Source organism: Panthera leo, chromosome E2, assembly GCF_018350215.1.
Source record: "Panthera leo isolate Ple1 chromosome E2, P.leo_Ple1_pat1.1, whole genome shotgun sequence".
In the NCBI taxonomy this organism is placed as follows: Eukaryota; Metazoa; Chordata; class Mammalia; order Carnivora; family Felidae; genus Panthera; species Panthera leo.
In genome coordinates this window covers 18,230,449-18,291,396 of record NC_056693.1, presented here as the reverse complement: position 1 = coordinate 18,291,396, position 60,948 = coordinate 18,230,449, and the positions used below count along the sequence as shown (strand labels likewise).

Genomic DNA, 60,948 nt, shown 5'->3' with positions numbered 1-60,948 from the left:
GGAGAAATTTAACAAACCCTAAATAAAAGAAATATTTATGATGTTAATGGATCAGAAGTCTAAATATTGTAATATACTGATTCTACCCAAATTTATTTTTCAATTCAATGAAGTCCCCATTTATTAAAACAGGGTTTTGGCGGGGATGGAAACTACAAGCTGATTCCAAAATTTTTATACAAATGGCTAAGACTAATCAAGACAGTCTTGAAGGATGAAATTGGAAAATCTATACTACCAGATATCATGACTTATTACAAAGGGATAGTAATAAAAATACCACGGCATTGATGCAAGGATGCGTAAACAAATTGTATTCATCAGAGTTCAGTGAGGAGACAGAAACAACACTAGTGATGATGTTGACATGAATATGGGCCAAAGTGCTTGGTCTCTAGGTTTTACATTTGGTCACTCCTGAATATCAGGAGCCTATGAAGGCAGGGACTAAACTTTTTTGGTCACCCCTGTGTCCCCAGTAGCACCCTACCCAGGGCCTGGCTCAGAAGGGGCAAAAGTAGTTCCTACTGAATGAACATCTACCTGAACAAGCCAGTGAAGAGACCCCTTCCTGGACAGACTGACCATGAAGGCTTATGGGTGGGAGACAGAGCCTGCTTTTCCACTGGAAGGCAAACCCCTGGCCCAGGTGGGCTTAGGAAACAAAGCCTAGGTGAGGGTCAGATGCAGGGCTGATGCCCTGGTCCAGTCACCTGTAGATGGAGGCCATGGGGCAGGTAAGCCACATGTTGTTGGTCAACTTGCCCAACTGATATATGTCAAAGATGAAGTATGGCTGGTTGATTTCCTTAACGTGGTCACAGGGTACAAGACAGGCTTCCACCTGCAATTCGGGCCACATACGGCTGTGTCGTGCCTTCTCCGCTCTCAGATAGAGCCAACAGGGCATGGGTTTTTCCTGGGGCTCCCCAATGTAGCAATACCCCAGGCGTTTCTGCTCACCAGGCCCCCCCAGCGGTTACAGTCCTGCCGGGGCTCCCAGTGGGTTGAAGACGAGTACGTGGCCACCCAGTCTCAGGGTCTCATTTTGCAGGGGCTTTTGGCCCAGGCTTTTGTGCGTAACATGCAAGGCGGTGGGTGGCATCTTGGAAATCAATCTCATACTCTACCACGAGGGCGTTGTCATTGTCCTGGCAGTGATAGAGGCCTGTCTGGGAGGGCTGAGGGTTGGTCAGTTGAAGGCTGCCCCCAGGCAGTTTCTTTATGTGAGGCATTGAGGAGAGCAGGAAGGGATCTTCCCCTAGAAAGGAAGAGAAGCACCAGAGTGCTTTGGGATAGTCACACTGCAGGACGACATCATTGCCTGAGACTAGGGCCTGCTGGCAGAGACTCTTGTAGGCACAACTGATTCATATCTGGGCCCACAGAGTGGGGAGAGAAAGGCTAAGCAGCCACAGGGTGGCCAACACGGTAGCCTGAGACTACAAAAGGGTGCTGGGAACCATCCTGGGCATTGTGAAGTCACCCACAGAACCCGGGCATCAGCCCTGGGCAGTGGAATGAAACTGGGTCTGCTGCACTTCTAGGAGTACACAGACATCACTGGTCTGTGCCATTTCTAAAATCCACTGAGGAAACACTGCAAGGGCCTCCTGTCTTGCAAGTGGGGAGGACCGCTTAATTAGCACCAGATCTGCTAATTGAGGTGGGGTGGGGGTGCTTTCTAAATCTTTGTTCCCTGGGCTCCTGTCTCCACTCTCCAGAGAACTATCTTCTTTGCCATTATCATCCTTGGTTACATCTGAGGTGCCATTGAAAGAGGTGCCCTCCTTTCCACATGAACGGTTTCCTTGGCCTGCTTCCTGCCTTCCAAAGTTTGGGACCTAAGGATTCTCAGAGGCTCCAGCCAACTCCATTTGCAAAAAAACCCACACCCACAGTTCTGTGCAAGGTGTGCCCCATCTCTTTCCCACTCTCTCCCTCTCTGTCTGTCACTGCAGAGGCACCGCATCAGGCACGCATCGGGAGCCATATTCTTCATTTCTCTTTCACTGAGCACTTTTGCCTACCTGGGGGTATCTTAAGGATTTTCTGGGAGTATCTGAATTCATTCAGAGTCTTTAACAATGGGTAATCAAGATTTAATTAGTGCTGCGCCTTTGATTCTATCTTTCACAAAATCTGAGTGCTAATTGGATTTTGCCTCTCAAGGGCCTTCCCAAATTTTGGCCAACTTTAGTGAACTTTCACGCATGCTCTTCTGTATTCCAGCTGCTTCCACCAAAGCTGCAAGTTCATGACGTAAATCATTTGCCTTTAGAAGTATCTCAGGCAGGGGTGCCTGGGTGGCTCAGTCCGTTAAGCATCCGGCTTCTGGTTTCGGCTCAGGTCATGATCTCAAGGTTCATGAGTTTGATCCCTGCCTTGGGCTCTACGCTGACAGTGCAGAGCCTTCTTGGGATTCTTTCTCTCCCTCTCTCTGCCCCTCCCATGTGCTCTCTCTCTCTCTCTCTCAAAATAAATAAATAAACCTAAAAAAAAAAAAAAAGTAGCTCAGCCAACAGCCTCCATCCTGCTGGTTTCAAATACATTTCTTGTTCCTTTTGTTGTGTTTGAAGCCAGTGCCATGTGTTTTTCTTTTTGGTTACAGCAACACCTCACTCCTGATACTAATTTCTGTATCACTCAAGATAGGCTATTTGCTTGTACAGCAAATGTAGCAATACCTCAGGCTTACACATCTCAATGACTTACAAAAACAAAGGTTTATTTCTCACTCAAGCTCCGCATCCATTGTGGGTTGGTATTATAATCACTCAGGGACCCAGGATGATGGAGCAAAGCCACCTCAAACATTTCCAGTTTCATACCAGAGGAGGAAAAAAGAGAGCTCTGTCGGATTTCACATCCATAATTAAATGCTCTGGACTGAAATGACACCTGTCACTTGCTCACAAACCACTGGCCAGAAGTGGTTACATGGTACCACCAGTTCACCAATCCAACAAAGGAAATGGAATTCTACTATGCCCAGAAAACATTTAGTAGAAGGAAGTCAGTTTAGTAGAAGGAAGTCAGTTAAAACATTTAGTAGAAGGAAGTCAGATTACCACAGTTGATAGTTACCACAAGCAGTGTTCTTTTACATCAGAAAGTTAAAATCATTTGCAAAATCATCCCATCAGATCTCCTAAGGTTCCATTAGCCAAGATTAGGTCCCATGTGCAGACCCAAACCAATCCCTGAGAGAAAAGAGAATTCCCATGATTGGCTTAAGACAATCAGAATTTGTTTTCTAGGACTGGGGAAGTATAACCCTCTCTGACTACAGAAGTCATTGAAGACAAACAAAATCCGGGCGTTGTATACAGAAGAGACGTAGAAGAGAATGTTTATTTGGGGGGAGTAATTTTGTATACAGAAGAGATGTAGAAGAGAATGCTTATTTGGGGGGAGTAATTCTATACTATCTAGAAGATCAGAAGAATGCAGTGTAGCTAAAGTGGCAGTCACTCATATGACCTGGGAGAGGGGGAGGACATTTGGTTATTTTGTGGCTTGGACAATGTCCCTGTCATGTCTGTTCAGACATGATTATAGCGTGATCTTGTTTTTGTCTTGGTTCATCACAGTCACAGAGAGGCTTTGTGTGATATTAGTATTCTGTTAGGTTGTTTCTGTTCAATAGCATACCATGACTTAGCTGTGAGTTACAGGCCACCTCCTAATGACACCAACACTGTGATTAGTGTCAGGTCAGCTACCAGCTATCAGGGGCTGCTTTTTCTCTTTCTTACAATTTAAGGAACTGCAGTGAAGTCTCTTCCTGCAATGGAGGCCTGATCAAATGGCTTTCTCTTTGTAAACCTGTTTCCTCATTTTCAAACAGGGATTTTAATGGTACTGGCAATAAAGGGCACTTATGAAGATTTGATGAGATGTTGTAAATAAAGTGCTCAGCCACTGTTGTTATTGGCGAATGTGCAACAAGGACTTTGCCCTCTAAATATCAAGGTTCTGTGTTCTGACTGCAGATTACTGCTTCTGATCACAGAAGTGCAGACACAGAGGCAGGCCACCATTGTTTTGACCCCCGCTGGCTGAAGCAGCTTCTGGGAAATTTAAAAGGGCAGCCTCTGGGCTTTCTCCCCTTTTACCCCTTTTGGAAGCCAGACATTTATGGATTAGGACATTTGCAAGCAACCATACACACAGAATGTAGGGGAATTCAGAAAGTCATTGCATAAGTCCAGGGGAAAATGCAAACTCAGAAAAGATCTGAGATGACCCTAAACGTACACTTTGGGCTGATCCCCAGCACAGAGATACCTTAAAACAACAACAACTACCAGCAAGCCCTGGGGAGAGGGGGATATATGATATCCAGAGTTACCACATTATAAGATTCAAATGTCCATTTGAAACAAAAAAAAAAAAGTCATAAGGCATTAAAGAAACAGAAAAGTATAGCCCATTCAAAGAAAAAATTATCCCCAAGGAAGCCCAGGTGGCAGACGACTAGACAAAGACTTTAACAATAGTCTTAAAATGTTAAAAGAGCTTAAGAAGACATGGTGAAAAACAGGACAATGATGTATGAACAAAATGAGAATATCAATAGGGAGATCGAAAATATTAAAAATAGACATTCTGGAGCTGAATAATACAATTACTGAGATGAAAAATTCATTCGAGGAGTTCAAAACAGATGCGAGGAGGCAGAAGACAAAATCAGTGAACTTGAAGATAGGACAACCGACAGTATTGAGTCTGAGGAACAGAAGGGAAGAAGATTGAAGAAGAGTGAACAGAACCTCAGGGACCTATGAAACACCATCAGGCAGACCAACATACGTATTGTTGGAGTCCCAGAAGAAGACAGAGAGAAAGCTACTACAAAACTACATTTGAAGAAATATTGGCCAGAAACCTCCCAAGTTTTAAGAAAGACATGAATCTATAAATCAAAGAAGCTCACCAAACTTCAACAGCATTAACCTCAAAAGACGCATGCCAAGACACATTGTAACCAAACTGGTAAAAGCCAAAGAGAAAGGGACAATCTTGAAAGTAGCAAAAGAGAAGCAACTTGTTACATAAAGTGGTTCCCAGTAAGAGTTTTAGCTAATTTCTTGTCAGAAACCCTGGAGGCCAGAAGGCAATTGGTTGAAATATTCAAAGTTCTGAGAGAAAAGAATTTTTTTCAACCAGGAATTCTATAAGTAGCAAAATCATCCTTCAACAATGAGAGGAAAATTAAAGCATGCCCAGATAAGCAAAAGCTGAGAGATGTTGTTGCCATTAGATCTGCCCTGAAAGAAATGATAAAGGGAGTCCTCCTAATCGAAATGAAAGGATGCTGGACAGTAACCAGAAGCTATAGGAAGAAATAAAGCTCTGCAGCAGAGGTAAATACATGGGCAATTATTAAAGCTGATATTATTATATTAAAATCCACTTTTAATTGTCTACATGACTTAGAAGAAAATCCATAAAAATAATTATTAATCTTTGCTATTGGGAAAACACTTTATGAAGATGTAATTTGAGACACCAATAAGGGAAGGAGGTGATAGAGATGTACAGGAGCCCAGTTTTTATATGATATTGAAGTTAATTAAGCTGGTATAAATTCAAACTGAAGTGTTATAACTTCAGGAGCTTTTATATGTAATGTAATTCCCAGGGTTACCACAAAGAAAATTGCCATAGGATATATATATATAATTGGAAATGAGAAGGGAGTCAAAACATTTTACTGTAAAAACATGAACTAAACACAGAATAAGGCAGTAATGGAGTCAATGAAAGGCACAAAGAGAAGGCTTTGAGGCATACAGAAAATAAATAGCAAAGTGGCAAAAATAAGTCCCTCCTCATCAATAATTACTTTAAGTCAAAAGATGGAGATTGGTGGAATAGATAAAGAAAACATGATCCAACCATAGGCTGTCTACAAGAGACTCACTTTAGACTCAAAGACACAAACAGGATGAAAGTGAGAGGATAGAAAAGAATATTCCATGCAAATCATAACCAAAAGAGAGCCGGAATGGCTATGTTAATATCAGACAAATTGAAAATAGGTTTCAAGAGACAAAGAAAGACAGTATCTATTAATAACAGTTTCAGCACAGCAAGAAACCATACCCTATACATTTATGTACCTTAAAATATGAAGCAAATGTGAACAGAACTGCACAGAGAAATAGACAGTTCTACAATAATTGTTGGAGACTTCAATATTCCACTTTCAGTAATGGATAGAACAAACAAGTAGTAAGTAAGGAATAAAAGACTTGAACAACACAATAAAACAACTAGCACTGACAGACATATACAGAACACTCTACCCAACAACAAATACAAGTATGCATGAGTCATTTTCCGGGATATACCATGTGTTAGACCACCAACTAAATCTCAGTAGATTTGAAAAAAAAAAAAATAGGTATCATACAAACCATCTTCTCTGGTCACAGTGAGCTTAAGTAAGAAATGAATAACAGAAAGAAAAACAGAAAATTTACAACTGTGGAGAATAAACACTCTAAAATAGTGAGTCAAAAGAAATCACAAGGGAAATTAGAAAATACTTAGAGATAAATTAAAATGCAATATACCAAAACTTAAACTAGCAGAAGGAAGGAAATAATGAAAAGTAGACCAGAATGAAATAAAATAGAGACGTGGGGGGAAGAGAAACAATGAAACCAAAAGGTTTGTTTTTTTTTTAATATCAACAAAAATGAGAAAGCTTTGGCTAGACTGATAAAACAAAAGATAGAAGACACAAATAACTGAAATCAGAAATGAAAGTGAGGACACTACTACTGGCCCTACAGAAATAAAAAGAATTACAAGAGAATACTAGGAATAACTATCTGCCAAGAAATTAGATAACCTAGAAGAAATGGACAAATTCCTTGAAACATACATCTACCTAAACTAACCCAAAAAGAAACAGAAAATCTCAACAGACCTATAATAAGTAAAGAGACTGAATCAGTAATCTAAAACCTCCCAGCAAAGAAAAGCCAGGGACAGATGATTTCACAGATTAACAAAACATTTAAAGAAGAATTAACATCAATCCTTCTCAAATTCTTCCAAAAAATTGAAGGGGGGGGATACACTTCATAACTCATTCTATGTAGCCAACATTACCCTGATACCAAAGCCAGACAAAGACATGACAAGAAAAGAAAATTACAGTTCATTGTCCCTTATGAATATAGATGCAAAATCACAAGAAAATATTAGCAATGCAAAACCAACAGCATATTAAAAGATACTAACTAGAATTTATCCAAGAATGTAAGGGGGGTGGTTCAACATAAGAAAACTAATCAAAGTAATATATCACATTAATAGAATGAAAGGAAAAGAAACACATGATTATCTCGATGGAGAAAAGGCATTTGACAAAATCAAATAAACTCTATTGACAAAAACCCTCTGAAAACTAAGAATAGAGGGAAAATTCTCAACCTGATAAAGAGTATTATGGAAATCCACAGCTACATCATACTCCATGGTGAAAGATTGAATATTTTCCTTCTAAGGTCAAGAACAAGACAAGCATGCCTACTTTCACTGCTTCTATTCAATACTAGAAATCCTAACATAGCAATCAGACAAGAAAAAGAAGTAAAAAGCATTCAAATTGGAGAGAGATAAAATTACCCCTAGTCACAAATGCCATGATCCTGTATAGAAAAAGTCCAAGAGAATGCACAAGAAAGCCACCAGAGTTAATAAATAAATGAATTCAAGAAACTTTCAAGGTATAAGACTAACATAAAAGTCAGTTGTGTTTCAATACAACAGCATTAAACAACCAAAGAGGAAATAAAAAAACAATTCCATTTAATTTACAGTAGCATCTAAAAGAATTGAATACTTAAGATAAATCTAATCAAGGAAGTGAGAGGTACCTGGGTGGCTTACTTAGTTGAGCGTCTGACTCTTGTTTCAGTTCAGGTCATGACCCCAGGGTCGTGGGATCGAGCCCCATGTTGGGCTCTGCACCGAACACGGAGCCTGCTTAAGATCCTCTCTCTCTTCTCTCTCTGCTCCTCTCCTCCACTTGTGTGCGGCACACCTGCTCTCTCTATCAGATTAAAAAAAAAAAGAAAAAGGAGGTGAAAGACTTGGAAGCTGAAACTATAAAAGATTGTTGAAAGAAGTTAAAGAATATCTAAAGAAATGGAAAGACATTCAGTGTTCATAGATGGGAAGACTTAACATGTCAATACTCCCCAGAGTGATCTACAGATTCAATGCAATGCCTATCGAAGTTCCAACAGCCTATTTCAAAGAAATAGAAGCAAATCTTCAAATTCATATGGAATTGCCCTGAACCTGAATAGCCAAAACAACCTTGGGGAGAAAAAGAACAAAGTCAGAGGACTCACACTTCAAATCTTACTACAAAGCTACAGAAATTGAAACAGTATGGTACTGTCATAAGGGCAGATATAGAGACCAATGGAATAGAACAGAGAACCCAGAAATAAACCCTCATATATGTGGTCAACTGAGTTTTGACAAAGGTGCCCAAATCATTCAACGGTTAAAGGACAGTCTTTTCCACAAATGGTGCTGGGAAAACTGGATGACCACATGCAGAAGAATGAAGTTGGGACTCTTACCTTGTACCATGTACAAAAATTAATTCAAAATACATCAAAGATCTAACTTAAGAGCCGAAACTATAAAACTCTTAGAAGAAAATATTGGGAAAAATATTCATGACCTTGGATTTGGCAACAATTTCATGGATATGACACCAAAAGCGTAGGCAACAAAAGAAAAAAAAAAAAACAGATAAACAGAACTGCATCAAATTAAGAACCTTTGTTAAGAACTTAATAGTGTCAAAGACCACTGTTAAGAAAGTGAAAAGACAACCTACAGAATGGGGAAAATACTTGCAGATTATATATCTGACGAGGGATTGATACTTAGAATGTAGAAAGAATTTCAACTCCACGACAACACAACCCAATTCAAAAATGGGTAAATATTTGAACAGACATTTCTCCAAAGAAGATGTACAAATGGCCAATAAATACATGAAAAGGTGCTCACCATCCTTAGCCATTAGGGAAATGTAAAGCAAAACTATGATGAGATGCTACTTCGCGCCAACTAGTATGGCTATAATCGGGAAGATGGGAAATAATAAATGTCAGTGAGGCCGTGGAGAGGTTGGAACCATCCTGGGTTAGTGGTGGGAATGTAAAAGGTGCAGCTGATGTGATCTTGGCAGTTACTCAAGATTAGGAACTACCATATGACCTAGCAATCCTACTCCTGGATATATATCCTAGTGAACTGAAAGCAGGTATCTATACACCAATGTTCACAGCAGCATTAGGTACAATAATCAAAAGGTGGAAAAGAACACAAGGGTCTAACAATAGACAAGTGGACACACAAAATGTGGCATACATTGAATACTTTAAATGGAAGCCATAAAATGGAAGGAAATTTTCGGTGTGATATATCCTACGACATCGACAGACCTTGAAAACATTATGCTTAGTGAATAAACCAGACATTGAAGGACAAATGTTGTATGATTCCACTTATATGAGTTACTCAGAATTGGCGAGTTTGACAAAGAAAGTAGAGAAAAGGTTACCAGGGGTTGGGGGCAGGTAGGAATGGGGAGTTATGGTTGAATTGATAGAGTTTATCGGGGATGATGAAAAAAGGGTATAGATAGTGGCGATGAGAAGGTAACGCTATGAATGTAATTAATGCCTCTGAACTGGACACTTACAAATAGGCTGGGGAACCTCGGTGGCTCTTGATTTTGGCTCAGGTCATGGTCTCTCCATTGGTGGGATCGAGACCTATGTCAGGCTCCTTGCTGACAGCAACGGAGCCTGCTTGGGATTCTCTCCCTCTCTCTCTCTCAAAATAAACAACTAAACTTTAAAAAATAAATGCAAACGGCTAAAATGGTATGTATATTTTATCACAGATACACAAAAAACAAAGAGGCGAGGGAGGGTTGAAATTTTATAAGAAATGACCTTTCTGTAGAGCCGTAAAGGAGGCGGAAAGTCAAGTGGCCATCTGCAGGAAGGGGGTTCGGCCAGAGGGAGTAGTACAACAGGTCTGAGTGGGAGTGGGAGAGACACATTCCAGCATCGGGGCGGGAGCCCGTGTGGCTGGAGTTGAGTGAGCCTGGAGGAGAGTGGAAGGAGGGGAAGCCAGAGAGAGCTCAGGCCGCGGTAAGTATTTTGGTTTCTTCTGGCAAGGGGAGCCACAGCAAGTTTTTGAACAGCTGTACGTGATCCGACTTGAATTTTAACAGGATGCAGTGGGACAAAACATCCGAGGCCACTGCACCGGCCACCCGCCAGCCAGTGGCCAGTTCGCTACCTCCAGGGAGTCTGTCGAGTAAGCGCCTAGTGCTCCCCAGGAGGCGCTTCCCCGAGCCGCCTTCGGGGGGCAGAAGAGCCGCGCTGAACGCCTCGCGTTCGGGTGCCTCGACACACCCCACCCTCGGGCGCAGGTGGCCCAGACCCTGGGAATCCTTACGCCGAAACCTATTCGTAGTTGCGCGCTTCCGCTCGGCCCTTTAAGAGCGAGCGTGTCCGGAGGCCTAACCTGGGGCGATGGCTGCCCGGGGACTGAACCGCGACTTGGGAAGGGAGGCGGAGAAAACTTCCCAAAAAGAATTCCAACTTTTCCTGGGCCTGATTCCCCTCGGGCGTCCCTAAGAGCGCAGAGCTTCCTTTCCGGAAACTTCACTCAGTTCTTTCAATTATCTAAGTGGAGGGCACAACATGCCCGCAACGCCTCCGTTCTCCCTGGACGGGAGCCTCCCCCAGCCCAAAGCTCGCTAAGACTCGCCCCTCCCCGCAGGGTGTACCCAGGCGGGTCCATCGCCAGCCGGGCAGAGGGGTGTGGGCAGAGAGGGAACAGGTGCAGGGAGGGACCCGCCCCCCTCAACAGGTGAATCACCCCAGTTAAGCGTCGGTTCTCGTGAGTTACACTCTGCGCGGCTTCGCCAGGGCAGAAGAGGGCCGGACAGGACCCCCAGTCCGCAGGCGCCCTCCCGGCGGGCTGGTCACTTGGTTCCGACCCTCGGGGCCGGAGCGTACCTGGGTCAGCCCACTTCCGGGGAGGGAGGTGGAGGAGCCCCTCCCCACCGCCCACCCCCTGGCCCAGCCCTCTGCTCTCACCCAGTGTACCTGGGCTGATCCATTCCCCAGAGCGCGCAGGGGGTGGAGTGGCTCGGGGAGCCACAGTGGGTCCGGCGAGTTTCTCCCCGAAAGCTGAAGCGTGCTCCTCATCCACGTTATTTACGCTAATTAAAGTCCTGGAACAGGGCAGGGTGGGCTTGGAATAGGGACAAGGAACGGAAGCGGGAAGGGGAGGAGCAAGCACCCCTCCCAGGCTTGGTGCGCGCCGCGCCCCCTACCCTCTCGGTACCAAGTAGGGGACGCGCGGGCCAGACGCGCCCAGACGGCCGCGATGGCGCCAGTGGCTCGCGGGCTCTCCTGGGGGATGGGCCCTCACCTAGCCTTTCGGGGCTGGGGCGCGGTCGTCTTCGTGTGGCTTTTTCTCAGCACCTTGTGCACAGGTATGGAGAGCGGGGCCTCTGGTCGGCGGAGCGGCGGGACGGCACTGTAGAAGGGGGATGGATGGAGTTCTACACAGCCGAGCGGGCTGGAGAGTTGGGGGAGGGGGAGCGCCGAGACTAGGATCTCTGGATCCCCAGGGTCTCGGGAAATCTGGGTGCCAGGGTGAAGGGAATTCCCCATTCGAGCCAAGGAACTCTCCCCCGCCCTAGTTCAGAGATAGCAGGAAGTGAAACTCCCCGGACCGCGAATCCTGGAGCGGCAAGGAGAAGGGGACCTTTTGTGATGTCGGGATGAAAGGACCACCCGATCACTGGCAAAGGCCGGGATGGGGATTTGGGCGCACCCCAAGATTTCTAAGACCTGGGGTAACGGAGAGCGGACACTCGAGGGCTGGATCAGACGCCGCCTGGAGAAGGAGTTCAAGAAACAGAGCCCAGGCTTTGGGTGGATGTAGGATTGGGACTCCCCAGGCCCCAGCCCCGTCCATGTTGCGAAGTATCTGCTTAAGGGTCTGGTGGGATGGACTTAACGGACTTGGTGTGAAACCATCTTCTGCTGGCAAGCTTTCACCTGGATCAGATGTTTGGGTGGGGATGTGGAGGGGACTTTATCCTTACCCAAGCACTTTTGGTGTGTTCACTTTTGAGATGGATTAGGGTCGGGTGAGGTGGGAGGCTGATGGAGACACTATGGGGGCTTTAGCTACTCCATGGCAAAAGAGTTCAGTGAAACAACTCCAAAATTCCACTCCCCTCCCTCGCCCCCCAGTCACAAGACCCCATGGAACTTGGAACCTTTAGTGGTTGTTTTTGCAGTAGGGCCTTGAGTGCAGTGGCCTTGGGGTGGTCTTTGCGCCTTCCTGCTTAGGCCACAGAGAGAGGTCCTTCTCATGAGAGAATGGCTAAGGGAAGAGGGAGCCAAGGCCACACTCTAGGAAGAGGGATGGACAGGACGTGCCAAGAAATCTGGCTGTGTGACCTTGCACTTGCCACTTTAGCCCCACGGATCTAGGAAATGGGCATGATTATCTGAGCAGCCTCTCCGGTCCCAGGGATTAAGGAACAATGTGTGCTAGGCATTCTGTAAAACCATTACACTTGCAAGTGTCCCACTGGTGACCAGTGATGTTGCTCACTCCTGAGGCACTTCCCTGAGCTCACAGAAGCCCTTGCTGACTCTTCCCTTGCCCTCAGCTCCTGCCAGCGCCATCCAGGTGACTGTGTCAGACCCCTACCACGTGGTGATCCTCTTCCAGCCCGTGACCCTGCCCTGCACCTACCAAGCCACCACGACTCCCACGGCACCCATTGTGATCTGGAAGTACAAGTCTTTCTGCCGGGACCGCATCGCCGATGCCTTCTCCCCAGCCAGTGTGGACAACCAGCTCAATGCCCAACTGGCAGCCGGTAACCCAGGCTACAATCCCTACGTGGAGTGCCAGGACAGCATGCGCACTGTCAGGGTTGTAGCCACCAAGCAGGGCAATGCCGTGACCCTGGGAGACTACTACCAGGGCCGAAGGATCACCATCACAGGAAGTATGTTGGGCTGGGCAGGGCAGGGGACGGGGCGGGGCTTGCTTGGGTGGCGGTGTTGGCTCCCTTGTGCCCAACCTCGCGTCGCCCCCCTTGGAAGCTCTTGAGTACCAGTGTCTAAAAGGCTTGATGAAGGGAGGGATCCTTCCTTCCATCCATCCATTCATTCATCCGTCTGTGCTTTATTTAACAACAAAGATTTATTGAGCACCTAACGTATACAGGTGCCGTTTGATGCTGGAAGTTCATCAAATCCTTTCCCTTGTGGAGACCACATTCCAGTGAGGGAGACCAATGAGATAACATGTAGTGTCAAGTGCTTGGAACATAAAATTGGGTAATGAAGAGAAGCAGCGGTTCTAGAATGATACTAATACCAGCAACAATATGTAAAAATGTATATAAGTATGTGCCAAGGCCCTCATCCGGGTTCGTATGGATTAACTCATTTAGACCACACAGTAATTGTGTGAGATTCTATTGTCATTGTATAGAGGTCCAGAGAGGTAAAGCAGCTTACACGGGGTCACAGAGCTGCGATTCTAAGGCGGCCACTTTGGGTCTCATCTCCAAGCTTGTAATCCCTTTACTTGCCCAGGGTGGTCAGCAAAGGGCTCACCAAGGTGGTAACATGAGTAAGCTGACGGGGTGAGAGATTTTCATGGGTAAAGCCTATGACTTGCCAGGCACCTTACATACTTTCTCCTATGCAGTCCTCGTGACCACATTTTACACTCTTGGCTTTGGGGCTCAGAGAGGTTAGAGTGGCTGTCTAGACACACAGCTAAGAAGGAGCTGGAGCTGGGATTTGAACCCAGGCAGACTTCAGAAGCCTGGTCTTTAACCATAATGCTGCCAGCTAATAGGAAATGCCTTTTGGGACTAAGTAAGGAGCAGGTAGGAAGTGATCCATTCATTCTTCCGGTATTTATCGAGCATCTGCTAAATGTTAGGTGCTGTGGATGTAAGTGGCGATCAGGACAGCCAAGGTCTCTGTGCTCAAGGAGGTGACATTCTAGTGGGGTGAGACTGGCAGTAAACAAGCAGAGAAAGCGAATTTCAGGGAGTACTAAGTGCTACAGAGCAAGCCAGCTAGGGCCACCTACTATATGGAATGAGTCAGGGCGCACCCCTTAAGACGTTTAGTGAATATGATTTTTGAAGGACCAGACCCTAGGGGTGCCCGGGTGGCTCAGTCGGTTAAGCGTCCGACTTGGCCAGGTCACGATCTCACAGTTTGTGAGTTGGAGCCCCCCGCGTCGGGCTCTGTGCTGACAGCTTAGAGCCCGGGGCCTGCTTCGCATTCTGTCTCCCTCTCTCTCTGCCCCTCCCCAGCTCGCACTCTGTCTCTGTCTCTCTCTCTCAAAAATAAATAAACATTAAAATAAGAGACAGAAGGACCAGACCCTAAAGAATCTCGGGGAAGGTGATGGGGCTGTAGTGGGCGAGGGATGAACGCTCAACCCATGTAATGGATTTACCCTTTCACTGTCTTAAATAAGGATTAGAGTTTTAATCTTGGGCATGGGGACAGAGCAGGGAAGGGAGCGTCCCTTTGCAGACCCCGAGAGACCAGGCAGGTCGTGGAGCACACTCCCTCGCTCTGTCTAGACCATGGACAGAAGGCAGGGTTCCAGAGACCCAGTCTGTCAGTCGTGCTTGGGGGAGGGACCCGAACAGCTTGCCCTGACTTTTCATGAGCAGCTCAGCCCAAAGCATCCTGCTGTTCTTGAGGTCAGAGAGCTTCTTGGGGGTTCAACCTGTACAGGCCCCTCCCCTATAACCCAGAGCCGTCTCTGGCCTGGACCAGGCGTGACTACCCAGCAGCCCTGTCCGGATACCGCCAAACTGAGAGTGTCCTTGAAGGCTGGCTGGAATCACGCCTCCTCTGCTGAGGCTAAAACTCCAGAGTGACCCTCAGGCTCTCCTGGGGTAGACTCTTCTTGTTCCAGAGGCCTAAGGTGCCTTGACGCGGGGGTTTCAAGCTGCCTTGACGCGCTCTGTGTCGTGTTTGATACAGGCAGTAATGTGTAAATATCCATTGTGTGTATGTCCTCTCAGGAAATCTGGGAGCCGCGGGAGCTTCCTCCATTTCGGCTTTGAGGATGGAGAAAAGCGGACCCCCTTTTGGTGTTCCTAGGGCCACCAGCTGTCCAGGTTTTAACTGGAAGTTGTCCTTGGCAAACCATAATGGTGTGTCCCTCAGCTCAGGGTGCCTCTGGCTACCCCTCCATTCCTCCTTGCTTTGGGTGACGTGGAGCGCCGGGATGGGAGCCTTGTTTCTACCTCGCCAGGCTGCCTGGGCACGTGTGCCCTCCCCCCCCCCCCCCCCCCCCAGTAGCACTAGAAAGCCCATGGGACCCCTGGGGTGAGGGCTGCTTCTGCCTGATGCAGATAAGGAACCAGAGGCCCAGAGATGTGGAGGAGGCCCTGCTCTGTTCTCAACTGGAGACCCAGCACCTCCTCCTGGCACCTAAAACAATGAGGGCAATGCCCAGCCCGAGTGATGTCAGGACCACACATAGACCGGGAACAGGGTGCGCCTTGCAGGAAGGAGGTGGGCCCGGGCCTTAGAATTGATCAAAAGCAGCTGGAAAGCCATATTTTGTGTGGGTTTTGAAAACGTTATACAGCCTCAAAGAAAACATTGAGCCTGGGATCCGGCCCAGAGGAGCCAGGGGATTTCAACTCCTGGCCTGTGAACTTTGGCTGTAGCCGGGGGTTCCCATCCACCTCTGCAGCACAGGGTAGGGACCCGCCCCTCAGCTCTGGTTTTGGAGACTTGGTTGGAGTCTGATTTAAGGACACAGGTGGAAAAATGATGGGCCGAGAGGGTGTTCCGGAGAATCAGGAAGATTTGGGAGCACGTAGTTCAGCGTTTTATGAGGATTCAGTGAGAATACATGGAAAGGGACCCAGCACAGAGGAAGAGCTCAATAATCAGTGGCTAGATGTGTGATTGTGGAGGGGAGTTGTGTCCTCTACTCCCTCACAGCTGCTCGGAAGGTCACCTTACGTGTAAGGCTTCCCTGGCCACCCCTTAAATTTACACAACTCCCACCTCTGGCACTTTCCGTCTGCCTTCTCTGGTCGGGTTTCTCCGTACTCCTTATCACCGTCTGATACGTGGTATATTTAAGTTTATTTGTCTTTCTTTCCCAGTTAGGATCTGAGCTCCGTCAGAGCCGGGATTTATATCTGCTGTATGTAGCAGTGGTTCTCAAACTTGTCGGTTGTAGGGCCTCTCCACTCTTAAATACTTCAGAGAACTTTGCTTTTATGACTAGCAAACAGAGGAGTTTAAAAAATATTTAAAATGACAATAACCAATTTGTTATAGGTTAATATAAATAACATGCTTTCTTATGGAAAAAGAACCATATTTTCCAAACCCAAGCAAAAACCTTTAACGAAGAGTATGGCATTGCTTTAGTTTTGTATTTTTGCACATCTCCTGCAAGTCTGCCCGAGCAGGAGAAGCTGGCTTCTCAGAGCCGCTGCTGCATTCAGTATACTGTGACAGCACAGGCTTTATAGCCTCTGGAAAACTTCCTGGCAACGCACGAGAGATTGAGTGAGAAAGGCAGATAACACCTTAGTATTATTATGATGATAACTTTGACCTCAAGGACACCTCTGAAAAGATCTGGGGGAACCCCGGGGTCTGTAGATCACACTTGGAGGACTGCCTTTCTAGCACGCCAGTTGCCTCAGGTATGTCCGGAACATAGGGTGCATTTGGTGATTATGTGTTGAATATTGAATGAGTGTATCAAGTGCCTATTTGAATACAGCCATGTGCCCACAATGCTGGAACAGACAGCAGGTGCTAAGGAAGGTGGGCATGAAGAGGGAAGGGGTTCATTTCCAGGTCCTGGCCAAGGCCCCGTGCCAAGCACTGGGGACTCAGTAGTGGCCGAGACAGGCCGGGTTCTGCCTGCATGGAGCCCACATTCCCTTGGGCATGGGGTCACGGAGGGTCAGCCCCTGAGCTGGCTGATACAATTCAGCAGTCAGGTGGAGGTTACGCTTGCAGGATGGACCCGGCCCTGTGAGCGTCTGGGAACCCAGTGCCAGGCAGGTATGGGCCCAGCATCTTGGGCGACGGTGAGGAGGCCAGTGTGTCTGGAGTCTAGTGAGCAAAGGAGAACAGTGGGTTTGAGGCTGGTGTGGTAACCAGTGGCCAGATCTTGCCAAGGGCCTTGTGGGCTGGGGTAAGGTGCTTGGAGCGGCGTAGGAGGACCTCGGCAGGAGGGTTTCCTATAGGCGCGAGGTCTTTTGAAAAAGGAAGAGGGATCAGCTCTTTCATTACTTCATCAGTGGACTGATGCCCTGCTGGGTCCCAGGTGGTGCAGACTGGGGCACACACTTCGTGCCCTCGGGGCCCACATGGGGAAGGGCATTGGGTGTGCGGGTCAGGGAGGTAGGCAGGTCAGCAGGAGCCAGAGAGCCAGAGCAGCTGCGGAGAAAGCGGCCTGGACTCCTGGGGTGGGAGAGGGGGGTGCTCATTTCTGGCCTGTTCCTGTCTTCCATCCTTCAAAGGCCTCCTGGGGAGTCGCCTGGGGTCCCACCCCATCCCACGTGGGTGAATGGCCGAAGGGGTTTAACTAATTAGGGTCTGAGGAGTAGGGAGGAAACCGGATGTGCTGAAAGACTTTCATTACCGCCGTAATTGACAGGCTCCTGGCCCGTGTGAGCGTCCCAAGCCCTGGGCCTGACCTGGAATGTGGGGCTGGCGACTCGGGAACTGGGGGCGGCCCTAGTGTCTCTCACAGCCACTCTTTCCCAGGCCTGGGCGGCTCCCAATTCCTGGAATCTGGCCTATTTCTCTGCCTCGCCACCCCAGCCCCCTGCCCCTGGGTCTATCCCAGGCACTATGGTGGTTCTTGTCGGGGGAGTCCCCTTTGCTGTGAGAGGTGGTAAGACAATGGCTATAAATCTGCAGCCCAGGCTCTGGAGTCAGACCATCCAGCTCCACCGCTGACGACTCTTATGACCTGGGTCAGATTAGGTGATCTCGCCAGACCTCTTTTCTCATCTACCAAACAGGAAAGGTAACAGGACCCACCTCACAGACTAGTTGAAACACCCCATGTTAGGTAGTTACAACAGAGCCTAAAAAGCACACCCTTGGTACGAGTCATTTACTGTTCCCGTGGTCCGTGTGTAGGCCTGCTCTCTTACCCTCTTCCCTGACATGCTCTCGGGGAGGCCCCGATGCCCTCCCCCGAGGCTCCCTCACCTGTCTCCTGTTGCAGATGCTGACCTGACCTTTGACCAGACGGGTTGGGGGGACAGCGGTGTATATTACTGCTCCGTGGTCTCAGCGCAGGACCTCCAGGGGAACAACGAGGCCTATGCAGAGCTCATCGTTCTGGGTGAGTGGGCTTGGGCCCTGCGGGCCCGGGAAGGGGGTGGGAACCGGGACCGGGGCCCCTTCTTCAGCCACTTGTGTATGTCTGCCGTCTGCCCTCCGCCTTCCAGCTCGCTCTCTGGACTCTGTCGCCTGCTTCGCTCTCCCCTCATGGCACCACCAGTCACTGGGGCTTCTCTTTGCCCTGCACCCCAGGCAGGGACCCCTCCCCCCAACAATTCAGATAAGCCAGAGCCACACTGAGAGTGGAGAGCGCTGGGGATTCTACCTCTTCCTGGTCTCCGTTTTTAAAAATCTCGAAATTCTCAGAGTTAATTGGCAGGGAGTGAGGAGGGAAGGCTGGATCCTGCTGCCATGCGTGGAAGGGACGCTGCCATTAGCCAGATGCTCTGTTACCGGCCAACACATATAGTCATGTGTGGCGTGTGCTATATGTGAGGCGTGTGCTATACGCGTGGCACTGCTGGGCTGGGCGTTGCCATCATCACACGTGTGATGCAAGGAAACACATGTGTGAATGAGCACACACATGATGGGGGACGTGCTCCAGGGTGTTCAGATCACAGCAGAGCTCACGTGTGGGTGACCCAGAGAACGCTGGCCTTTGGTCACATGCACATTCTACATCAGCATTTCCCAAAATGTAGTGTTAGGACCTGCTTAACGCATTAAACAACTATCGAGGCTCGCGAAGAGTTTTCGTGGACGGTTTTGCGGATTATTACAAACTGAAAGCAGGAGGTTTTTTTAAGCACGAGGCACGTGGGCACCCGATCCATTATCCTCAGAGCGATGAGGTCATCGCCCGGCACGGAGCCTCTGGAAAACCCCTGCGCACCTGCGGGAGATGGGGTGCGAAAAAGGCGAATGATGGCGTGGTGTCATTCTGAGAGTTGTAGCCTCGTGGACAGGACCACACTTTGGGAACTGCTGGCTTGCGTGCTAGAACCTCCTCATCGGGGCAGGTGGCACGGAGTATGTGAGGTCTGTGGGGGAGAGCTTTGTTGACGCACAGCTGGTGTGTGGGTGCCCCGGCGGTACGATGCTAGTGGGACACAGAGCAACCGGCGGCACCAGCTGGGCCATGGAATGTGCGTATGGGACAGAGTGTGAAATGAGACGGAACTCAAGGCCACGCTATGATTTTGATGGCCTGTTGGCACTTTTGCCTTCATGGGCCTCTTCCTTCGTATCAAAAATACGTGTTTTATGATTGCATTGCTGTAAATTCATTATTATATATTCAGTGTTACTATATTTTTTTCTTCAGATTTTAAAATAAAATTAAAACATTTTCATGGGCCCTCGGGCACTGTGCCTCCTCTGCCTGATGGAACAGGACTGTCCCTGTCACATGACATGGAGCCCTTTGGGGCGATAGGACCCGTGTATGTGGAAAAGATGGAGTGCCCACACGGAGGTTGAACCTTCAGAACCACGGGACCCTTTGGGGCAAGAGAATTCCCCATGGCATGAGAGAGTGGATAAATTATGTGGTGGAAGCCTTCTGGAAAATAGCACTCAACTGGTGGGGGGCGCGCGGCAGGAACTGTGTGCCAGGACCCTCCTGGGCTACCAGCCCGTCTGCTTCAGGACACCTTCACCCTGATGAGCCTGGAGCTTGGCTTCAGGGTAGGGGCAGGCTGGGCTGGCCCCTGCCAGCATAATCTGTCTTTCTTTTGTCCCTCCAGGCAGGACCTCGGGGGTGGCAGAGCTCTTACCTGGTTTTCAGGCGGGGCCCATGGAAGGTACGGGGTGGCGTCCCCCCCCCCGCCCCCGACACCACTTACCGCTGCTAAGTATTCTCCCCCACCCTAAACACTGCTCTCTGTGGACCCCCACTAACCTCACCTGACTCCAACTCCGTGGCATCAGGTGACCTGGCCCTGGGATTTGGGGTGGGCTGGGCTGGCTGAGCAGGGGCCTGGGGTGTAGGCAGGGGGCTCCTGTTGACTGGTGCCTGCCTTACTCTTCTAGAGACGAGGATCTGGGCAGCTGGCTCTCTGTCCCTTCTCTGAGGCTCCATCCTGTTCTTGCTCCAGCCAGGTCACCCCTCATTCTCTGCCTTCCCTGACGAGCCCAGTGCAAGCTCCCTAAATTCAGGACTGGCCTGGGTCGTAGAGGGCGGGCATCCCTCTGCTGCTGCGCCCCGGCGTCTGGCACGGAGAATCCAGCAGGGGGCTGCAACGTCCCCAGCAAGTTTCACAAACAGCTTCGCCCCACCCGTGACTCTGCACTGCCCCGCTGTGCCTGTGTCCGCGTGTCCCCGTGTCCTCCCAGGCCTCCCGCTCATGGCCTTTTCTCCTCCCTCCGCAGACTGGCTATTTGTGGTCGTGGTCTGCTTGGCTGCCTTCCTCGTCTTCCTCCTCCTGGGCATCTGCTGGTGTCAGTGCTGCCCCCACACGTGCTGCTGTTATGTCAGGTGTCCCTGCTGCCCGGAGAAGTGCTGCTGTCCGGAGGCCTGTAAGTGCCCCTCACACGCCCACCCCTGCAGGCCTCTCTCCTGGCTTCCAGGGGAGGAGGTAGCCCTCTGCCCGCTTCCCAGGACACTGTCACTGTTCTGGAGGGTTTGAGCAATCTGGAACAAAGTGGGCCAAGGAGGATCTGCTGTCTTCAATGCTCATTTAGATTTTCACTTATTTGGAGTTGTTTGTTTTGAAAGCATAATTTATGCACATGGTTAAAAAAAAAAAAGGATTCAGATAGTGCAAAATGCCATTCACTGGGAAGAAAAGCTGCCTTGAAAAACAAAATGTGCAATGAAAAAGTAAGACACCAGACAAGGTTTACAGCACTGTATAATTTACAAAATTTTAAAAGCCCACGTCCACAAAAGCACTCTGGGATTGACGCGGATGCCGTGTTTAAGGCCATCTCTAGCACATCAGAGTAGGTACGGCTGGGGACGGAAGGGGAGAGAGCAAACAAAACAGGAAGGGGGAAGCAAAGAGAGGGAGTCTCCCTCTTGCCACTGGCCCAGCTCCTCTCCTCAGAGACGTGAGCGCTGCCAGTTCCTTCTAGAGCGTCCAGGTACGGCAGTGCCCCTCCGCACTTCATGGTGAAGTGGCAGGCGGCTGTTGTGGGCTTAGGCAGGTGGAGATATAAGGCCTGGCTGGACAGGTCACCTGCTTGGAAGCCTAATGAGCCACCTCCCCTTGTGTGTCCGGTACTTAGCGCGGGGCTCAGCCTACAGAAAATGTTCCTCACCCACTAGCTGTCGGACATGTTGCTGTCAGCACTGGTAATGACTAAGGGCCAGGAAGCACCTTGGAGCCCTGGCAGTGAAACTGTGTGACCTCACACAAGCAGCACCCACTCTCCCGGATGGTTTCCTTCTTTGCCAGGTCCCCGCAGAAGGTGTTTGAACATGAAGGGAAGAGTGCGTGTGAGCACCCAGCACAGGGCTGCGGCTCAATCCACACTGGCTAATTTTATGACATTGAACTCGGCAGTGAGCAACCCGGTTCCTCAAAGTATTGCTGTCCTGAGGAAAATCCGCTGCTCTCTGGAGGCTGCTGGCCATCCTGTTTCTCTTGTCATTTTTAGTTGAGAGCTTCGTATTCAGGCAGGGGGTGTTAGCCCACATCACAGGTGATGAGAGACGCCCCCAACCCCCCCTGCCGGGGCTGCATCCAGGTCTGCAATTACCCCACTAAGGCTGGGGCCACAGTGGCAAATGCCTGTCCCCAGGCCATGTTCTTTCCATCCTGAGACCCTGATACCTCAGAGAACCCATGAACTCACTGCCAGGGGCCCCGTTCCTTTGGTCCACAACTGCCAGCTAGTAAGAAGTTGGTCCAGTTCCCATGGTTAGTTAGGGAACTGCCAGATCACCTGAGCTACCGAGGGGCTTCTCCTGGGGGTGCTGAGTGCTGAGCTTTCTGTTTCCAAACTGAATCAGAGGAGGGAGCTTTCTGTGCCTCCCATTTCCCTGTCCCAATCCCAGGGAGGAAGCAGCCTCCTGGGGCCCAGTGACTCTGACACAAGAGCAGCCACCAGAACTCAGCCTCTTGCCTGGGGAGGAAGGCAGCAAAGAGGATGTGCCCTTGAGCTGTCCAGCCTAGAATCAGGCGGGGGGTAGGGTGGGAGTGGCTGTGGCCCTCCGCCACTGGAGGTACTTGGTTCGCTGCTTGGCTGAGTCAAGTGAACGCTGAGGCTCCCACGCTCTTGCCTCAGACTGATTCCCATTGCATGTGGGCCTGGAGGACCCAGCAGCCATGCGAGGGGAGTGGGCATGGGATTCCTCCCCAGATGATGCATTTTCTGGAATGGTCAAGGGAATACTTGAATCCAGCTAGAGAATCTAGCACATGGGCTTTACCTATAGGGGCTCCTTTGCGCCCTACTGCTCTGTAAGGACACAGGCCCAGGGTGGCCACATCTCCTGACAAGGTGGTTAGAGAGCTGGGATTTTATGTAAAACCTTGTCAAATGTTGGCAAACCATCATACAAACATGCTGGCTTGCCAGATGGGGGCCAGATGGGGGCCCCCCATCTGGTAGCACGTGCTACCAGTGCACACAAGTGCCTAGGGAAGCCCCATGGCTGGGGGATCGGGAAGAAGGTCCAGGCATATGTTCCTCCAGACCCTCTAACACAGCAAAAAGCGGCATGGCTCCTGGCCACCTTCTCATATTGTGTGTCCTTCCCAGTGTATGCTGCCGGCAAAGCCGCCACCTCAGGCGTCCCAAGCATCTACGCCCCAAGCACCTATGCTCACCTCTCCCCTGCCAAGACCCCGCCCCCACCAGCCATGATTCCCATGGGCCCCATCTACAATGGGTACCCTGGAGACTTCGACAGGAATAGCTCAGGTGAGGCCTGGGGGAGCCAGGAGCAGCTGGGCAGGGGGTAGGCTGGACATTTGGGTCCTAAGGGGTCTGGGGCTGGAAGAAAGGGGATTGGAGGCAGGGGAGAGGAGGCTGGATATGGGTTGCTCCAGGTAGACAGCCACTGACAGTCATCTCCCTCAGTTGGTGGCCACAGCTCCCAGGTACCCCTGCTTCGTGACACAGACAGCAGTGTGACCTCTGGTAAGAACCAACTGTTAAAAGATTGGACATGCCTTTAGGGGAGGGAGCTGGGTCTACATCTGCTCTTCTAAACTGATCACCTCCATCTCCTGTCCTTAGAAGTCCGCAGTGGCTACAGAATTCAGGCCAGCCAGCAGGACGACTCCATGCGGGTCCTGTACTACATGGAAAAAGAGCTGGCCAACTTTGACCCTTCTCGACCTGGTGCCCCCAATGGCCGCGTAGAGCGGGGTGAGTGGGAGCCTTGGGGTTTGAGGGGTTCCTGAGTGGGGAGGGAGAACCAAGTCTCCCTGACACCTGCCCTGTGTATGCTTGTGGCAAATCCTGGGCACAGTCCCTCCTTCCCTGCCACAGCCACAGCCACAGCCACAGTGAGAAGTGTACGGGACCCTGCATGTCAATACTTAAAAAGATGAGAAGTTTAGGGTCTTCTAGAAAGTGTATGAGCCAAGTGGGTGACACTGCTGGGCCCTGGAGTTCCTGACCTCCCAGCAGTCAGTGACACACCCCCACCTCCCCTCCCCTACAGCCATGAGTGAAGTCACCTCCCTCCATGAGGACGACTGGAGATCCCGGCCATCCCGGGGTCCTGCCCTTACCCCAATCCGAGATGAAGAATGGAGTCACCACTCCCCTCAGAGTCCCAGGCGGTGGGAGCAAGAGGCCCCCATGGAGCGGCCAGGGAGTGGCTGGGGGGCCGGGCGGCCCCGTGCACGATCTGTGGATGCTCTGGATGACCTTACCCGGCCAAGCTCTGCTGAATCTGGGAGGAGGTCTCCCCCAAGTAGGGGGAGGAGAGGCCAAGCGTATGGACCTCCCAGAAGCCGAAGCCGGGATGATCTCTATGACCAAGATGACCCAAGGGAATTTCCACACTCCCGGGATCCCCACTATGATGACTTCAGGTCTAGAGACCGCCCTTATGCTGACCCTAGGTCCCGCTACCACCGCTCCCGGGACCCTCGGGAAGATAGCTCCAGGTCTGGGGACCCCCAATATGATGGGCGTTTATTAGAAGAGGCCTTGAGGAAAAAGGGGCCAGCTGAGAGGAGGAGACCTTACAGGGAGGAAGATGAGGAGGCCTACTACCCTCCAGCGCCTCCCCCTTACTCTGAGACCGACTCCCAGGCTTCCCGGGAGAGGAGGCTTAAGAAGGTGAGTGAACAGCCCTCCCTGGCTTTAAGACCCTTCCTGGACTCTCCTCCAGAGTCCCCAGCTCACACCCTCTTTTTTTCTCCCTTGCAGAACTTGGCCCTGAGTCGAGAAAGTTTAGTCGTCTGATCTCACGTTTTGTATGTACCTTTTGTACTTTTTTTTTGTTTTTTGTTTTTTAATTTGAGGGACTATTGATTATCTTGCCCTCCTAAGTCTAATAAAACTTATCATTACAAGGCCTGTGTCTAGAGGGATGTGTTTGTTTTGCTGCACGAAGTGGGTAGCCGGGAAGCTGCTGCGTCTGTGTGTGTGCGTGCCTGCGAGTGTGCAAAAGGCCATGTGTCCAGTTTTCTCTCAGGACTTGCCTCCTGGGCCGGGAGGAAAGAACCGGGTCTGCCTTCCTCCCCAGGCCGGGAGTACGTGCCCCACGCAGGCTCCGCCTGGGCTTGCGTGCGCGCCCCGGCCCCGCCCAGACGTGCGCATGCGCCCCAGTCCTCCGCCTTCGCGCACCTCCGCCCGGCCGCCGGGAGCGCGCGCGCGCGCTCCTCTCCCCTTCAACCCCGTTCACCTCCCCGCCCCCCCCCCCCCCCCGACCTACTTTACTTCTCCAAACCCCGCAGCCTGCCTCGTCCCGGGCGACCGGAGCCCCTCCTCCGGGTCCCCTGGCGTTCCATCTGGGCCCGCGTTCCACCGGTTGGCCTGTCGGCGGGTGCCAGGCGGAGGCGGCGACGGCGACCTCGCGCCCCGCCGAGACCCGGGCCCGCGCGCGCCCGCCCGCCATCCGAGACACACAGCGCGCGCGCTCCCCGGGGGCTGCCCTCCCCCCGCGCGCGTCGGCCCCGGGCTCGCGCCGCCGCCGCCGCCGCCGCCGCCGCTGCCGCCGCGCGCGCGCAGCTCAAGTAAAGGAGGAAAAAAAGGGGGAAAAAATAGAAAGCAGCGGCGGCTGCAGCAGCGATCCGCCGCCGGACTGGGCCAGGCCGGGCGGCGGACGCGCGAGCCGGCGATCCAGGGGAGAGGCGGCAGCCATCCAGGGCGGGCCGGGTTAAAAAAAAAGTCGCGGCGGCGGCGGCGGCTGCTCAGGGAAGGAGGCCTGAGGGCCGCGTGCAGCGGGCGGGGGGCGGCCGCGCTGCGTCCCGGAGCCGGGAGCCGCCGGGAGCCGGAGGGCGGGCGGGCGGAGGCGGCGGCGGCGGCTGCAGGAGCAGCGGCGGCGGCGGCGGCGGCGGCATCTCCTCCTCACATGACCCCACTGTTTGTCCCCGTGATCAGCGCGAGCGGCTCCCGTGTCTCCTCCGTCCCCTCCTGCCGCGCGGCGTGAGCGCCGGGCTCGGGGCCCCCCCGGCCGCCCGCCCCCTCCCCTCCCTCCCCTCCCCTCCCCTCCCCCCCCCGGGCCCCGCGCCCCCCCCGCCCCCACCCCCCCCATGGACATGCTGGACCCGGGTCTGGATCCCGCTGCCTCGGCCACCGCTGCTGCCGCCGCCAGGTAAGAATGCCGGACCGGTCCGTGCCCCCGCGCGCCCCGGTCCCGGCCCTTCGGCCTGGCGACCGGGCCGCCATGATCCCGAGCGGCCGCCGGGCCCAGCTCAAAATGGAGGCCGCGAGGGAGGGGGGCCCCGCGCTAATACCCTGGGTCCCGGGTCCTAGCGGTATCCCAGCTCCAGACCGGGCTGGGCGGGACGGGGGCCGTGCACCTGGGCAAAGGGGCGGGGGCGGCCCTGACCCCCTCTCCTTCCCGTCCTCCTCGCAGTCACGACAAGGGACCCGAGGCAGAGGAGGGCGTCGAGCTGCAGGAAGGTGAGTACTCGAGGGGCCCACCGGGTCTGCGGCCTGAGCCCGGGGAGGGGACTGGGGGCGCCTAGGCCGCGTGACCACTGACCATCCCCCCCCCCCTCCCCGACCGCAGGCGGGGACGGCCCTGGGGCGGAGGAGCAGACGGCGGTGGCCATCGCCAGCGTCCAGCAGGCGGCGTTTGGCGACCACAACATCCAGTACCAGTTCCGCACAGAGAATAATGGAGGACAGGTGAGGCTCCGGGCCGGGAGCCCGCGGGCAAGTGGAGTGTCGAGCTGAGGGTCCAGAGGGCGAGCTGGGAGGGGCTCGGACCTGGCCCCTGCCGGGACCCTAGAACCCATCTCGCCGCTTTGCTGCCCCCTGCAGGTGACGTACCGCGTAGTCCAGGTGACTGATGGTCAGCTGGATGGCCAGGGCGACACGGCTGGCGCCGTCAGCGTTGTGTCTACGGCTGCCTTCGCTGGGGGTCAGCAGGCTGTGACCCAGGTGGGTGTGGATGGGGCAGCCCAACGTCCTGGCCCCACTGCTGCATCTGTGCCCCCAGGTCCCGCAGCACCCTTCCCACTGGTAGGTGCCCACAACCCCTGGGGGGATGGAGAGGGGACAGTAACTCTCTTCTTGGGGATCCCCAGGGAGTGGGGCAGGTGGGACACAGATGCTGCCTTTAGACCCATTGCGTTGTGTGGGTCATATCCCCGTTCTGCAAGGTGAAATTTGGGTCAGGAGTTTTGAAATGTCATTTTTTTTTGTTGTTTTCTGTAAAAGGGGGATGAGAGTAACAGGAAAGACTTTTAGAGGTAAAAATGAATCAACCCATCAGGTGATCACTGAGTATCTGCTGAGTTCCGGGGCTAGGAGACAGAGTGGAGTGGCACACAGGGGTTTTCCATTCGCCATAGAATGCAGTGAATGTCAGACACAGCAACACGGGAGCGGGTTGGGGAACAAAGATGGCTAAGGGTGGCCTCTGTGTCCTCCTACTCCCCAGGCCGTAATCCAAAATCCCTTCAGCAATGGCGGCAGCCCTGCAGCTGAGGCTGTCAGTGGGGAGGCACGCTTTGCCTATTTCCCAGCATCCAGTGTGGGAGATACCACAGCTGTATCCGTACAGACCACAGACCAGAGCTTGCAGGCCGGAGGTAAAGGGAGGAAGGGGCCAGGGCGGAAGGCAGGGGAGGCAGCAGGCCTAGCAGGGAGGGAAGCCCCCCCTAACCAGTTCTCACTGCCCCCCAGTTTTTGCACTAACCCCTGCTTTCGCTGCAGGCCAGTTCTATGTCATGATGACGCCACAGGACGTGCTTCAGACAGGAACACAGAGGACAATTGCACCTCGGACACACCCCTACTCCCCGTACGTGCAGGAGACCTGTTCCCAGGAGCAGGGGACCCTGGGAGGGCCTGGTGTGAGAGGGCCAAAGGAAGGGAAGGTTTTCTGGAATGGGAGCCAGGCAGTTGAGCACACGGCAGGCAGTCAGTATGTGTTTTTGGTCTGTTTCTGCTTCTTGAGTATAAGGGAGTTACCGTTTTTCTATTTCTGCATAAGAGTTTATTTTACACAGCTGATTCTCAAGTCTGACTTCTTCGTAGATGTTTAGGCAAACGGTACCCGAGATAATACGTGCCCGTCTTTTTCCTTTTCTAGGAAAATTGACGGAACCAGAACACCACGGGATGAAAGAAGGAGGGCCCAGCACAACGAAGGTAAGGCCGGGGTGGAGTTTCTGGGTCTCACGGGCACGGCCAGGCCTGGTGCTTGGTGTCACAGATCAGCGACGTGCTAGAAGTGCACAAAAGGTGTTCGTTGAATGCCGGAAGAGTAGAAACGGGTGGAAGTTCGTAGTCAGGAACAGACAGGCAGGAGGTGTGAATTGGAATGTGTTTTGTCATCTTGGTTAGTGATCTCTAATTAACGGTCAGCATCTGAAATGGCGTGTTTCACATTCACATACGGATTTCCTGCCTGTTGAAAACTTGAGTTGATTTGAAGCCCCTAGAACTATCTTTCCATTGGTGACCGTCATTGACCTTAAGTCCCTCGTTCCCCTGCCTACCTGACTTCCAGAAGCTGTGCCTCTGGCTGGCCAAGGCTGGGGCATCGTGCCTTTTGTGAACACCAAAGCCCACCCTACGGTCATTTTGGCCCTTCATGATGTCCCCTAGTTCCCCACCCCGAGCCCTGCCTGCCCCCAGTCCGTAGCCACTGTCGTGGACGTGGTCACATGCAAGTCCAGGGGAACATATGTCTTGACGCTTGTCTCTCAGCAAATGTTTCCTGAAGGTGGATTCTGGGCTGGGTGGCAAGCACGCCCCCCCTGCCCCGTGCCAGGTCTGGAGCCCGGTCTGCAGTGTCAAGGAGGCTGGACGGAGTTCGGGCTGGTTTCTTCCCCGGAGAGATGGCCTTTAGGAGTGCGTGTCAGGCAGAGGGGAACGCAGGCTGGAGGGCAGGCAGAGTGGCCTGCGGCTGCTTCGGGGAGTACTGGTGTGGTCATAGCAGAGGTTCCATGCGGAGTGCTTGGGGGCAGGGTACTGGGGAGGACTAAGGAGGGCCTTGAATGTCAGGCGAGGCCCTGAGAGTCCCCACGGTGTTCAGCTGGGTTTGGGCCTTTGTACCTGTGATCGGAGCAGCTCATTGAGCTTGGCGTTGAGCATATCTGTACCACATATATGCCTGTGTCTTAGGCCCTCGGGTACAGTGGATGAGAGAACAGATGAGCTCTTGGCTCTCCCGGTGTCCGTTCTGGCGGGAGAGACAGAAGTCACCCAAAGCTGCGGTGTGCCGTGAGGTAGTGTAAATCACGACAAGGAACATAAAGCTGCATGGGAGGTTGGAGGGTAACGGAGACAGCGTGCTCCGTAGGCCCCTCTGAGAGGTGACATTTGAGCAGAGGCCTGAATGGGCCGGCCAGGTGCCTGAGGATGCTTAAGTGCAGACGCCCAGGCCGAAGCCAGAACAGACTTGGTGTGTTTGAAGAAGAGCAGGAGTCCGAGAAGGAAAGAGGAAGTTGGAGTTTCAGGAGGGCTGTCCGGGACCGGGGTCACGCAGGGCCTTGTAAGAGGCCCTCCCGGCATCCCTGCTCCCGGGTTTTTATTCCAGCCAGCAGAGGGGTTTGTGTATGGACGCTGGATGGCAAGGGTGATGGGACACCGGGGGCTGGGCGCGTAGGAGGTAATTGCAGATGTTGGCTCAGGATAGGACAGGGCATGAGGTAGGGGAGTGCGCTGGGGAGATGATTCCAAGGCTGGAGAGCCAGGGCTTCACGATGGCATCAGGTCGCTTTGTAGGGAAGGGGCAGGTCTGAGCTTGGTTTGGGCTGCGGTGTGTCTGAGGGGCCTCCACTAGGATCCCAGGCAGTCGTGGCCCTGCTACTTACTGGCTGCGTGACGCGAGGCTGCTTCTCAGCGTCTGTGCCTGTTCGGTGTTGTGTAGAATGGTGGCCGCGCGGCTCCCCCGGACGCTCATGGTGACTTCAGCCAGTACAGACACATGAGCCCCCCCAGCAGCGCGGTGTGCCGCCTGGTAAGGCTGCACCAGTGACTCGGGGATACCATCCAGCCACCCTCCACCCCACTCGTCACTCTCTGCCTCTCACTAGGTTGGTCTAGCTGCAAAGTCGTGAATCTTTCTCGTCCTACGAAAAACCGTCTCTCTCATAACCCTGTCTTTCTCCAGCTGCATCCTGTTCTCTCCTGACCTGCACAGTATTTGACCCACCCTCTGCCCATCCTCCCTGTACCCTTGGCAGTCTGGCTCATTTCTCTACCAAAAGACGTCCATCTAAGGTCACTCAGGATGACCTCATTGCCAAATCCACTGGCTTCCTTTCCTGTCTGCGCTCCAAGCATCTGACCCTGCCCGTTCTCCTTCTTTCGGGAATGTTCCCTTCTGTTCTACCCGCTCTGGTTTTTCTGCACTCTCTGCTTTTCCTTCCCAGCCTGTTCTTCAGAGCACAGCATCCCAGTAGCTCCGGGAAGCATGTTAACGGTCTCTATCTCCAGGGCTGTCCTCTCAAGGTTCTGAACAAGTGGGTCAGAGGGAGGCCCAGGAGTCTGTATTTCAACAAGTTACCCAGGCGATTCTTCCCATTGGGCAGGGTTGGGAAACTGCTTTGACTGATGGTTTCCCTTGAGGTCTCGCCCCTCTTCTGTTGGCCTCGGGAGAGTTGAAACATTAGGCCCAGGGATGGTCAATATCCCCAAAGCCTTATTCCTTATTGTAGGTATCGATCGTTTCTCCAGAAAAGAGTATGTGACTTGAACAAGATGAGAACCACTCTTCAGTGTCCTCCCAGCCCCCCCCCCCGCCCCCCCGCCAACGCCCCGGCCCTGGCTGTGTGCCAAGCTGTCTCTATTCCATTCTTCTCTCTTGATCTCCAGACCCATAGTTTGAGCTGCCCATTCAAAAATCTTCATTTCTGGATGTCCTAGAGACCCCTTCGTACTCAACTTGCCCAAAACAGAGCCTGCCGTCTCCCCTCCCCAAAGGCTCCCAGGCAGCATTTCTCTTTCCAGAGTGGCATAAGGCTCCCCTGTGCTAATTACCCAAGCTGGAACCGAATGCCAGGGCCACTGTCCACTCTGCCCCCTTCTCCTTCCCTCATGTCTGCGAACCCTGAGATCCTGTGCCAAAGCGGACTTCAAATCAGATTCTCTTTCTCCTTTTTCCCTCTTTTCCCCCGTTTCTTGGAACCACAGGAGCCTGTCTCCAGGTCCCACGGGAAACTGGGTCCCGCGGGTCCTGCCTGAGGGTGGCCCGTGCAGCGCCAGCCCACTGCAGCCATGTCAGACTTTGGGTCCCCTGTTACCCGGATCCTCTGAGGAGCCGGAAATCCAGATCTCTGTGTGAAATCTGGTTTTTAAATGCCGGATGGGATTGCTTTTTTTTATTTCATTAGTTCCTACTCTTAATGTTGTTAATTCGTTCCATTATTTACTTTGGATTTAGTTTGTTTGGGTGTTTTTCCCTAGCCTTTTAAGATGATTTAAACTTTTCTTTTTTCCTAGCACAGGCCCTTCTGGTTGCAAATTTCACTCCACTGCTGCTTCAGCTGCATCCCATTTGGATACATTGGTTTTCATTATCGTTCAGTTTAAAATATTTTCCAGTTTTCCTTACGATTTCTTCTTAACTTCCAATCGTGTGGGTTTTCTCGGTAATTTTTTTGTTTCTGATTTCTAGTTTAGTTCTGTTCTCATTAGAAACATACTCTTATTATATAATTTCAGTGCCCTGAAATTTGTTGAGCCTTACTTTATGGTCCTAAACGTGGTCTGTCTTGTGAAAGTTTGCATGTGCACTTGAAGAGAATGTATCTGCTGCTGTTGTGTGGAGTGTTTCCTCGGTCAGCGAGGTCAAGTTGGCTGACACTGCTCAGGTTTTCTGTGCTGACTTTTTTGTCTACTTGTTCTGTCAGTTACTGAGAGAGGAGTGTTAGCGTCTCTAATTGTATCTGTGAATTTGCCCATTTCTCCCCCCAGTCCTGGCAGGTTTTTCTCCTGAATTGTTTTCAACATTGTATGGGCGTAACTTCCATAGAACGGATGTGGCCTTGGTCTTAACGGTCTTCCACCATTTTAAATGTGCCAAGATGGTCTTCCTGAGCCATAGGCCTGACCACCTCACCACCTGCTTGATGAAGGGGCCTACACTCAAGGGCCTGGGCCCATAAACAGGGCATTCAAGGCCTTACAACCTGGCCTTTCCTACACCCTGCCCCACCGGATCTGCCAAGTATCTCCCAAGAATTGCCGTGTCGCCATTTCTGAATTTTTCACACCTGTCTGCCTAATGCCCCTGTCCTCAGAAACCAGCCCAAATGTTCCCTCTCCGAGTCTCTTCTGTAAAGGTCCACCACGCCCCACCCCCATGCAGAGATCGTTGCCTCACACTGGCATTCCCCAGGCCCTCGGTACGATCTTCGATGCCAGCACACCCACGGTGTCAGTACCCCCCGTTGATGCACATCTCAGGGATGCTGTGGGCACCAGCAGGGCAGAGACGGAGTCCGCCGTAGACTCTGGCCTCGCAGGGCACCCTGCACACGGTAGGGCAAGCAGGACGATTTAAAGAAGGAAACGCAAACTGGAAAAGCTGTGCCCGGCCCCCCCATCCCTGCCCCCTGGTGGCTGGAAGGGAGGAGTCCACGTGAGGTAGGGCCGCGGCACAGTGCCCGGGCTCGAGCTCGCCAGGCTGCGCGCGGGGAGACCAGGAAGCCGAGGAGCCACCTGCTGTGGAGTGGAGCGCGCTGCGGGGGGCCGGGGGGCGGCGCCGCCAGGCCCGGGCTGGACTCTGGGCCCCGCTGTGGTCCTTTGGCCGCGGAGTTCCCACACCATAGGACACGGCCGTCCTCCGTGGGGAGGTGCAGGTCTCTCCCTGGGACCCGGGTATTGTGCACTCACGCCAGAGCCAGGGTGGGGCAAAGTGCGGTGCCGGGCACGTTCTCAGCAAGGCGTTGGGGAACTCTTGTGGAAAGACGGAGGGTCCGTGTAGGAGGGCGTCCTCACCCAGGCTAGGGTGGGGAGCACTCGGACGTGGGGAAAGGCTGGTTGGCAGTGAGCAGACAAAGCCAAGAGCCGGCGGTGGGATTTGCCTGTTCGTGGCCGGGCGTGTTCTTTGAGAGAACAGCAGGGTCAAGGGGAGGAACCGGCCTCAGAGGCTGTGAGGAGTAAGGGGCGTGATTCTGGCCCACCCTCCTTTCTCACTCCCCCCCCCACCCCCGACCCCCTCTGTAAATGCCTGTCAGCACCGCCCAGCCTGGAGACCATACCCTTTGCCTTCCTCTCCAAACCTCTCCTCCAGGCTTCATCTCCTCAGCAAACACCGACTGCTTTTGTCTGTGGTCTGTCCTGGCAGGAGGGATGAGGGTGTGTGATAGTTGTGGGTTGACGGAGGCTTTCTTGTGTGTCCACACCAGTGCCTAGTATTGTGCTTGGAAGGTAAGGAAGATTCTGGCACAGCTTTGCTTCGGGAGGCCCTGAAGTGGGGTCTCGGGCTTCAGCGCAGGCCGCCCCCAGGCAGCTGTTAGAAGGCCCTGAAGTGAGCCAGAGGGAGGAGCTGGAGAGAAGGCGCGGGCCCCAGCTGAATGGGGTAGCTGCCACTCAAGTCAGCTGACAGCTTGAGTGAGGTTGCCGAGTTTTATAGAGTAAAAATCACGCATCTGGAGTTTTTCAGGTGAAACCTTCCATTAGTTTGCCAGCCCTGGCCTTCGAGGTAGGGTTCACATCCTTTGCAGGCCCCTGCGAGCCGCTCATGCCAGCTGGGGGGCTTGGGACTCGCTGCCAGGGCTCTGGAGAAGGATTTTAGCCGGGGGTGGGATATGGGCAGACTGATTGTAGAGATGAAGAGAAAACAAAATTACGGAGCCCAAAGCTCTAGGGGGTATGGAAAAATCAAACACCCCCCCGCTCTGGGGGACCCGCGAGGGGTACTTGGGTCCCGTGTAAAGGAGCTCTGGCCCATTCTTGCCTCCCAGGCACACGAGCCACAGCTCCATTTCTCAGGATGCCAACTATTACGTGAAATTTCTTAATTTGAATATCGGCTCAGATTTTTAGAATCTGCCGGGCAGGGGGGCCGGGGGGCGGGTGGGCAGAGGGGAGACTCTGTTCCTCTTGAGAAGCGGGGCGCGGGTGCCCGCGTTCGGGTCTCGGAACATCAGCGTCAGGGAGTGAGCCGCCCGAAGCTCTGCTGGCACGGCCGTGGACACTGCTGTTGCTCTTACAGTGGAGCGGAGGCGGAGGGACAAGATCAACAACTGGATCGTCCAGCTTTCAAAAATCATTCCAGATTGTAATGCGGACAACAGCAAGACGGGAGCGGTGAGTGCCCCCCGGCCCTCCAGCTCCCCGCGCTGCCGTGGGCCAGGCCCCCAGCCCCTGCGACGAAGTCTGCCTGACCTGGCCCCCCCCCGGGCACAGGCCCTGTCCTGGGTGAGCCGGGGGGGGGGGGGGGCGGCGCTCACCGGCGCTCTCGCCCCCCCCCCCCCCCCCAGAGTAAAGGAGGGATCCTGTCAAAGGCCTGTGACTACATCCGGGAGCTGCGCCAGACCAACCAGCGCATGCAGGAGACCTTCAAGGAGGCCGAGAGGCTGCAGATGGACAATGAGCTCCTGAGGCAACAGGTGAGGGCCGGGCCGGGCCGGGGCTGGGGGGGAGCCGGGGCAGGGGCGGGGAGCCAGCCCCTGGCTCCTCATGCCCTGTCGTGTGTGCCAGATCGAGGAGCTGAAGAACGAGAACGCCGTGCTTCGTGCCCAGCTGCAGCAGCACAACCTGGAGATGGTGGGCGAGAGCACGCGGCAGTGACACCCGCCCCGCCGCGCGGCGGGGGCTCCTCCGGCCGCCGCCGCCCCTTCCCCAGCCCTTAGCACAGAGAGGGACAGACGCCCCTCCCCCAGCTGCGTTTTTTTATAGTAGATTTTTAACAAAACGGGGAGAAACAATGCATTTCTGTGGATAAGCGCCCACCGCTCTCCTCAACTTGGGAAATGATCTCCTCCCTCCCCCTCCTGTCTGTCTCCCTCCTCCGGCCCCCACGGAGCCCCAGCACTTCTAGTGGTCTCGCCTGGAGGCAAGAGGGAGGAGGACGGAGCCCTGCCATATCCCGCTGCCTCCTTGGTCTCTAGAGGTACTGAGACAGGGTGCTTTCGGGAAGGAGGGGAGACTTTACGGGGGCCAGCCCCGGGGCCTGGACCTAAGCAGGGAGGCCATGTCCCACCCCACCTCTTGTTTCTGGATCCCTGCTCCCCTTTGAGTGTGTGTGTGTGTTTTAATTTTCTTTATGGAAAAGTGGACAAAAAAATAGAGAGAGAGAGAGAGAGAGGTATTTAACTGCAATAAACTGGCCCCATGTGGCCCCGCCTTGTCTGTTTGTGTATCTGTCCATCTCGGGTTTGGGGAGGGGGGCCTGGGGTCTGCAGAACTCCATGTTGTGTTCGTGGCTGTGTGCCCGTCCCTGCCATCCTGTACCCCCTGGTACCTAGTCTGTCGGCTGGATGGTGGAGAAATTAAGGAACGGATATCCTCTTTGAGGCCCCAGGTGTGCATATGTGGTGTGAAGGCAGGAGGTGCCAGGGTCAAGGACACGTCCCATGTTTTTGGAGGAGAGGCTGGGGTCTCTCCTGTCTTCCGTTCTAAAAATAGGACTGGCTCCTGACCCTGCCCTTAGGGGTTGAAGCCCTCCCCTCTGCACCAGCCAATGGTGGGGCCTGGCCTTGAGCCCCCCACCCCCAGGAAGGGCAGATGGCCAGGAAGCCAGGCTTGGCCCGTCAGCCTGTCGCCTCACACTGTGGCTCTGGCGCCTGTACTGTGACCCCTGCCCCGGCTGATGACGAAACCTGGCCTGAGCGGAGACGCGGTGATGCCTGGCGGTGCCGGGGGACGCTGCCATGTCTCCCTGTGGGTGGCCGCACAGCCCTTGACTCTGCTTCGGCCCCACCCCCCACGCCGCTCCAGGGAGCCGGGCCTGCCAGCCTCGTCACCCCGCCGAGCTCTCCACCCGGTCCCATCCTGAATGTTCCTACCTGGTGTTCCCTCTGACAGCCCCATCCCCTCCGCCGAGTGAAGGCGTGTGGGGCAGGAAGAGCCTAACGTGGACTGAATCGGGGGGCAGGTGGCAGGGAGCAGCCTTCGCCTCCCGGCCCCCACACGCCCCGCTTTTGTGGTTTTGAGTGGGCCTCAGCAGCAGCTCAGGCCCGGAACGGGTGTCCGTTCCTTGGCAGCGTCGTCTGTAGGCTCTTCTGCCGGAGTTGACCCTGAACGGTCCTAGAGTGAGTCAGGGAGGCGGCATGGCTAAAGGCCTGTCTGCAGAGTCAAGGTTGGTAGTTCCCAGGGCCATGTGCCCGCAAAGATGGCCCAAGTGAGTAGGAGGGAGGTGGCCCCAGGCAGGCAGCCCAGGCTCGTCTCCATCCGGTGACATGCTGGAGGACCAGCTCGCCCAAAAAAGGCCCAGCTGTGCAGCGTCGGCCACCGTCTGTGGTTTGGCTGCTCCCACCGCGGCCGGTTTCAAGGTGCCAGGGGGATGTCCCGCGGCAGAGCCGGGATGAGATGCGCACCCTTCGCTCCGTGGAGCCGGTGTGAGCCGGGTCTAGCACGTCCCACCGTGGCCTGTGCTCGTGGGGAGGCAGGAAGGCCAAATGGTGAGAGCACGGGCCCCAGGGTCCGGCCGCTCAGGCCGGCCTAGCTCTTCTGACCAGGTGCGCTTGGGCACTGCCCCGAGTCCGCCCTCGGTTCCCCCTACAGAATGAAGAAAAGCAGCCTTGGGGTGGCCGTGGGCTCCCAGGAGGGAGCAGGGCCCGGGAAGCTAGGCCGCCGGGACCGGTGGCTAAGAAGGCGACGAGGGCCCCAAAGCACAGAGCAGAGCCCGACATGGGGCAGGCGGGAGCTGCTGGGGGCGGGCGGCAGAGGCCGAATGCAAAAGTGGGTCAGTACATCTGCCTGCGCATAGGATGCAGGCGTCTGATGGCAGCCGTTACTATCACTGCTGTCTCGTGGCCCAAAATTCTCGGGGACGTTCTGCAGATACATTTCCCAAGATTCGGAAAACCACATGCCTGCTGGGGGCTGGAGCCGACACAGATTCCTGCGTCTGGCCACCCCAGCGTTCCCTGCCAGAACCCGTGCACGTGTGAAGACCGCCTGAAGCGATAGGAATTCTGCTGGACACCCGAGGGACCATAGTGACAGCCGGCCTCCCTGTGGATGAGGATATCGGGAAAGGGGGGAGAATAAGAGGTCACCTTCCTCCTACTCATCGAACTGTTCAACTTTGGGGGCAAAAGGAATTTTTTCTGAAGTCAACAGGGTGATGCTGTGTCAGGGAAAGTGTCTCCCAGGTGGCTGGCTAGAGGCGTGGGTCTGTGGCCCCGTCTGCCCCACCCCCTGGACACACCTCCGCTGGCTCAGGGTGACATAACACTGTTCCCTGTCGCTCTGTTCCCGCTTATCTCCCGTCTTGTCGGCGCCACCACCTTCTTGGAAATGAGTTGGGACAAAGGGGAGGGGGCTTAGTACCCCCGCCTCCCCCAGAAGGGCCCATAAAAGCAGCTGAAACGGGACCCCAGACACCACAGCAAGTCCCAAACCCGACAGCGGGACACAGCCAGACAACACGATGGCACTGAGCACACAGGTCCGGGCCGCCTGCCTCCTGCTCCTCCTCCTGGCCAGCCTGGCCAGTGGCTCAGCTCTCCGGCAAGAGGTGAGAGCCCAGGGGGCCCAGGCCCGGCACGGTGGCCGGGACCGGAGAGCCAGGCCCTGGGTGGTGGGGGGACTGCTGAGGGCAGCTGGTCCTCTTAGCACCAGGTAGAGCTCGGGGCAGGGACCGGGGTGGGGACGGCCGGCCGCCTGAAGTACAGAGATCGTGGCCTGAGGATCGGACTGGGGGCCCGAACTAGTTCCACAGTTACAGAGCACCTGCTCTGTGACAAGTCCTTTTCTAGTCAGTGGGGATCACACAGCGAACAAGGTAGAGGAGAGAAGAGCTTTGCTCTCGTGGAGCTGACGTCCCGGCCGGGGAATTCATCTGTGAACAATTAAAACATAACCAGGATAACTGTCTCGTCAATGGGATCCTGGATAACAGAAGATGGTGATGGCAGCAGAGTGGCCACGAGGGGTGAGGGGAGGACTTCCGACGGACCAGGGGCTGGGAGTCAAGCGGGATGGTTTGTGAGAAATGAAATTCGACCTGGGACTGGGTGACCTGGACCATAAGAGAAGGGGGCGGTAAGCGAAGCCCCGGGCAGAGGGCGGACGGGTGTCCGAGGATCGGAGGCTGTAGTAAGTGGAGAGGACGCGGCTTGGAGAGGAGACTGAGGGGCGGACTCCAAGTACTGACTTTCCTCCGCCTGCGAGGGCAGCTCTGCAGGCTAGTTTCTTTTAGCACACGCGCTGGCACTGGGGAGAGGGGCGGAGGGAGAGACTCTTGAGCGGGCGCCATGCTTTTAATCCGACCGATAAGGCGTGAGGCACGAACGGGATGGACGGGGCGAGACGCAGGGAGACTTGCTACAGGCGGGGGTGGCATCCAGGCCAGGGAGGGTGATGTCCCCAAGAAGTGAGAGAGGGAGACGGATCCGGGATCCGTCTGCAGGAAGAGCTGCCCGAGGGCGGGGGAGAAAAGGCCAGACAGCAAGGCCACTCCTGGGATGCCAGCTGAGCCCCAGGACACCGACCACGCGGGGAGAAGCTGGTCTTTGGGGGCGAGTCTGAGAGCTCCACGTCCCCACCACCCTCACCACCCCTTCTGCTCTCACAGACAGGACAGCTCACGGACCTCCAACCCCAGGACACAGCGGCAGCCGAGGCGGGCTTGAAGGTGAGAGCACCTGCGAGTCCCTTCTGAGCCTCCCCGTCCCTTCCCTGCGCCCAAGCTCCGCTCACTCTCCCTTCCTCCCCGCAGCCCGTGCTCCAGAGGCTAAGGAGGCGAGACACCCACTTCCCCATCTGCATGTTCTGCTGCGGCTGCTGTAAAAAAGCAAAGTGTGGGATGTGCTGCAAGACGTAGAGCCTCCCCAGCCTGCCCCCGGACCTCCCTCCCCTCCGTATTTATTCCTGCTGCCCCCTGACTCTCAGTGAATGGACTTGGAATAAAATGGCTCGTTCTGTCTGTTGTTTTCCATCCCAGAGTGTCTGTTGCCCTTTCTCCCTGCCCAAGGCCACTGCCAGAGGCTGGTTCTGGCCCCTGTCTTGCAAGGGCCGGTACTCCGTGGGGCGTACGGGGTTCGTGCGTGCTGGGTTTGGCAAGGAGGCTTGGTGAAGGAAGTTTCTTCCCTGTTCTTCCCTCCCTTCCCCTCTTCAGAGGACCTAGAATTTACGTTGCTACAGCGGGGCTGGAAGTTAAGCCAAGTTTCTTCTCCTTGAAGTCTTCTTGAAACAGGGGTTACAACTTTAGATTCCCCACAAGGGTTCTCAAAGCAAGGTCTGGGGACTCCTCGCAGGGCTCCACAAGGTGGAAACTACGAAAACGTCACTTGTTTTTTTCTTTCACCTTCTTTGCGTCCCGGGCATACAAGCTCTGTGACACGGGATGACCCCATGGCTCTGACGGTAATGAGCTGTGAGCTCGTGTGCCCCCGTGCTTTAAAAGCGTCCCAGTCTCGATTTCTCATACATTGAGCAGCCATAGATACCACCCATGTAAACAAGAGTTGTTTTGGAGTCCTCGAAGATTTTGCAGAGTAGAAAGGGATTCTGACACCAAAGAGTTTGAGAAAAACCGACAACCTTCCGGACAGGCACGGCGAACGAGTGAGGGGTGGGGGGCTTGTCTCAGAGGAGCACGTGGGAGGCTCTGTGATCTCAGTAAGGACACACGGCACGTGACCCACATGGGAGAACGCCGTCCACCTCCATGAGGAGCTGAGTTCCCTCCCGTTGTTCTTGGGACCATATCCCCCTCGCTTTATCCCATTTCCCCACTGATAGAAACAGAGAAGATGCATTTCACTATCTTCCCAGCCTCTAAGAAAACATCAGCGCTAGCATGGTGATAAGGGGTCTTGGCCATTTGGGCCCAATGTTTCGTATCCATGGGGAGGCCCGGGTATCCAACAGGAGACCGGTAGATGGCTGTTGTGCCCAAAGATGGGCCAAACATGGTGAAATCTTCTTTTCGAGAGAAGGTGGCCATGCTTATTTTTATGTGAAATTTCCTGATTTTTTAAATATTGGCAGCTGATGAAAGGGATTTTATTTTTTGTAAACAACACTCTGTGAGCCCAACTAAACCCAGCCAGGGAGCCAGATCGGTCCTGTACATCGTCACCCTCTACCTTCTGCCTTGGAAGCCATGACAGGCTCGCCCTCTGGGAGTGATTTCCCTGAATGGAGACCAAAGGGTGGGAAGAGGAAGGTGAGGTAGACAGCTTAGTCTCCCATTAGCTGCAGGATCTCGCAGGCGTCTTCTCTCCACAGAAACCCCGCCTCCTCATCTGAAAAAGGAGAAGTGTCTCTGGGCTTCGGTTCATCGGGTGATTTAGCTGCTCACGAGTTATGAGTTAAACTGTGTCCACCCCCCGCCACATTTAATTTTTTTTAATGTTTATTTATTTTTGAGAGAGAGAGAGAGAGAAACTGAGTGCAAGCATGGGAGGGGCAGAGAGAGAGGGAGACACAGAATGGGAAGCAGGCTCCAGGTTCTGAGCTGTCAGCTCAGAGCCCGACTCAGGGCTCCAACTCACGAATCACGAGATGATGACCTGAGCCGAAGTCGGACGCTCAACCGACTGAGCCACCCAGGCACCACCCACCCCACCCACACATTTAAATGTTGAAGTCCTAAGTGCCAGGATTGTAACCCGATTTGGAAATAAGGTCTCTTTATAGAGATAATCAAGTTAAAATGAGGTCAATAGGGTGGACCCTAATCCAATAGGGCTAGTGTCCTTATGAAAAGCAGGGATTTGGACACAGAGGCCCGTATACAGGAAGAATGCCATGCGAACATGAAGACTGTCACCTATGAGCCAAGGAGAGAAGCCTCGAGCAGATCCTTCCCGCCAGCGCCCAGGATCGAGCCTGCCAACATCTTGACGTCAGACTGCAGCCTCCAGCCCCGGGAGACAATCGATTTCTGTTTTTTGAGCCACCCAGCACGTGGTGCTCTGTCACAGTAGTCCTACCACACCTGCCTGGTTTGGAAGGCTCGGCCGGATCAGAGCGGCAGCTCCCCCTTTAGACACTCTCAGGCTCCCCAGCGCCCCACCCTCCTGTGGCCTGGGGACCCAGGGCTGTCTGTGGATGCGCCTGCCTGTACATCCTACCCGCCCCACGAGACAGCCTCCGGTGCACGCCTAAAGAGGAGCTGGACCCCCAAACGGCACAGGCACACGACCCCAACGGGGTTGGTGTTGAGGCTGAAGGCTGTGCCATATGAGTAGCCCAGGATCTCAGTGTCCTCCTCCGGAGCCCAGGCACCAGGCCCCTCTCTTCTCCGGGACCCAGGCGTTCAAGCCCCACCCCACTCTCAATGGGCCTTTGTCCCTGTCTGGGAAAGGCACGGGCAGAGTCTGACATCATGAAGCCTGAGGTGGGGGTGGGACTCCCCCTCCCCCTCTATCCAGCTTTCTCTGACTCCACACGCCTGGGTCTGAGGGATTTCCCTGGCCCTCACCCTCCCCACCCTGGCCGAGTTCTCCCTTGGGAGAAAGGACCTCCCCTCTCCCCACAAACTGCTCTGGCCTGAATGAGGACTGAGGATGCGCCAGTGTGGCTGAACAGCTCCTGGTCAAACCATCACTACGCTTAATCGCGGCATCGCCAGCTCCCTCCGCCCGTCCCTCCCCGTACAAGCACCTTGCAGAGGTCATGACCAAAGAGGAGGATCGCTGTGGAATCTGGAATCTGCACACAGAGGATCCTCACCCAGCTCATAGAGTAAACAGAGCCCCCGATAAGCCCCTCTGAGCACCAGGCGCTGTTCTATGGGACAGAGGATGAACTAGACAGACAGGTAGAAACCCTGCCCTCTGGGAGCTCCCGTGCCGGCGCGGAAGGAGCGCCCCCAGAGCGCGGCGGGCAAGTGTGCGGAGGGCTCTGGAAGGACAGGGCAGCGTTTGAATGGAGGGGCCCGGCTTGGTGAGACGGGCAGGGCAGGCTTCCAGAGGAAGTGGTGTCCGAGCTGGGAGCCAACAGAGTGCACAGGCTGCGGCCAGTGGCAGAGTGGGGAGCGGGATGGGGTAGGGAGACCTGTCCGGGAGGAAGGAACAGGGAAGTGCAAAGGTCTCCAGGCAGAAGGTGCCGCTGGGTATCCGAGCAACACATTCGTGCACCCGCTCTGTGGTTAGGAAGCTTAACTCTGTGCCAGGAGCCATTCTACAAACAGGACAGACGGAGTAAGCAGGCAAAGCCCTCGTCGTTCTGGAGGCCAAGTTCTCATGAGAGGAGACAGTCAAACCATACGGTCATTTGTGATAGCAAGAGGAGCCTGGAAGGTAGACCAGGATGTGGGCACCCAACCTGCCCCTGGGAAGTGATTCAAGAGAGGGTGGAGGTGACGCTGAAGCCAAGAGCGGGCAGGTCCCGCCTGCTCCTGCTCACACCCTCTGTGGCCTCTTGGGACTGAGGTTATACCTGTTCTTGCCACTGACGTTCCCTAGACACTGAGGACAAGGCCTCCTGTTTCTTAGCCTGAGACTTCCAGGGATATCGGAAGGCCCTCTCAGGGACCCAGAACCAGGGCGCTCAGTGATGGAGGAGGGGGGACAAGGGGGGGCCGCTTCCCCCCCGCCCCGTCCCCTCCAGGAAGGAGCTGGTAGAACCCAGGCGTCAGGCTGCCCAGTTCCAGCGGTGGTGACAAGGGCCCCTTTGTGCCCCCCTCCCTCGGGGGCAGGGAGGAGCTGGGCCCTGGAGGCAGGCGGCCCCTGGCACCCGGGGGGAGGGGACGGGCTGGCAAGTGGGGGCCCGGACCCTGGGAGGCCAGGGGACTGTGAGCTGGGCCGGTGGAGCAGAGGGCGCAGAAGCAAGAGCATCCAAGTGAGTACCGCCGCCAAGAGGGGCCAGCGATGAGGTGGAGGGCAGAGGACCGGGACTGAGGGGGCGGCGAGGGGCGCCCAGAAGCACGCGCCAAGGCCAGGTGCTCCGGGCCGTGGATGGTCACCGGCAACTGCCACCAGTTTAGGTTGGAGCAGGGTGCGGGTCAGAACTGCTTTGGGGAGGGGCTGGGACCGCAGCAGGGACAGTGACCGGGCTCAGGGAAGAAACCAGGGAGAAAGAACAAAGGGCCCCCTCAGCATCCCCACGGTGGAAGTTGTGCAGGAACGGCCGCCCGAGGGCTCCTGAGGTGCGGTGGGAGTGTCTGGGGCTGGATGAGGAACAGAAGGACGGGCAGGAGATCAGACACCTGCATCCCGCTGTCTGTGAGGGCGTGAGGGCGGCGGGCCGTGAGCGAGCAAGTTCTAGCACCCGGCACCTGACAGGTGCATGTGTGTGTGTGTGTGTGTGTGTGTGTGTGTGTGTGCACGTGCACGCACACACACGCTGCCCCTGGGTCCGCCTGGATCTGCATCAGTGTTCCTCAGCCTTGTTTTCGTTACACCCCACTAAGGAAAAATTGTAGACCTGGTTTTCCTAATCCCACTCCCACCAAGCAGATACACCATATGCATGGTGTATGCATATGTTTATGCACCGCGGCCCTTTCGAGACTCACACTGCATGGGAACCTCTAAGACTTTTCTGGCCCACACCCCAGGAACCAAGTTTTACCCCCCGTGAAAAACAGGTGGCCTACAAGCTTGTTTCACAAGTCGGCCCGGGGCCTGGGGCTGGGCCTCACCTGTGTCTATCTCCTGTGCCTTCCTGTCGCACGTGCAATGGTGGCATCAGCCACGTGGCCGTCAGCGCGCGTCTGGGCGGGTCTGTCCTCAGCCACACCTCATCGTGTGCGCAGGTCTGCGGGTCTTTGTGAGCCTGGCCCGCAGGCGGGTCCACGCGCGTGCCTGAATGCCGTGCCCACGCCAGCCCAGGTGGACACGTGCAGCGGACACGAGGCGGGGCAATGCAGCATGCTTCTGTGACTGTGTGTGTGCCGGCACGTTCTGCGGGCGCGGGGGTCTCGGTGCCTGTCTGCGGGTGCGGGGCCCTGACCGGGGTGCGCCCGAGTCCCTGCTGTGTGAGCCTGCTCCTTCTGGTCGGGTCTGGATCTGTCACTTTTCATACCGGCCTTTGCATGTGTCTGACTGTGCATGCGTCTGTGTCCGTGGGAAGAAGGGAGGCAGAGGCCAGGAAAGGCAGCCACTTGGAAACCTTGGCTTCGACCCTGAGGCAACCCACAGAGCCGCCGGGTGCCAGGGACTCACTGACTCCCAACCCCTGGTCCCGCCTGGTCCCGCTCAGAGCCCAGCCAGGAGTGCCGGACTCTTCTCCCATCCCACCTACCCGAGAAGCCCCCCGGGATGAGGCACCCTCACCCTGAGCGAACAGGGCTCTTTTGTAACCGGTCCTGGCCTCTGTTGAGGGTGGGGGACACCAGGGGCCGTCTGTGGGGTGGGAGAGGGCGGCAGGAATTCCCGCGGCATGCCGGGAATGCTGATGCCGTGAAACCCAGTCATTGATGGGCCAGGTCCCTGCCTGCCACCCCCAGGCCTCAGCCGTGGGACATCTGCTCCCTCACCCTACTCACCATCCTGCTTGCCTACCCCCCCACCCCAATGCTCTGCCGCTCCCCCTTTCCTCCCCAGAGTTCTTTGCCATCACAGCTCGGGGTGGGCCGTGGCCACAGAGTAGCTGCCGGGCCGTGTGGGAGGGTCCCAAGCATCCACAGGCCGCAGAGCCCACACGGGCAGCCTTACGGCGGGTCGCCACTCAGAGCGGACCCCGAAAGAGGGCGGCAGGGGGGCACCTGTCTGACTCTCGTTCCAGGTTGGCTGGCTGACCGCTTCAAGTGAGACCCGAAGACATTCCCAACTCAGGGAGACGGAGGTGAGGGGCGGGGTTCCAACTTCTCTTTCCCCCTGGCTTCCCCCGCTTCCTGCTGCTGGCCCAGCCCTGGCTCTGTCCTTACTTTCTCCAGGTGCCCAGGGGCACGAGGACAAGGAGGCTAATTATCAGGGCGGTTGGGTGGTGAAGTCTGCAGACCCAGAGCTAGGCAGACAGGGCTTGAATCTTAACTCTGCCACTTGCGGACTGTGTGGCCTTGGGCAAGTTACTTAACCTCTCTGGACCTCAGCTATAAAGTGTGGGTTATAATTGCACCTACCTCAAAGAGATCACATGAATTAATATCACGGAGTAAAGCGCTGAAGCCTCGTACGCGGTCCATGCCATAGAAATGTTTGCAACTACAGATCATAATAATACCAGCAGCAGCTAACATCTGAACAGGCCCCCTTCCTGAAGCCTTAATAGACGCAGCCCTCACCACCACCTCCCCTTTCCAGCTGTTGCTCGCTTGCTGTACAAAATGATATTCCTCACGACACTGCCTCTGTTTTGGATTATGATCTCAGGTACGAGGTAGGGGTGCTGGGGGTCCTGGGGCCCTGAGCAGGCTGGGGTTGTCTCTGTGGGCCCCTGGAGCCCTCAGGGCCGTGGAAGGCGACGGGAGTGGGGGCGGGGGCGGGGGGTCAGGGAGGCCGTGTCCCTCCGCCTCAGTGGTCCCGCTTGCCTGCAGCCTCCCGAGGGGGTCACTGGGGTGCCTGGATGCCCTCGTCCATCTCCGCCTTCGAGGGCACGTGCGTCTCCATCCCCTGCCGCTTCGACTTCCCCGACGAGCTGCGGCCGGCGGTCGTGCATGGCGTCTGGTACTTCAACAGCCCCTACCCGAAAAACTACCCCCCCGTGGTCTTCAAGTCTCGAACCCAAGTCGTGCACGAGAGCTTCCAGGGCCGCAGCCGCCTCCTGGGGGACCTGGGCATGCGCAACTGCACCCTGCTGCTCAGCAGCCTCAGCCCGGAGCTGGGCGGCAAGTACTATTTCCGCGGGGACCTCGGGGGCTACAACCAGTACACCTTCTCTGAGCACAGTGTTCTGGACATCATCAGTGAGTCCCCAGAGGGTGCGCGGGTGCTGCGGGCTGGGGCGGTGCACAAAGTCTTCCCCGGGACCTCTCCAGGGAGGTCTGGGCTGGCAGGTCCAGGGACTTCTCGGTCTGGCTGGGGGGAGGGGTGCAAACCCCAACGCCCACACGGACCAGGCGGTCGGCGCAGACTAAGGCCCCGGATAGTTTTATTGCCCTCAGAGGAATATGAGCGCTCTTCCTCTTCTAGAAACAACTCGGAGAAAAGCAGCGGGGCCCAGGGGTTCGGGGTGAGGCCTCTGGATGGATCCCTGTGTCAGCTGGGTGACTGGAGGCAAATTACTTAACTTCTCTGGGCTGTGCTTTCCTCTTCTGTAAGACGGGGATGGGAACAGCACTTAGAGCTCAACCAGTGAAGAGTTACGAGTGCTCAGAGCAGCGCCTGGCACAGGGGACCCTGCTCTGGGTAGCTGGTGATCCGGGAGAAGGCACAGATACCGCTCCCAGACGATCTGAATTTTTAAGAGAAACCAGAACTGTGTTTTTTCCATGTAATCTCCCAATTCCTAAACATTGGCTGCTGATTCAGATTTTTTTTTTTAATCCTAAATTCAGGCCAAATAAAATGCAGTTCTGGGCCAGATTTGGCAATCAGAGTAGGGCACGCTGCCTAATGTCTGAGAGGCCCTGTAGCATGGAGCCCTTAGATTCGGATTTCCCATCAGCACGGAGCTAAATGAGCCAGATCACAGCCGTGATGCAGAAAGAGACCCCACTGGCACAGCCAGACACGGGCACACCTGCAGGACATACAACACACACAGACGCACACACGGAAAATAAACCAAAGAAAACACGGGAAAGGAGAGAAGGTTGTTTTTTTTTTTTTATGTTTATTATTTATTTTTGAGAGACAGACCGAGTGTGAGTGGGAAAGGGTCAGAGAGAGGGAGACAGAATCCCAAGCAGGCTCCAGGCTCTGAGCTGTCAACACAGAGCCCGACGCAGGGCTGGAACCCACGAACTGTGAGATCATGACCTGAGCTGAAGTCAGATGCTTAACAGACTGAGCCACCCAGAGAGAAGTTTCTTAGGGGATATAATGTCATAGCCAGAGCACAGATTATGAAGCCAGAGTGACAGGGTTTGAAGTTCAGTTTTACTCCACACTAGCTGTGGTCTCAGTAGAATTCCTCATCTCAAAAATGAGCAAACTAATATTACCCACTTAACTAGCATGGCTGGGAGGACTGGCAAGTCAAGCTGGTGTCATGGACTCAGGGCATTATTTTCATTATTGCACACCCGTGGTTCATTGTGGAGGACCTCTGGGTGACAGGTAACCGGGAGGAGAGAGGGTCGTAGGGAATTGTCTGCAAGGATGGGGAGGCGACCAGGTACCGAGAATGAAGTAGGACAAGGTAGAGGTGGCCCGTGGCCCGATGCTGCTTCCTCAGCCCTCCCTCCTCCCCCGGCCCCCACCACCCCTGTCTCATCTAGACACCCCCAACATCGTGGTCCCCCGGAGGTGGTGGCAGGCACGGAAGTCGAGGTCAGCTGCATGGTGCCTGACAACTGCCCAGAGCTGCGCCCGGAGCTGAGCTGGCTGGGCCACGAAGGGCTGGGGGAGCCCACCGTGCTGGGTCGGCTGCGCGAGGACGAGGGCACGTGGGTGCAGGTGTCGCTGCTACACTTCGTGCCCACTAGGGAGGCCAACGGCCACCGGCTGGGCTGCCAGGCCTCCTTCCCCAACACCACTCTGCAGTTCGAGGGCTACGCCAGCCTGGACGTCAAGTGTGAGCCTGGGGGCGGAGCGGGGGGGGGGGGGGCGTGCGCGGTGGTCAGGGCCGGGAGCGGGGTCTGCGGCCCCAGCCCCCTGACCCCACACTGTGTCCCTGGCCTCAGACCCCCCGGTGATCGTGGAGATGAATGCCTCGGTGGAGGCCATCGAGGGCTCGCATGTCAGCCTGCTCTGTGGGGCTGACAGCAACCCGCTGCCGCTGCTGACCTGGATGCGGGACGGCACGGTGCTCCGGGAGGCCGTGACCGAGAGCCTGTTCCTGGATCTAGAAGAGGTGACCCCCGCGGAGGACGGCGTCTACGCCTGCCTGGCAGAGAACGCCTATGGCCAGGAGAACCGCACCGTGGGGCTCAGCGTCATGTGTGAGTCTCCTGCACGCGCCAGCACCGGCCCCGGGGCAGAGAGGTTAGGGGAAACCGGACTCACGCAGGGCCGCCGGAGTCGGGCCGGGCCCGGACCCTCCAGGCCATATACAAGGTGGAGGTGGAGATGGAGAGGAGGGCGTCAGGTCGAGGCGTTCCGCCTGCTTCCCAAAGTATCTGGCGAACACCTACTGTGACCACTCTCATCCCTGGGACAAGGTGGGGGACAGATGGAGCCCTGCCCCCCGGGGGAAGCCTGTTAAACTCAGCTTCCTGCCCACAGCCTTGGCTGCTCTGGGAGTAGATCTTGGCCCTGGAAATCTGCATTTCAAGATGAGCCCCATTGCAGTTCTAGTGGGAGGGATGAGGGGACCCCGGACCTCACCCAGCCCCTTGCCTACACAGTGTGTATTATGGAGTCCACGGGGAGGGGCTGGTCAGATGAGGTTCTTTGTTAGGAACCAAGGAGAGGTCATTCATTCATTCACTCATTCACAAATATTTATTGAGGCAAAATGCCCAGGGCTGTGGATAATAATAATGACAGCTACAGCCAAGATTTACTCTGAGTGCTTTACACAAATACTCTGCCCCCAGGCATCCCCACGGCTGGCTCTGACCCACCTCTTCTAGACCCAGGGAGGCCCTCCCTCACCATCCCAGTTAAAACTGTAACTCCCTGATTTCCCATTACATTAATTTTTCTCCAAAGCAGTTATCCCCATCTTGCCTCCTATATGTTTATTTACTTACATAGGGTCTACTCACGTGGTTGGAAATCTTCATTTTCCCTTGTTCAGGTTACAGGAGTGCCTGCCACTTGGGTTCCCAGTGGCTCCTGTGAGGCTGGGACTCTGATTAAGCTCCTTTTCCAGAGGCCTGGAGACGTTAGGAGATGGGTCCACTCACAGCTGGGAAGGGGCAGAGCTGGGGTTCAAACACAAGTACTCTGGCTGCAGAGCCCGTGTTGATGTAAACAGGATAAACCAGGACAGGGGTCACCTGAGCCACCCTGAGCTGGTGCGCTCAGGTCAGGGTGGATGGGGTCACGTTGGGGCTGGGAGTTGGCTGGCAGAAGAGGCACCCTTGGCTTCTGACCATCGGCCCCCTGTCCTGCCCCCCAGATGCACCCCGGAAGCCGATGGTGAACGGGACAATGGTGGCCGTGGAGGGGGAGACGGTCTCCATCTTGTGCTCCACACAGAGCAACCCGGATCCTATTCTCACCATCTTCAAGGAGAAGCAGATTCTGGCCACGGTCATCTACGAGAGCGAGCTGCAGCTGGAACTACCTGCCGTCACGCCTGAGGATGACGGAGAGTACTGGTGTGTGGCTGAGAACCAGTACGGCCAGAGGGCCACCACCTTCAACCTGTCCGTGGAGTGTGAGTACCCGCCCCCCCTTCCCCTGCTGACTTGATCTTGACTTCCGGCTGGGCTTGATCTCCTTCACCTTCCCTGCCTTGGTGGATGGTCCGGTGGGGGTACCTGGATGACCGGAAAGCATCCGTGCATCCCAACCCGGGGTCAGCTTTGCACCAGCAGGTGAGAATGGGGAAGGGAGGGAAGCCGAATCCACAGCAAGAAATTAAAAGTCCCCCCTGAGAGTACTGTGTTCTCACATCCTGGGGCGTGCTTGTCACCAAAGAGATTTCTGGATCGTGTGGCCTTTTGCGTTCAACAGTAATCACGACCTCTGACCCCTGTGTTGCATTGCTGGGTACCAGGCGTTGCCGGAAGCTCTGTACAGGGATCCGCTCGTTTCATCCGCATGACATTCCCGTGAGGGAGGTTCTAGTCCTGTCTCCCGTTTCCGGAGAAGCAAACTGAAGCCCAGAGAGGTTATGCCACTTCCCCAAAGTCACACAGACAGAAAACGGTTCAAATCCAGGCACACTGACTCCACTTTTCCGTACTGCCGTAGTTGACTTCATCCTCTGTTATTACATCAGAATACATTGATCAGACAGTTGTGCTGTGCAGAGGGCAGTGTGGCTCTGTGGGATGTGGGGGAGGGGACCAAGAGGGCACCAAGCTTTATTATCAGATACAGTGTAGCCAGAGAGGTGGGGTGGATGCACATAGAAAGCTAACTGTCTTCGAAATGAAACTCATTCCACTGGCAAGCAGCACCTCTCCCGACATCACCACCAACAGCCCTACCCCCACCCTGGCACAGGGCCGCCATTCAGGGCCGCGGCTCCCAAGTCAACGTTTCCGCTCCCTCTCCTGCCGCAACTGCCTCTGGAGTGTCATCTCCATATTTCCATCTGCTTCGTTTTTAGCTCCGGCCTGGCCCTCCGGCACTAGTCTCCAGACTTTTCCGCCCCTGGCCTCCGTGACTCCCCCTACCGTGGTCCCCACCACACAGGTTTGCCGGAAGGCACTGAGCACAATCCATACTCAATACCGTGTATGTGGCGATAATCAGTACGTGGCAGATACAGATTATTTCTGGAGGGCCACCTTCTGTGGCAGAGGGGTGGCCACACAGGCTCTGCTGGCCTTTCACCTCTGCGCACATTCTCTGCCCGCAGCGTCCGAGGTGATCGCGCGTTGTGGGGTCCTCTGCTTTCTCCATGCTTGCCCTCCTGGGCCCGGCTTCCTCCTGCTGCTATGCCCCCTTTCCCTGTCACACCCCCAAGCCAGCGGATCTTAGGTTTTAGAGGCGGAGAGCCCCCTGAGAATCTGATGGAAGCCGCGGAACGTGCACACCACCCCATCTCACATACGTTTGTAGTCCCAGACCCCTGCGCAGTAAGAGTGGCCAGCGGTCATGAACGGTCTGCTCTGGGCAGGGTTCTAACTTCCGCGGTGTTACTTTGCTGAGCCTTTGTGGCCACCTGTGAAGCACGTATGTGAGGGAGGAGAACACCAAGGTCAGAATCCCCCAAGACCATGCAGCTAGGAAGGTTGTTTAGAGCCAGGATCCTTCTGGACTCTCGTCTGCTTCTGCACCCGTGGCGGCTTCGTGTCCCCAGAGCCCTTGGGACCCAAGGACTTGCTTAATCTGGCTCGTTCTGATAACGAACACATTGGGAGTGGAAGGCCTTCAATCTGCTGGAGTTGAGAAGGAGCTGTGCCCCCACCCCGCCCCCACCACCCCTGCTGAGCCCTTTAGGCTTCCCCGAGGCCCCTTTCTGTTCCCGAAGGCTTTGTACTGTAGCACCAGGGGTTTCGTGCTCACTGACAATGGCGGGTGCTCCTAGTGCGGGGTTTCCTGGGGTTTCCCGCTGGCCTGCTGATCCCAGGGCCAACTCGGCGTGGGACACGGGTGGTGCTCGCCTCCCCTGAGTGTTTGTGGGCGGGGACCAGTCTGAGCCGTCGGCACACATTGACCTATTTTGGTCTCACAACAACGTGATGGTGAGGGACTGTTCCTCACCCCGGTTTAACAGAAGGAGACTGAAGTGTGAGCTGGTCGGCATCCCAGCTCTGTCCCCACCTTGCTGCATGGTCCCGGCCAAGGGACTCCACCTTTGCTGCGCCCCTCCGCTGAAAACTGGGTATGAGGGTAGTAGCTGAGCCCAGAGAAGGTTGTGAAGACTGTGGAGATTAGTGAGCCCCGCACAGTGCCTCGCCTGACATGTCCTATGGGCTCCGGAAGGCCGAGGCATCGCTTCCAGCTAATCTCTCCCTCGGACTCCAGGCTGGATGCCCGCCCGGCCTTTCCTGCTGCCGAGGTTTTGCTCGAACGCTCCCTCTGCCGGGATGGTTCTGTTGATCTCATCCTAAATCCTCGGGAGCATCGCGTTTGTGAGCCCGCCTTCAGAGTTCACGTAGTTCCTTTCGAGTAAGGACCAATACTCCTGTTTGCACAGATGAAAACTCCATCCTGGAGACCCAGGGAGGCTGAATGGCCTGATCGGGGCAGAGCTGGGCTTCCAGCTGGGCTTCCAGAACTCCCCGCTCTTTGTGGAACTTGGGGTCTGCGTAAGGTCAGTCAGGGTTTCCTAGGCGTCCCGGGCTGCCCGCAAAGCTGCGGAGACACTGAGCACGTACGGGCAGAGTGGCGGGAGGCTGTCGTCGAGCACAGCGGCGCAGTCGTGCATGAAAAGTATTTTTAAAAAATGTAATAGTTCAGGTTTGTCATTGTTAATGTACCCTGTGGTGTATTAACTCGTTAACACTACGGCAAGCACAGTGCCTGTCTGCCTGGGCAAAATTTGGGCTATACGTATAATTTATTAGATTTAGATGCATGAACGCATTGAGGTTCCAGCTGGAATCATCTCTAGTTTGAATCCGGTCACGTGACACCTGGTCCATCACTGTGACTTGCTTTTTTTTTTTTTCTGGAAATTGAAAATAAGTGGGGGAATTGATGGCCTGAGAGTCTTTTGCCCACGTAAGTGGGTTTTGGTCGGGACTGAGAACAAGAGCTCAGTCTAGAGTGAGCGGACTCTAGTGCTGGATTCTTCAGGAGGGAAAAAGAACTTGGCAACATTCAGGGGCGCCTGGGTGGCTCAGTCAGTTAAGCATCCGACTTCGGCTCAGGTCATGGTCTCACGGTTTGTGAGTTCAAGCCCCGTGTCGGGCTCTGGGCTGTCAATGCAGAGCCTGCTTCAGATCCTCTGTCTCCCTCTCTCTACTCCTCCTCCAGCCTCTCTCTCTCTCTGTCTCTCAAAAATAAATAAACATAAAAAAATAAAGTAAAAAGCAACATTCAAGTTAACTAACTTGGATTTAAATTTTAAAAAAGCAACATTTGAGATCCTATTATAATATCATATCTTGGAAAATGAAAGAAACAACAACAAAAAAACTGGACCAGTCCCATTTTTGTAATACAAATGGCAGCAAAGGGAGGCTCAACACAGTGATCTTGGGGGGAGGATGGGGGCCGGTGCCAGTGGCAGTGGGGGGCCCCCAAGGGAGGGACGGTCAGGATGCAAGGGCGTTCTAGCGATCAGCAGGGGCACCTGCAGGACGGCCAGAAAAGGGAGCGTGGGGATTTCTATAGTTCCTACCAGTGTTCACAGAGCTGGGCTGCGTGAAAGGCGTGGTCTAAGTGTGGGGACAGAGTGGAGGCTGAGCGAGAGCCTGTCCTGATGGAAGTAAGAGACCAGCCAAATTGATCATCTAACATGGGTAGGGGTAAGTGCCGGGGAGCAGACCCAAACTCGCCGGCAATGCATAGTCAGGGAAGCGAGGTGCGGTTTCCGTGAGTGGTAGGAGAGAGAGGCGTCATCTGAGCAGAGCAGGGGACTGAGTTCAGCTGATGTCAGGGAAGTGTTCCAGGCTGAGGGGGAAACGCAAAGACCCTGAGGTGGGAAAAAGCTCCATGAACTTTAAAAAACAGCGAGGAGGCCGGTGCGACTGGGAAGGAGCCATGGCGAGAGAAGATTAGTGCGGCTGGGTCCTGCGGGGGCCTTGCAAGACCCGGAAATGAATTTGGATGTCACTGTAAGTGACATGGGGTGGGGGTGGGGGGTCATCACGATCTCATTTGTGTTTTGCAAGGTGAACGAAGAGAGGGTGCAAGAGATTCTGCAAAGGGGGAAGTACAGCTCATCTCTGACGCGGCCGCCGCTATCCTTGGCCCTCAGCCTCTGGGGGGCCTCTGGTCCCCTGAGTCCTGGTCTTTCTTGCCCCCGCAGTCGCCCCTGTGATCCTGCTGGAGTCCCACTGTGCAGCAGCCCGGGACACAGTGCAGTGCCTGTGCGTGGTGAAATCCAACCCCGAGCCGTCCGTGGCCTTCGAGCTGCCCTCACGCAACGTGACCGTGAACGAGACCGAGCGAGAGTTCGTGTACTCGGAGCGCAGCGGCCTCCTGCTCACCAGCATCCTCACGCTGCGGGGACAGGCCCAGGCCCCGCCCCGGGTCATCTGCACCTCCCGCAACCTCTACGGCACCAAGAGCCTGGAGCTGCCCTTCCAGGGAGCCCGTGAGTGGTGCGGGCCGGGGCCGGGAGCCACGGGGGTGGAGGGGGCTCCTCTTGGATCCACACTGCCCTCCCCAAGGCCGACCGAGCACGCGGCTTGATCAGGTGGTAAGGGTGCCCTTCCCGCGTGATACGGAGGGGCTGTCCTGAGTCTGCCTGTGCTCTCCTGGGTCCGCTCCTCGGCCCTCCGGCAGCTAAGCCCTCCAGGCCAGTCAGGGCGAGGACACCCCAGCTGTGTAAATGTTTTCGCTGTCACCTCTGCCTCAGCCTGGCTCCTAAGAACCCGGGTGTCCTCACTACCACCAGCAACCCTGAGGGGGTCTGGGTCTTCTGTCCTCAGACCGCCTGATGTGGGCCAAGATCGGCCCCGTGGGAGCCGTGGTCGCCTTTGCCATCCTAATTGCCATCGTCTGCTACGTCACCCAGACGCGGAGAAAGTGAGTGGCCTGCTGGGGCTCATCTGGGCGTGGGGAGTCTTCCCGGGCTAGGGAGGCGGGGAGGTCAGTTAGAGACTGCGGGGGGGGGGGGGGGGGGGGGGGCGCGAGGGAGGCCTCCCTGTCTGTGTGTGGGAGGGCAGTTCTGCTCTGAGAATGTTCCGAAGGATGGAGGAGAGAGGCTCCTGGCAACACGAGCCACCGCCATTCAGGGCGCGCCGGTGCCTGGGAGGGCACTTTCCCCTGATGCATCCCTGTCCCCTGCGTTCTCTGCTATGGCCTCCTGCCTTCTAGGAGCCCTCCTCCTGAGCAGGCCGCAGCGTGATGGGGGAATGCCAGCTACCCCTGGCTCGCATCCATGGGGTCGGCCCCAGGTGGTTCCGGGGCCCTGGTGATCCCACACCTCATTTCTGGCAACAAAAACACTCCCGGCCCCAAACCACGCCCCCCTGCCACAACGGTGCTGTTTCTCTGCCTTGTGGCACACGCACATCAGCTCTCCTGAGAGCGGACTAATCTTTCTGCATCACATCCTGGCAGCAAGAGGGTGTGACGGGGCCAGGGAAGACCCCCTAGAAGCCAGACCGGGGTCCTGAAAAGTGGCAGGGACCAGGTGGAGGGATGGGCAGTGGGGGACAGGAAGAGGCTGGTCATTCTGAAGAGGCCGTCTGCCCCATCTTAGAGAGAAGGCTGGAAACAACTCTGGGGTCCCTTGAGTGAAACTCCTAAGGTGGATGGGGTGCAGAAATGGAAGGGAGAGGGAGGCCTGGGACTCTCCCTGGGGCTGACATGTCCTGCCCTGCAGAAAGAACGTGACAGAGAGCCCCAGCTTCTCGGCGGGGGACAACCCCCCGGTCCTGTTCAGCAGCGACTTCCGCATCTCTGGGGCGCCGGAGAAGTATGAGGTGAGGGCCTGTGGCTCCAGCTTAGCTGGAGTACCTGGGTGCCAGGGACACGGAGGGTCTGGGAGAGCCTGGGGGGCCAAGGGGCAGCAGGGAGGCTGGCCCCTCAGAAGGGGCAGGGAGGAAGTGCGGAGGGCTGGCTGCACCTGGGCTGGGCAGGGCGCTCGGGCTGAGGCCGTGAAGGGGGCCGAGGGGCTCCGCCGAGGGCAGCCCCCATCCTCCCCACCCGGGTCTGTGACTGCATTTCCTTCTCCAATAGTCCAGAGAGGTCTCTACCCTGGAATGAGCGCCCCAGGAGGTAGGTTCCGGGGGCCTCAGTGTGCCCGCCTCTGGGCCCTTGTCGGGCCGTGGGGTTGGCGTGCATGTGTGTGCGTTCTCGTCAGGCATCCAGGACGGCTCCTGGTCAAGTCCGGCCCTGCCTGGCACTCCTGGCCTTGTCTATTCTGTCTTGTTGCTGCTCCCTTCTGTCTGTGGCCGCTGCCCCTTGTCTGTGTCCAACGGGTGGGGGCGGGGATGGGGCACATGACAGGGAAGCCGAAGTCACACCTGCAGGATCTCGCAGACTGCGGAGGGGAGCCTCACCAGACCCAAACATAGGGGAAGGACGCACTGAGCCAGGCATTTGCAAATATTTGGAAAGGTGGGATCCCGAGCAGGTGGCTTTAATCTGGGAAGATGCTATGGGTTGACTTGCATGTCCCTCAAATCCCTATGTTGAAGAGGGCTTCCCGGAGACATTGAATTTGTAGGTGACTTTCGGGCTCAGCAAGGAAGAGGTGGTTGTGCATCGGGGCACCCGTGGGGGCAAAGGCCCCAGGGTGGGACGAGAAAGGAGGTTCACGTGGGGCTTTGGGACTCAACTCTGGGGCCGTGCAGGCACAAGTAACCGCAGCCTCTGGAAAAGGTGGAACGAGGGCCTCCTAATGGGCTGGTTCTGTTCCTAGAGCGAGAGGCGACTGGGATCTGAGAGGAGGCTGCTGGGCCTTCGGGGGGAACCCCCAGAGCTGGACCTGAGCTATTCTCACTCGGACCTGGGAAAACGGCCCACCAAGGACAGCTACACCCTGACGGAGGAGCTGGCCGAGTATGCTGAAATCCGTGTCAAGTGAGGGGGTGGGGGCAGCCCGTGTGGCCACCCCTCCCTCGGGACCCTCACCGGCCCCTACTGGCTATGGGCTCCCTTGCTCCCCAGAGCGGTGAGGGCTGGGGCAGGAAAGGGATGGGGCAAGTGACGGTGAGGTCCTGGGGGCCCGGCCTCCCCTCCTTCCCAGCTGCCCCCACCCTGCCAGCACCCACCCCGCACTGTGGCTCCTCTCTAACCTCCTTTAACCTCATCTGTCCAGAGGGGAGCTCCGTCTGTCTGTCCGTGTTATTTATTGCTGCCCCCTGCCTGGTCTCCTGCCCCCACACCCGGCCCCAGGGCCTGTACAGAGGGACATGAAATAAATGCCCTGAATCCAAATACCTATCTAGATACTGATGACTCTTTTTAAAATTTCTTTTTAAAGTTTATTTATTTATTTTGAGAGACAGAGACATTGTGAGTGGGGGAGGGGTAGAGGGGGGGGGGAGAGAGAATCCCAAGCAGGCACTGCACTGTCAGCACAGAGCCCCACACGGGGCTCGAACTCACAGAACTGCGATATGGTGCCCTGAACAGAACCCGAGATTTGGACACTTAACCGACTGAGCCACCCGGGCGCCCCGATCCTGATGATTTCTGATCCATCCTAGGGGAGCCAGCGTCGCCCTCCTCGCCCTCTGCAAGGCCCCGTGTGGCGACGTGGGCCCAGGAATTCTAGCCCTGAGCCCAGGCCAACTGCCCTGAAGCCGCTCCCACTCGGGGCTGGCAGCTGTGAGCTGAGTCTGGCCCCTTCGCTCACTCCCATTCCCTCCTGCGCTCTGCTGGACGGGGTGACCGCAGGTCGGGGTGACCGCAGATCTTACCGTCTCGTAAGCCTGTGTTGGTTTGACTGCCTTCCCCCCACGTTCGTGCCACAGTCTGTAGCTTCAGCCTCTCCCACCTCACTCATTTGGTTCAAGAAACATTAATTAGGCACCAGCTGTGTACCAAGCCCTGTCAAGAAGCTCAGGCTATCGTGGGAAGGGATAGGACAACCCTGTGAAGGTAAGAACGCTGCAGCTCCGAGAAGCCAGGTGATTTCCCCAGGGTCCCAGGGCTAGGAAATGGAGTGGCCAGGCCCTGGACTCAGTTCTTCGTTTTCCATAACCCCTGTTGGGAACGTGAAGAGGTTAATTAATCTCCACTTACCTTCCCTAACAAGTATGACAGTGGCTCTCACAATGGTCCCTGTACCAGCGGCATAAGCATCCCCTGGGAACCTGTCAGAAAGGCACATTCTCAAGGCCCCTTGTCAGTCTGCAGGAACTAAAAGCTCGGGGGTGGGGGGGCGGCAGTCTGTGTTTTGACGAGTCCTCTGGGTGATTCTGAGGCGTCGATGTTCGGGAACCTAGGGGAGCCGAGGCACAAAGGTTAAGTCACGTCCTTGAGGTCCCCCAGCTGGTGACTGCACGGCCCCAACCTGAGCCCAGAGCCGGGCTCCCGCCACTGTGCGCTCGGCCATCTTGAAGCAACGGGGGCTCACGGGACGGAAGGTGCTGAGGGAGCGGGGAGGACAGGGCCGCAATTGGGCCGCGGGCCCTGGGCCGGGGCTGTTCTCCCTGCTCTTTGAAGAAGGCAGAGGATACCACAGAGGCCAAAGTCAAGGCTGAGAGGCGGGACTAACCAAACCATGTCCAGAGGGAAAGTGATGAGGCCGCCTCCGGCTAGGATGGCGAGCCCACTTGCAGGAGCAAGAAGGGGCCGTGGGTGGTCGCGGGGCTGTGAGCAGTGGGGAGGGGACCGACCCCAGGCCTAGCCCGAACCCCTTCCTCCCGGAGCCCTCTTGGCCCGGTAGAGAGAAGGACGTTGAACAAATGACCTCACACATGATGCCCGACTGCCACCGATGACGCCTGCTCCCGAGGGAAGTGCAAGGGGGGCTTTTAGAGCCCGGGACGGAAGTGTGCCTCGGGGTCTCAGGGGTCGGGGGAAGCGTCCCGATGACAGGAAAGTCTCACAGGAACACAGCGTGTGAAGGCCCCCCCAAGTGGGAACATATTTGGCAAGATCCCGGGAGCCGAGAGGAAGGACGGAGCGTGGCGGAGGATGAGGCAGAGAATCGTGGGGACTTCACAGGAGCCACGGGGGAAGTTCCGAGCAGATCTCCTGCGCAACGCAGGGACCCCGCCCTGACGCACCTGTCCTCTGACGACAGACTCTGGCTCCGGCAGGTCTGGGCTGGTAGGAAGGCCCCTAAGGACTTCGCCCCGAGGAGCAGAGCAGTGTCAATAATGAGGGACTCCGGTAACCCCGTGCTGCCCAAAGGGCCGCCCGAGTGCCATGCTGGAGAGCAACTTCTACATTAATACTGATGTTTCATTCGGCATGGATCGGAACAAAAGGAAAGCGACACGCCAAACTGGTGATTGGGTTGTTTTTTTGTTTTTTGTTTGTTTTTTAACAAAAGCTTAGGATGAGGCTGTTTAAAAAATAATCAGTCAAGTGGGGGTGCCCGGGTAGCTCAGTCAATTTAAGCATCCAACTCTTTCTTGATTTCGGTTCGGGTCATGATCTCACAGTTTCGTGAGATCAAGTCCCACATCAGGCTCTGTGCTGAGAGTGGAGCCTGCTTAAGATTCTCTCTCTCTCTCTCTCTCTCTCTCTCTCCCCCTCTGCTTCTCTCCCCCACTCATGCTGCTCGTTCTCTCTCTCTCTAAAATAACTTAAAACAGTCAAGTGAATTGATTTAAAGAGATGTATGAAATAAAGGACAGACAGAACAAAAGTCCTGAAGGTCATAGGCAGACCTCTAAAGTTTACGGAAAACGAAGTGATCTGATACAAAGACCGTCTCTTAGGAGGGACTAACATTCAGCGATGACACACAAGGAGGACCGGAATTCGGGATATCACACTCCACCCCTCTCCTAGACTCCCCCCAGAATTCATCTCTTCCATTGACACGTGGTTCCTGAGCACCTATTATGTGCCTACTAAGCATCTACTGAGCACCCATGCTGGGCTCCAGGGATATCACAGTGACCAAGAAGAAACTCCTTCCGACCTCATGAGGCTGACACTCTGTGGAAGAGACAGATGACAATCAGTCAAACAAGTGCTGGTTGGGGAGTGGGTGTGCTAAGAAGGAAAGTGAGCACGATTGGACAGGATGTGCTGTGTAGGGCTACCATCTTGGAAAGAGGTCATTTGAGTAGAGAGAAGGAAGTGAGGGAGGGGATTCTGGTCATTTGTGAAGAATGTGGATCCAGGGAAAAGCCAAGATCGTGTGCAATCTTGCACGCGTGGCAATGTACGCGTTATGTTTAGGAACCAGAAGGAAACCAGCATGCCTGGGGGGGGAGGGAGTTGGTGAGCCGGAACAGTTCCCCAAGGAAGCCTGATCACAGGCCTTATAGGACAGTTAGGACTTGGTCTTTTACTCAGAGCGATCTGGGTTGTCACTGGAGGATTATACACAGAAGCATATTAAGGAGGGGCTGAGGTTTCTAAGACCCCACTGTGGGGACAATGAACCCAGCTGATGGGCAGCTGTGGGCAGAGGGCTCAGGAGGCCAAGAGAGAGGAAGTGGAGACAGTGAGAGGGGAGAGGTCAGGACCTCTGTTGTAAAAGGAAATGACGGAGCTTGCTAGTGCTAGAGGAGAGGGAGAGAGAGGGGTTCCAGACAGCCTCTTCCTCAGCCACCGAAGACGGTGGAAGGAACAAGCTCGTGGAGAACACAAGTGTGCCCTACTCCAGCCGCATCAATAGGAAAGGCTGACGGCAGCCCGCCCTTGGGAAATTACAAGCTGAGGAAGAGTCAGAACCTATGACATGGTGACTTAGAGACATGGGGACAGAGGCACAGGATGACGTCTGGCTGGGCCAGCGTAGAGGTGAGCAGGTCTCATGTGGGCAGGGACAGCCACCGCGTGTAGGAAGGAAGACGCCTAGGCACCGGGCCAGGGTCATGACCACAGGCATCTCCTTTTCCTCTTCTCCTGCCACCTCCCAGGTTCCTCCTGGCTGAGAACAACCCATCCCTGGCAGCCCCCAGTCCTATCCTGAGGACAGTGCCTGCGGCAGGCAGCTTGTCATCCTCATCAGTGAAAGGGCTCCAGGCCAGAGCCTCCTTCCCTGGGTTTTCTTCCCCACCCTCCTCGCTGTCAACGCCAGCCTGTTCCCCGGACAGGAGGAGACAACCTCAGCCTCACAGGCCTCCCGGGCAGGGCAGCGGGCAAGCAGAAGACCCACCCCCAGAGTCTGGTCTGCCTGGAGTAGCTCCCCTGGGGAATGGGAGGAAAAAAATAGTTTGGTCTCAAAGGGTCTCTCTGTCAAGCCCCAACTCCAGGTCACCCATGAGGTGTTGGTCAAGCAGAGCGAGTGACAATATCCATAATAATAACAGCTCACTTTTACAGCACATTCATTTCGTGACAGCCACTGTGTGAAGCACTATATTTGCCCGTGATTTCTCACAGCACACCCATGAGGTCAGTTCTGCCAATATCATCATCTCCCTTAGGAGGGAAACTGAGGGATGTCACAACTGATAATTGACAGCACTTGGATTTGAAACCAGGTCTGTTTACCACATGCT

The 60,948-nt window shown here is 55.2% G+C and overlaps 4 protein-coding genes, 1 long non-coding RNA gene and 1 pseudogene across 10 annotated transcripts; 4 read left to right on the top strand and 2 right to left on the bottom strand.

The window, feature by feature from the left end:
• Positions 1-709: 709 nt before the first annotated feature.
• On the bottom strand, positions 710-1,577 carry LOC122207720 (annotated as a pseudogene).
• A 9,607-nt stretch (positions 1,578-11,184) lies between these two features.
• On the bottom strand, positions 11,185-12,274 carry LOC122208292. Its single transcript, XR_006197188.1, has 3 exons — positions 12,185-12,274; positions 11,503-11,610; positions 11,185-11,302 (listed from the first exon to the last, which is right to left on the bottom strand). It is a non-coding gene; the product is annotated as an uncharacterized LOC122208292 (long non-coding RNA).
• On the top strand, positions 11,441-24,893 carry LSR (lipolysis stimulated lipoprotein receptor). Of its 6 annotated transcripts, XM_042919055.1 has the most exons (10): positions 11,441-11,566; positions 12,761-13,105; positions 18,361-18,480; positions 20,168-20,224; positions 20,793-20,939; positions 23,130-23,291; positions 23,451-23,510; positions 23,610-23,741; positions 24,040-24,665; positions 24,756-24,893. In XM_042919055.1, exons 1-10 carry the CDS (start codon positions 11,458-11,460, stop codon positions 24,789-24,791), a joined length of 1,794 nt encoding a protein of 597 aa, XP_042774989.1. In that variant the 5' UTR covers positions 11,441-11,457; the 3' UTR covers positions 24,792-24,893. The 6 variants fall into 6 exon arrangements, with proteins under 6 accessions (XP_042774989.1, XP_042774990.1, XP_042774985.1 ...); XM_042919056.1 differs by lacking the exon at positions 20,168-20,224 and having other exon boundaries at positions 11,449-11,566; XM_042919051.1 differs by having other exon boundaries at positions 11,458-11,566; positions 24,040-24,893.
• Positions 24,894-26,061: 1,168 nt separating this feature from the next.
• USF2 (upstream transcription factor 2, c-fos interacting) lies at positions 26,062-35,312 on the top strand. The gene is made up of 10 exons (XM_042919115.1): positions 26,062-26,145; positions 26,410-26,456; positions 26,566-26,684; positions 26,820-27,020; positions 27,442-27,592; positions 27,717-27,804; positions 28,096-28,154; positions 34,174-34,268; positions 34,442-34,570; positions 34,662-35,312. Exons 1-10 carry the CDS (start codon positions 26,084-26,086, stop codon positions 34,749-34,751), a joined length of 1,041 nt encoding a protein of 346 aa, XP_042775049.1. The 5' UTR covers positions 26,062-26,083; the 3' UTR covers positions 34,752-35,312.
• A 2,181-nt stretch (positions 35,313-37,493) lies between these two features.
• On the top strand, positions 37,494-39,063 carry LOC122208265 (hepcidin antimicrobial peptide). The gene is made up of 3 exons (XM_042919178.1): positions 37,494-37,644; positions 38,704-38,763; positions 38,848-39,063. Exons 1-3 carry the CDS (start codon positions 37,558-37,560, stop codon positions 38,950-38,952), a joined length of 252 nt encoding a protein of 83 aa, XP_042775112.1. The 5' UTR covers positions 37,494-37,557; the 3' UTR covers positions 38,953-39,063.
• A 6,282-nt stretch (positions 39,064-45,345) lies between these two features.
• On the top strand, positions 45,346-56,714 carry MAG (myelin associated glycoprotein). The gene is given in 10 exon segments (XM_042919104.1): positions 45,346-45,394; positions 45,559-45,927; positions 47,404-47,418; positions 47,421-47,699; positions 47,809-48,066; positions 49,191-49,451; positions 53,667-53,954; positions 54,292-54,388; positions 55,191-55,290; positions 56,232-56,714. Coding segments are annotated over 10 exon segments (1,878 nt in total). The 5' UTR covers positions 45,346-45,348; the 3' UTR covers positions 56,397-56,714.
• The last annotated feature ends 4,234 nt before the right edge of the window (positions 56,715-60,948 follow it).

Bases quoted from the DNA above. Each gene is read 5' to 3' on its own strand.
- LOC122208265 (XM_042919178.1), top strand. From the start codon at position 37,558: ATGGCACTGAGCACACAGGTCCGGGCCGCCTGCCTCCTGCTCCTCCTC. The intron at 37,645-38,703 runs GTGAGAGCCCAG...CTGCTCTCACAG, and splicing joins GCTCAGCTCTCCGGCAAGAG to ACAGGACAGCTCACGGACCT. The intron at 38,764-38,847 runs GTGAGAGCACCT...TCCTCCCCGCAG, and splicing joins CAGCCGAGGCGGGCTTGAAG to CCCGTGCTCCAGAGGCTAAG.
- LSR (XM_042919051.1), top strand. From the start codon at position 11,458: ATGGCGCCAGTGGCTCGCGGGCTCTCCTGGGGGATGGGCCCTCACCTA. The intron at 20,940-23,129 runs GTAAGTGCCCCT...TGTCCTTCCCAG, and splicing joins GTGCTGCTGTCCGGAGGCCT to TGTATGCTGCCGGCAAAGCC. The intron at 23,292-23,450 runs GTGAGGCCTGGG...CATCTCCCTCAG, and splicing joins CTTCGACAGGAATAGCTCAG to TTGGTGGCCACAGCTCCCAG.
- USF2 (XM_042919115.1), top strand. From the start codon at position 26,084: ATGGACATGCTGGACCCGGGTCTGGATCCCGCTGCCTCGGCCACCGCT. The intron at 26,146-26,409 runs GTAAGAATGCCG...TCCTCCTCGCAG, and splicing joins ACCGCTGCTGCCGCCGCCAG to TCACGACAAGGGACCCGAGG. The intron at 27,593-27,716 runs GTAAAGGGAGGA...CTTTCGCTGCAG, and splicing joins CCAGAGCTTGCAGGCCGGAG to GCCAGTTCTATGTCATGATG.